This window comes from Pituophis catenifer, unplaced genomic scaffold (genome assembly GCF_029215685.1).
Source record: "Pituophis catenifer annectens isolate HBS135680 unplaced genomic scaffold, rPitCat1.0.hap2 SCAF_1, whole genome shotgun sequence".
Lineage (NCBI taxonomy): Eukaryota > Metazoa > Chordata > Lepidosauria > Squamata > Colubridae > Pituophis > Pituophis catenifer.
The window spans coordinates 80,268,541-80,340,629 of record NW_027256881.1 but is presented as its reverse complement, the minus strand read 5'-3'; the positions used below and the strand labels follow the sequence as shown (position 1 = coordinate 80,340,629).

The 72,089-nt window shown below is 38.4% G+C and overlaps 2 protein-coding genes across 3 annotated transcripts; one reads left to right on the top strand and one right to left on the bottom strand.

Annotated features, from left to right (window-relative positions):
* Positions 1–4,722: 4,722 nt before the first annotated feature.
* OPRM1 (opioid receptor mu 1) lies at positions 4,723–21,070 on the top strand. 2 transcript variants are annotated; one of them, XM_070951714.1, is made up of 3 exons: positions 4,723–4,868; positions 16,748–17,100; positions 20,544–21,070. In XM_070951714.1, the coding sequence occupies exons 1-3, from the start codon at positions 4,777–4,779 to the stop codon at positions 21,068–21,070; spliced, it is 972 nt and encodes a 323-aa protein (XP_070807815.1). In that variant the 5' UTR covers positions 4,723–4,776. The 2 variants fall into 2 exon arrangements, with proteins under 2 accessions (XP_070807815.1, XP_070807822.1); XM_070951721.1 differs by lacking the exon at positions 4,723–4,868 and adding an exon at positions 16,060–16,079.
* Positions 21,071–38,019: 16,949 nt separating this feature from the next.
* Positions 38,020–68,784, bottom strand: IPCEF1 (interaction protein for cytohesin exchange factors 1). The gene is made up of 10 exons (XM_070931565.1): positions 68,749–68,784; positions 66,985–67,024; positions 66,282–66,451; positions 56,902–56,975; positions 56,331–56,402; positions 54,854–54,915; positions 51,496–51,587; positions 43,941–44,325; positions 38,838–39,028; positions 38,020–38,289 (listed from the first exon to the last, which is right to left on the bottom strand). Exons 1-10 carry the CDS (start codon positions 68,782–68,784, stop codon positions 38,095–38,097), a joined length of 1,317 nt encoding a protein of 438 aa, XP_070787666.1. The 3' UTR covers positions 38,020–38,094.
* Between the last annotated feature and the right edge of the window lie 3,305 nt (positions 68,785–72,089).

Below are 72,089 nucleotides of genomic sequence, written 5' to 3'. Positions count from 1 at the left end.
TACTCCCTTTTCCATTGTCAACAGCAGTAACCAATCAGATGTCTCTGAATATACACAAGCAGGACATGAAGTTTATGCAGCATTTAATATTTAATGGCAGTTTCTGTTTAGGGAGATCCCATTTAACAGCTACCAACTGTTGTTTCTTTATTCCACAGCCAAAAGCTGGACTCAAAATATTCACTGTATCTGTAAGTGGGGATCTAAACTCAGGATTTTATTTTCTTTCCAATCTTTTCAATGAATTAATGACACATACAGGAGCTATTAATTACTGTAGAATAGAATTGTCTATTAATAAATTAATGGAGTTTAGGTGGAGTTTAGAATTTGGTCTTCTAAGTGCATTTATATCGTTATCAAATTTTTTCCTAGTAATTCTTGAAATTGCCAACTTAATAGTCACCATCCACAAACATTAGAGGTTTGTCCATTTAACTTAATTTATTTTTAAAAAGTTGAAACTGGGAAACAATTCAAAATCATTCTGAAGACTGTTGGCATCACTGTCTTCAACATATATAGTTTTTGTAAAGAAACATTAAGAGGAAGCCTTTCCTAGTGAAGTATATTCACCATGATAAAAAGGCATATCAGCCAAAGCAATCTTCTGTCAGGAGGTAGGACAGTTCCATATTCTTACATCAAATCACATTTGATTTAAGAAAAAATAGGTTTCCTTGATAAATTTTGACATGGCAAAAGGGAACAATTCTCTCCCATGGTTTTGCATGTCAATATATTTCTTATACAACCCAGTGGTGAAATCCAATTTTTTTTCTACCGGTTCTGTGGGCATGGCTTGGTGGGCATGGCAGGGGAAGGATACTGCAAAATCTCCATTCCCACCCCACTCCAGGGGAAGGATACTGCAAAATCCCCATCCCCACTCCAGGGGGAAGGATACTGCAAAATCTCCATTCCCAACCCACTCCAGGGGAAGGAGACTGAAAAATCTTCATTCTCACCCCAGTCTGGGGCCAGCCAGAGATGGTATTTGCTGGTTCTCTGAACTACTCAAAATTTCCGCTACCGGTTCTCCAGAACCTGTCAGAACCTGCTAGATTTCACCCCTGATACAACCCTTATTTTTTTCCTCAATTTTTTTCTCATTTTATTGTTTTATCCTGCCTTAATACCGCATGAGGTGTAGTAAATAAATATAAAGTAATAAAGGAAGTCAAGGCAATGAATATACATAGTATTCCTTCCTCCTCTTATTTTTCAACAACAACCCTGTTGAGCTGAGCATCAATGCCCGCAAGTAATTGTGCCTAAATTATCCCTGTTTATATTATTTTTGCAAATAGATGCATAGATGCTGTTGCATGAATTAGAGATGCCAGAGATTCAAAATACATTATATAAAAAACAATTACTTAGTTTGGACTAAAAAAAGAAAACCTGTACACATCAAATAGATCTATGATTTCTTATTTTTTTAAAAAAAAAAATCACAGTCCCTGTGATTTATATGTGTCTCATATTAAATAAAGGTCAGCAATTGCTTCTGGAAAAAAGCATAAACAAATTATTTTTTTCGGTTCCAAAGAATGAAAGCAGATTTTACGTTCAAGGCAGAGTTCATCAGCAAACACTTTGTGAAGTGTACCACTGGAGCAAATTCAAAGGATCACACCCAGTATCGATTGCCATCTCAAGAAAACCATAACTGAGATGAAGGAAACTGTGAATCTCCCCATTAGGCAGCCTTTAGGAGGTTCGGTTTTGCCTTGCTTACCGCTTTACACTTTGTAGGTTTTTGTTTTAACACATTGCCAGATCAGTCACAACCAGATGGTTGCAGTGTGCGTGACATAATAAAGCAGTAGCTCTAGGCCTCCCTTGATCACTCTTGCCACTTGGAAAGAGAAAGCACAACTTCTAAAGCATTCTCTCCTACTTATGTAGCTCAGAGTATGCAGCTTATTCGTTCTTCACTGCAGCCATATAGCGTCCCCAAAGAAAATACTTTGCAAATCCATGCTAAAGGAATACACCTGGTTGGAGAAGGGGTGTGTGTTCCTTGTTGGTTTCTTTAGGAACTGTTTTTGTCAATGAAATAAGATGATGTGTCCCCCCACCCAAAAAAAACCCCAGAGGATGGTAGAGGACAGGAAGGCCTGGAGGAACGTTGTCCATGGGGTCGCGATGGGTCAGACACAACTTTGCAACTAACAACAACCCAAAAAACGGGTGCAACTTGCCCTTGCCTTTGTTCTCAATTTAATACACTTTGCTCAGCAGTTCAGCAAAGAGATTCAACTTCTCTCCCTCCCTCAAATAAAATTATTAATAGTACGGAGAGAACAATTAGATCAGTGAAGTAGTACTTAGGCTGATCACTTATTTCCCTGTGTATTTTATTTAACTCTCCTTGAAGCTCCTCTTTGTATAGATAAACAGATAAGATGCAGCTCTTTCTCAAATGCTCTGTCGTGGTTTGAGGTACTGGATGATTGTTTATAATTTAAGGAGCTTATGTTATTGAGATTCCTATGATACATCCCATTTAGCCCTCTTTGTCCCCATAACTCTATTGATACTCTTAAAAGAAATCACTACAGAAGTTTTGTTTGTGAACATCTTTGAAATAAATAGGGATGGGATGGGATGGGATGCTGTTTATATGCATGTATCATTGATTTTCTTAAACTCTGCACAAGACCTTTTCTTAGTAGTTTACACACAGCATAGCCATTACTACCTAGAAAATCACTAACTCAACTTAATGCTATGTTTCTCCTGGAGAAAATTTACTGATGTGGTTAATAAGAGTTGACATTGACTTGATAGCACATAATAGTAATCAATCAATGATAATTAAAACATCAATATCTTTATTGAGACAGAGAGGGGAGAGGGAGGAGAAGATAGATGAAAGAGAGAGAGGGATTAGTGAAGAAAGAGAGAGGGAGAGAGAGAGGGTGGGAGGGAAGGAGGGAGAGAGATGAGCTTACATTTAGAAAACAGATCACTTTCAATGCTACAATACTGAGAGTTGTCAAAATATGGCATTATATCATTTTCATTGCTCCTAAATGCCAAACACAAAAGGCAGGATTCAGACTGTGACTTGTGTACAGCACTGCAATCATTACAACTTTTACCTAAGAATAATATGTATATTTGTGAATCGTTAAAGAAGGAGTGTCACAAATATAATAATTTTATTAGAACAAATTGGAAACTCCAGATATGGTTTTAGCCCAATGAAACATGGATTGTGAATAACTGGAATGTCAATCTTTGATACTGGTTAGTAACACAGCTTCTCTATTGCTACAAATCAGCTGCACTTGAAAGAGAATAACTAGCCTCTCATTATTTTGTTCAGTTTAGTTTCTCCTTTCATGCAGAAGTTGTAACAAAGTTGTATGTGAGTAGAGGGCTATTTTGGCAGGATAAATTTGTATTACTTATGAATATGCATCATATGTCTACAAAAGGAGTTCCAAATGGAATTAATTACTAAGTCTTCAATACATTAGTAATTGTATTGAATATACCTATCCTAGTCATGTTGTGCAGGTATAGTTTATATAAATCATTGAGATTCGCATCCCATTTGCACTTAGAAGCTAAGCAGAGATGTGCCCAGATAGCACTTGGATGGGCAACATCCACTCAATAGCAGAATTGTAATCTATTCTGGAAGAAGGCAATGGCCAACCATTCTCATTCTGCTGTATAGAATGTTGCAGGGATAGATCTGTAAAGTCAGGGAAGGAAAACTCTAGGCACTGTTGGTGTGCCTAATATGCAACAGGCTTCTTTACTAATCTGGAGAAGATCTCCACCATTTGGTTTTATTATTTAAATGAACGCTGGTCATTAGTCAGGGCAACGTTTTGTCATCTCATTATGTCAGGAAAACTACATTAAGAGAAAGACCTAAATTCCTTTGTTCTTTGCAAAATCCAAGACAGCAACATCTTGTGGCTGGCTTGAGAGTAAGTAAACAACTGTATAGAAAAGGCTGAAATCTGAGAAAGAGAAAGCTAATGAGAGAGAGAGGGTTGTTGCTCACCTGCTGGCCAAGATCTGACGCTGGGGCGGAGTAGATCGGGTGAAAAAGAGTTTCGTCCCGCCACCACCACCCTCCGCCAAAAAGGCTCCTCCTTTCCAGACTTATCCCGGCCAACTTGCGCACGTGTGCGCGTGTTTCAGAGTCAGCTGTGCGAGCACACGTGTACGCGCGCGAGCAACATCTGAAGGGAGAAGAGGCTCCAGTGGGTTTATTCCTGCAAAGACTTTCTTTCCAACACTTCTTTCTCTCTCTCTCCGTTCTCCCCTCCCTCGACCTCCTTCTCCCTCGGCGCTCGATGCGGGGAATGCGGTGGAAACCGCAGAAGGAGGCAACGTTTCCCCAAGGCTTCAGCTTCAAGGTGCGACGGGTCCTTCGCTTCTCTCTCAGCCGCGCCAGGCAACTGCAGGGATCCCGTCCTCCTTCGGAAACTGACTAAAGAGAGCGTTGGATGGGACTCCTGCCTTGGGTGGCTTCCTCGCCCAGGAACGCGGCTTCGCACCTAACTAGGTGGTCAGCACCAGGGACAGCTCCCGGCGCCCATTCTTCCCGCGCCTCCATCCTGCGTTCTGACTCCTGGCGCTTGCTAGCCAGACGCAGGCGATTAAGGGGAGTGAAGGTCGGCCACGATTATGGAAGCAGACAACTGGAACCAGAGCGAGCCCAACAGCACCCAGCTTTTTTGCGGGGGACCCAATGGGACTCTTGGGGGACGAGGAGGCAGTTTATGTTCTGGGGTCAGCCCTTCCATGATCACAGCCATAGTGATCATGGCCCTCTATTCCGTCGTATGTGTTGTGGGGCTCTTCGGGAACTTCTTGGTCATGTATGTCATCATCAGGTAAGAAGAGCGGCCGGGGGGAGGAGCTGCCCGAGTGGGGGGGACAGCAAAAGGGCGGCTGAAGCAAAGTACGCACGGAGGGAGGCTTGGGAATTTGATGATGATGATGATAATGATGAACCACCAAAGTCAAGGAAACGGTTCTGTAGTTGGCTCTTTTGGATCTGGACAAGCTAAGTGGCAGAGAAAAAGACGTGTGGTTCTTCTGTTGCTAAAACTCCAAATGTATTTGGTTTTTTGGTTGGGGGGGGTGCTCTTTCTCTCTCCAGAAAGAAATTATCCAGTCGTTCTTCCCACAATTCTCCCCATAAAAGCAAGCTAGACACATTTGGGATCAAATCCTACTAGAGAGCATATCTATGAGTCTCCATGATATTGTTACATGTTTTAGGTAAATGATTACTCCTGATTTCAGTCCCAGAGGATTGATATAGCATCTCCATCCTGGCAAATACAAAAATACAAATTTGATTGTCAACTAAGTGGCTTCTTAAGATCCAAAGACATTCTGAAAGCAGTAGCAGTTCTTCTAGGATGATTCTGAAGAATAATTTCTAATTATGTTGTAGAAAGGATATGGGCGTTAATTAGGAAGTAAGAGACTGAAAATCTCTGCTTAATATAACTATGATTTGCTTAATTTTGTAAGTAGCTACAAAAAAAATGTGTGCTTTGGGGTGAAAAAAGCATGCTGTTTCAAATGATCATTTGTGCAGCATAAGCATTCAAGGCACACAAAAGTTATTTCATGTTAATAAAGTTGTTTATGTGCCTGAGAATAATGTAAAAAAAAAGTTAAAATGAGTAGCTCAGACTATTTCTGCAACCAAAATCCAAATCGGATATAATAAAATAGAGTAGAGGAGATATACAAGGAAGTGAAATACGTTAAAGAGGCATTGGAATCCACAGATACGAATTGCAGTGCAGTTCCAACAATCTAATCAGATGTTTAGTTTCCTGTTTCTTTCCTCAACTGAACTTTGTGCCCAAAATCCCTTTCTTTGTATCATTTAGGAAATTCTACTAAAAGAGCCTAAATTCATTTTCCCAGCAAGTCTTCCTCAGCCAAAGAAATGGCAAACTGGTCTTCTGCCACAAAGATAGTTATATCCATTGGAAGTTTCTGTACTCATATTTAAGTATATTGGCTGTCTGTTCTTAAAGAAAGGAACCATGTCCTTTTCTATGTTTTTAATAGGTGTTTGGTGTTAAATTGGATTTGTTTAATGAAGGCCAAATAGAGAAAATTTTACTTCTAGCATTCCACAAATGTTTCAGAGGAATGAGTTACAGTCAATATCTATGGGAACATAGCACCATCTATTGAAATGATGGATAACAACAGGTGGAAACTGTTGCTTCTGGGATCCAAGTTGGGGAGGGGGGAGAGTTCTTTGCCTTAAGAAAAGAAAGGGAGGGGAGAAAGGGATGTTTACTGTCCAACATTTATCTCCACTTCTTTTTTTCCAAGAAAAAAAAAACTTACTATCTTTCTCATCTGTTTTAAAGTAAGGTGGGCATTCATTCATATTTAAATGAATATGAATACATAACAACAAATTAAATATTGGAGGATGAGAGTTCTTGCCATCCTTTAGAATACTAGAAGCTGGCACTTCCCAATCTGGTGCCAGCTGTTTAATTCCTTATCTTCGCTGCCAGCAGGGCCGTGTTGGCTGGCAAAAAGCTATGCTTAATGCATGTAGATAGCATCACCTGAAGTGAAGATGCCACCAGGCATAAGTAGCATGTCTAGGCCATTCTTTTCTATGTCATCAATTTTCTATTATTATTTTTTTCACTTGACGCTGAACCTTTTGAAGCTACTGAGCAGGCTTTGTTGCCCTTTGACTAAATCTCTCCCCCTGGTTTTGCTCTCCTTGGAACAGGAACAGGAAACAATTGGAGACATTTTCCGATTGCAATTCCTATCATGCCTCACCATTAAGCAGGCTGGTGGGAGTTCAGGTTCAATAACTGAATGAGCCCACGTTGCTCTTCCTTGCCTCAGATAATTTGGGATTTCCTCAATAGGTCCATAATGGCTACAGAACTATTGACACACTTTTCTTTTGCAGAAGATTACTACCCTTCTAATGAGCCTTCAGATGATTATTACAGGATTCTCAATGATGTCTTACAGTAATTAAGCTCGTAGTTGATATTGCAGTAAAAGAAGTGATTGATAGAATTATTGCAGGCCTGTTTTTTCCCCTCCTTGCATAAGATAAATGCCTTTTTTAAAAAGAAATTGTTGTCAGGGTACCTGAAATATCCAGGTTCAGTTCTCCACTAAAAAAAAATGGAGTTCCTATCTAGACTTTGTTTCCTTTCACTCTTTCCCATTGATAGAGGATTTTTGAGGATAGAATAGAGTTCTTTGGAGGCGGAGAAAAGTGAATAAAAAGATAAAATAAATAATTGTGAGCTTCCTTACATAGGATCTTTTTTCAGAGATAAAGGCAAGAAACTGAGAGATCAGATTTAATCTTACGTCCATTCCCTTTTCTGACACTGATGTGAAATGCGTCTGTGAGACTATCATGAGCATGGCATGTTGCATGGTTTGCAAGAAGGGGACACCAATTCTCTAAAATAAATAAGTAGTTAACTTCCAGTAGTTAACATTTCCAGTTTCATAATCTATATACACTTTATAGGAGACCATTTTTATTTCTGATTAAATCAGGAAATCACAACAGGGAGCAATTAGAATGTCAGCTAGATATTTGCTAGCTCTCCCTGGGGATGCAATTACAGCCTATAATGTTCATTGACTGTTTTGAATGTGTGCTTTACAGACCTTTAAACTATCAGTCAGAAGTGATTTCAAATGTAGGTTGATGTGTAAAAGGAATAGGCAATTTTAGAAATATTTGGAAAAGAGTAATACTGCGCACAAATAGTAATTATAAAGCAGGTAGGCCTGGAATGGAATGGGTACAAAAATCACCTAGAAAAAATATTTCAGAAATGAAAGTTGAATATTGATGTGGAGTGCTCAGTTGTACTTTTTAAATAAGTTTTGATATTTAAATGACATGTGACACTGAAAAGGAGATAGCTTTCTTCCATTAAAAAAAAATCAATGAGAAACCACCATTGCACAGAGACATGGGAAAGGACTCTTTAATGTTTCCCTTTCTTTGCCATTGCTACCATTTGCCTGGCCAAGTTCATTTTCCATCAGTGGAAACAAATATTTGGGACTTGCATCTCTTTCTTCTAGAGGAGAAAGCAATTTTGGAGTGGAAAAGCAGCCTAAGGGGAAAGGATCAAATAATCCTTTCTCCTTCCTTCTGCTTTAATCTCCCTTCCGTCCTGTTCATCAAGCTATCCGTGCTCTTTTTCATAATGTTACCAATCAATTCTATAGAGCGGTTGCATTTACAGTAAGCTTTATCTTCCCCACAGATATATTCTAAGACATAATGCTTCACCTATGATACCTCAGCTTTAAGGTTTGCATGATGCTTGAGTGTGGCTTACTTTTACATTAGCAATATAGATATAAGATGTAATAAATGGTGGCAATTACTGTTTTATGAGTGTCAATAACATTGTGCGTACCTGAACATGGGTGCATACATATGCATGCATCTAAAATTATGTATAAATGTTTGATAATGTCCTGTTGATTTTAATAAAAAAACCTGCTAAATCATTTTCTCATAGCCATAGCACTCGGTTCAGTAAGGTCAATGCCCACGATTCTATGATAGAACCATATTTACAGATTTATTTCTGAGAAATATGGAATGCTATGTCAAATAATTTAATGGTGATATTTTCACACAGCTAAAAATTATATTCTGGACACTAATGAAAGGAATTATTTACTTGGTGTTTCAAATACTTGCTGCAAATTCAGCAAGGATTATCCTAACAGCCTAGCAACTGTATAGTGTGCATATTGATTTTGAGGAAATATGTGCTGAAGTCACCAAAATTCATTTGGATTAATGTTTAGGCTGTTTTGGTGCAATGCTAGTAAAAATGACTCTTGTGCAAGGGTGCATAGAAAGTTTGTAACTCAGGATAGGTGAACACTTTTGAATAATAGTATTTCATCATGTCAACTATAATTAAACCATGGAATATGCTAATACATTCTGTATCGATCATTAATTAATTCACGGTATTAATTCTGGACTAATTCTTTGGGGATAAGCATAACCATTAGTCACAATGTTGCCCCTAGAAATCAAATATTATGCCTTGGGACATCAATATTTGAGAATAAGAAGGTAAGGATCAGTTGTATCGATGCCCTATTTAAGAACTTCCCAAAGGGAACTAGATTGCATTGACAAAAACAGGATGCCAGACTAGACTCCATGCACCTTTGATCTAATCTAGGAGAAATAAATGATGGAAAGGGGAAAAAATTTATGTAAACCTTTGCCTAAATTTAACAGATGTCTTGTGACAAATCTAGACATCTCCTTATTCCCTTCAAAGTGAAATAAACGGATTCCTACTCCTTTCCACTTCTTATATCTTGGTAATTTAGATCAAAAAAGTTCAAAAACCAAGATCTGAAGTATCCTAAATGAGAATGGCAGGCTAAGTCACTGAAGTGAAAAGGGGTAGGACTTCCTTCATTTCATCTTTGAATGGAATAATGAGATCTCTAGATTTATCAGAAAACATCTGTTAAACTTGGGCAAAGGTTTACATGATTTTTTCCCCTGATCCATCATTTATTTTTACCACAGTGAGTTAATAGTGGTATTTTTAAAAGTACTCAACCCATGGGCTACATATTGCTTATGTCTGATTTAGATAAAAGTATCTCTGCTAGAAGCATGATCAGATTCTCTGGTGCCTTTTAAATCCTACCCACAGGGAGGATGTTGTGCATTTATTTCTTTTGTGCCACTATATAGTTGAAAACCCACTCTGTATACCACACTGTTACCTAACACAGAAACACCATTTTACATGGCCTCAATCCCTCATTTTACTTCTATTTCCTCAAGAGACACATCTATGGCTGTGGCTAATGTTATTTTTTCTAGAGCTCAAAGTTACCATCTGGCTCAAGGACATAAGAAACATGTAAGACATAAAAGCCCACATCATTTCCTCAGTCAGGAATGCAGTCTTATGGCAGTTGTCGTAATGACATTGCAACACATATTTCAACACTTGCCTTCTTCCTGTGGTGTCTCAAAGGCTCCATGTGAAGGTATCTCTAGAACATACAAATGAATCCTTGGGAGGTCTTGTCATGGGGGGTGGGGGCTTTTGAGACAGGCAGGAAGAGGGGAAGTGGTGAAATGTGTGTTGTTGCAATGTCACAATGAAGACTCTGTCCATGGCATATTGGTGGGTGTTGTTGTAGTGCAAATATGAAAGGATGGACCTTGTATCATGATGTACACTTTTTGTTATTGTAGCCTCATCATTTTGGTTGAGAACAGACCCATATACTTTGAGAGTTAGACTCCAACTCTGCCTACTATATCTTAAAAATATATTTCTTTAGTAATACATAGATTAAAAAGGGCAGGTGTTGGATATTATTTCTGTGAAAGCAGTAACTCACAATTTAGATTGGCATTATATCATATAGGCTATTTTTTTAATGTAATTCATGGCTATTTTTAAAGGCAGTTTTTAGCAGAACTCAGATTTCAAATAATTCCAATGATGTTTGAATGTTACGTTTTAAAGACAGTGTTGCAGCCTACTGAGAATTCTGAACTTGATTTCCCATTATAAATTGCAGAGAATATAGGTTTCAAATACACATGAACACCATGGCTAAAATGTCATTTTTCCCCCCTCTTCTTGTTTTGCATGTACATGCCTTGGCTCAAAACTGAAGCATACTAACTTGGGAAAAGAGTTCAGCTAAGGACAGAGAGTGCAAATTATATGGATTGCACCCAGAGTTCCAATGAATGAAATTCTACTCATGGGACACACCCAATCAAACAGAGAGGAAGGGAATTTCACAGATTTGTGCTCCCTCACAAATTGTTCTTGTTGAATGAAGAAGCTTTTGGAACAATACTGGGTGCAGAACTATAGAGAATGGAAGGATTGGGGAAGTCATCTTTCTTTGTTAAAGCCTCCATTGCAACTCAGTTCTTTATTCATAGAGGTTCTGTGAGTCATGAAAAGATAATCTGAATCTAAGTGAAGTTTAGTTCTTGGCATTCCATTACAGTGTAACATTTTACAAGACAGGAAGATATATTGATGAGTTATATAGGCCATTTCATCCAATATTATGTTTGCAAGGACATGTATTCAAATGTCTCTTGAAATCTCACGTGAAGCATGATGTTTATGACTCACACGGCTGATTTTATTCCCAAATGATAAGAGGGTAATTCTGAGTATAACGTTTCCAGATAGTAATAGCAAGTCATGGACTCATCTTCCATCAATTTATATCATACCTTTTTAAACCCTTCTAAGGCAGCAGCTATAACCATATATTGTAGTAACAATTTTGATGGCTGAATTCATGTATCATGCTAAATTGTTATGATTTTGGCAGAGCAAATGTAGTTTCTAAATGATGATTTACGATTTAAAGTGTTGTAGGATTCCACAACATTGCAATTTATTTCAGAAAACAGAGTTAAACAAAATCTGGTTTAGCACAATCTTGAAACTAAAATTATTACCTACATGTTTCTGTCTCTCTCTGTCTGCCTCCCTCTCTTCCCCCACCCTCTCTTTGTCTGTCTCCCTGTCTGTCTGTCTGTCTCTCTCTCTCTCTCCTGATGAATCTACTGTCCATTTGGGGAAGAAAAGCTCAATCCAGTTAAATTAAGAACAACCTACTAATTGCCTCAGCACACAAAGTCTTCAAAAATAAATACACGTTTGAAAGACTATTTATGGCAAGTTTTATGCAAAGGTTTACATTATGAGATTTTGAAAAAGAGGATCTGAAATACTGACTAATGAAACTGAACGGGCCCTTATATTGTGTGATACACTGTTTAAAATTGTACAGGAAGATTCCCTAAAACAGGTCATTCCTAAAACATGAAGCACTATAAAAATAAGTATTTCCAAGCACTTATTTCAAATATGGTTTGGTATCTTGTCATTTCCTGGGACTAGAAGACCAGCATCAAAGCCTTTTGCCTCAGGGTTGTTGTTTTTTTAGTCATCTTCAGTGGAAGTCACATATAAAGTTCATTATTGGATAAGCATAACAAAGTTCTTATGCCTTACCCAACACAAAAGCTTCTGGAGGCAAGTTGTTCCACTGATTAATTATTAATTAATTAATTGTTCTCACTGTCAGGAAATTTCTCCTTAGTTCTAGGTTGGATCTCTCTTTGAGAAGTTCCCAACTGATACTCTTGTCCTTCTCCCAGGTGCTTCAGAGAATAGAACAACCCTTCTCCTCTGGCAGCCCCTCAAATATTGGAAGACTGCTATCAAGTCATTCCTAGTCCTTTTCTTTGTTAGACTAGATATACAAAGTTCCTGCAACCTTTCATTGTGTGTTTTATCCTCCAGTCATTGTTATTGTTATTCTCTACACTCATTCTAGAGTCTCAACACCTTTTTTTGTATCATGGTCACCAAAACTGGCATTGGCCTCCCTCCATGTAGATGTAGTTCAAATGAGGAATACAGGTTAAGTTTCGTTGGTCAGTCAGTTATGAATCTATCTGGTAATGATACTAACTAGCACAATTTTTTTTAATCTTATCACAAAGTAGGCTAGGGTCCACTAATTCAATCATTTTGTCAAAGACTCCAATAAGTTTGGTCTGACATGATACGTTTTTGATGAATTCATGGTTTCTAGTTTAATGAAAAGAAGGACTAGGGGAGACATGATAGCAGTGTTCCAATATCTCAGGGGCTGCCACAAAGAAGAGGGAATCAAGCTATTCTCCAAATCACCTGAGTGTAGGACAAGAAGCAATGGGTGGAAACTAATCAAGGAGAGAAGCAACTTAGAACTAAAGGGAAATTTCCTGACAGTTAGAACAATTAATTAGTGGAACAACTTGCTTCCAGAAGTTGCGAATGCTCCAACACTGGAAGTTTTTAAGAAGATGTTGGATAACCATTTGTCTGAAGTGGTGTAGGGTTTCCTGCTTAGGCAGGGGGTTGGACTAGAAGACCTCCAAGGTCCCTTCCAACTCTGTTATTCTATTCTATGTAGGTGTTTGCAGATCTATTACTTGATCTTTTCCAGGATCTCGCCAGATTTCCCTCAGTGCATGACTGCACTGGTAGAATTGCAATGAAGAAATACATTGAAGAAATATTGCCTGTCATTTAGCTCCTGTCATAAATACATAACAAGACCCATGAAACAAAATTGTGAGAAAGTAATGAAGAAAGAAATGTATTTCTTTATATAAAAACCTTGCTCATAGAAAATCCATTTTCAAATACAACTCTTGGCTTCCTTATCTTTTCCTATTCCAACCTGGCACCAATAAAATAATATATGCATTGCTTTACAAAGAGAAAGTCATATCTACTTTAACAGACTGTCACAATTCTTTCTAGGAGAAAAAAAAAAGGACAGTGTACTAGTATAAAACAGGACAAATGGAATACGTCCAAACCAATTATATAAAATGAAAAATGGGGAAGAGCATTAAAATGGTATTTATCCATATATTTGTTAGATTTATGTTCTACTTTTTCCTCCAGCAGCTTCATCCTGCATTCCCCCAAAATAAATAATCCAAAATAAAAATCCACCTAATAGTAGGTTGAGCTGAAAAAGTTGATTGGCACCAAGTCACCAAGACAACTTTTATAGGTTAGGATGGATTTCTTTCTAATGCAACACACTAACCCAAAAGTCAAAAGTATTATTAAAATAAATAGAGATAAGTCAGATACATTATATATTCTTAACCCTCAGCATAGACATAATTGGCTATTTTGGCTCTGTGAGTTGTGATAGATGCTTTTCCTTTCATATTAAATGGAATTAATTTTGCAAAATAGAATTGCTTGCTTCTTTGTCTTGGCATGTAATGAATTCAGTTTCATGACTTGAGAAAGGGCTAAGGGGAAATGTATAATCTTGGGTCAACTGATGCACCATAACTTTGCAGAGTTGCAAGTAACCAGGAAATGGATATGGCAAGTAATGGAATAATGGCAAACTTGTTAAATAAGGATTTCCTTATTTGCAGACATAATGTATTGCCCTTCAACCCACTAATTTCAGGCAGGATTCCAAGGAAAGTAGAAAGCCTCCTCCAATCCAGTCTACCTACCTTAGTAATTTATCTACAGGATGAAAAACAAAAAGTTTAAATTACGAGGAAATAGATTTTGGTTGGAGAACAGGAATATTTTTCTAATGGTAAAAGCTATTCAATAGTGGTTATGACTGTGTCTGGAGATGAAGGATTCCCTTCGCTAGAGGTGTTTAAATTGAAATCTCCAAGGTTCCTTCCAACCTTCCATTCTATGATGCTAACACTGTCCAGTAGAGAATTTGTAAATCCCTCTGCCACTTTTTTTCTGTGCATAAAAATGCTTCGGCTTAACTATCTGATGTTTTAAAAAAACATTTCTACAGTAGGGGGAAATTTGCCTGCAAGTATTTTCTAAATCTATGTATCATAAAACAAGAAAGGAGGAAGAGGAGGAGGGGATAGAGATGGAGATGATGGTGATAAGGTGATGATGATGATAAAAGTCTCCTGTGCGAGCCAACCTACTTTTTTCTCTAAAGTGGGGTGATCTACAGCTGAATGTTCTCAATCTGTTGAAAAGCAAACAAAATAAATTAAAACAAGGTGTACTTTTCCTATGCTAGTAAAAAAAATAACCTTAGACTTTAAAGCAGTTAATTTCTTATTGCTCCAAAGTTAAATTGTTTTTTTTCCTTAAAGACTGAAGAACTGAAGATGCAGTCAAATTAATTTGCATTGGGTCAAGATGAGACAACACCTGCACAATTTAATTTGAATAAGACTATTAATGATTCAAGACAAAGCATAGGGCAATGAAACAAGAAGGAGTCAGGGAAGATGACCAACAGCTAAGTTGTTAAGATACATTCTGTATTGCTGACCCTAATTCCTATATTATAATGCAGTGAAAACATATCTGTGGATCTTAGAGCTAGGAAGGATGAAATGTTCCAACCATAAATTTATTCTTAGATTGGAAAACCTCAGGAAACTGACAAAAATGCTGTTAAAGAAGGCTTCATAAATATTCAGATTTTGGAATAAGATCTTACCTATGTAAATCTAACTCGGGAATATATGCATTGATTTTAAAAGTTTCTTGCTAGTAGAATATGGTGTTATCTCCATTTGTCTATTTAAAAATATCTGTCAATCATAAAAACAAACCCTTCTCATCCCTATGGGTGGTAAGAGCCGAAGTGGCACAGTGGTTAGAGTGCAGCACTGCAGGCTACTTTAGCTGACTGCTAACTGCAGTTCAGCAGTTCAAATCTCACTGGCTCAAGGTTGACTCAGCCTTCCATCCTTCCGAGGTGGGTAAAATGAGGACCCAGGTTGTTGGGGGCAATAGGCTGACTCTGTAAACCACTTAGAGAAGGCTATAAAAGCACTATGAAGCGGTATATAAGTCTAAGTGCTATTGCTGTTGATGCCTTCATCAATCTCATGTCCTCTGCCAGAGACCTGGGAGTTTGAGGGTTCTCTGTAGTATCTTAGCTGTTCCTAGCACTGCAATCTTTTGGACAGAGAGCTTTGATGTTGGTCCTTAGATCTATTGGAGCCACTTTCCCAACTTAAGAGTCACAACCTTGAGTACACTGGGATCCCTTTGGCCTTTACTTTCCACAACCTTTCTAGTTCTTCTTTCAGGTCTTGTACTTCTCCAGCTTCTCACACTTCTTCTTCCTGAGAAGAAGCCACTTGACAGCTATCACCACCATTGTCTTCTGTCCTTATCTACTACCTCAATGTCTGTCTTGTGTGGTAACACCCTGCTTCTACCACAATGTACCTGTCTGTATCTGGAAGCCCCACATAGCCTTATTATTCTCCATGAATTTCTGCAGAATCTTCCATCTGGATTTGGGAGGGACTAGTCACTGTGCAGATGTTCCTGTACACAATGCCAGCTATTTGGTTGTACCGATCAGCTTATGGTCTTCCTGCTTGCATCTTACACCCTGGCACTATTTTTTGGACTGTCTCTTTCTGCACAGTCTGCACCAGATCCTGTCTGGTGTGGTAAAGCCCTGCTTCTATATACTATATTAAGGTGCTTAATATTATAAGCACTTTAATATAGTAATAATATTATCCTGTCTAGTGTGGTAAAGCCCTGCTTCTATATGCCTATATTAAGGTGCTTCTATATTAAGGTGCTTAATGCTTAGACTTGTGTTGCTATGAAGCCACTTCAACTGTAAGAAATAGGCAATTCAGTTTCTTATTCTTTGCAGTAATTGTTAAACAAATTATTTTACAGGGGTTTTTTTGTATATAAATGTGCTTAATTCTTTCTGCAAATGCTGTGCTGAGCTTTTGATACTAGTTTTGTGTGCTACACATCCTATTGAAGATCTGGGTTTTATTATGAAGACACAAAAAATGTTTTGTCTTAAGAGATGATTTAATGTTAAAGTACTGTGCATTTAAGATATCTTGTTAGGCAAAGGGAAAAAATTAAAGCATTTTTGTTTTTTTGTTTTTTTCCCTGAGATAGAGAAAGAGCTGGCATATTTACATGGTGGAAAGATCCTTCTTGTCGACTTTCTATGTTAATTAAAAGCCATGTTGTTGATTCTTTATACAAAAATACAGTGAGACGCTTAATTCAAGGGAAGCTCTGCCTTTTGCAGCTGAGTTAATTGCTAGCCAATTGTAGCAAATTCATATGATCTCTGTTCACAGTTTCATGCCTCAACTTTGTTGACTTTTTTTTAGATACACCAAAATGAAGACTGCCACCAACATTTATATTTTCAACCTTGCCTTGGCTGATGCCTTAGCAACAAGTACGCTGCCCTTTCAAAGCGTGAATTATCTTCTGGGAACATGGCCGTTCGGTACCACTATTTGTAAGATTGTAATATCCATAGATTACTATAACATGTTCACAAGTATTTTCACCCTCTGCACCATGAGTGTGGATCGCTACATAGCAGTTTGCCACCCGGTCAAGGCTTTGGATTTCCGCACCCCTCGAAATGCCAAGATTGTCAATGTCTGTAACTGGATTATTTCTTCAGCAATTGGCATTCCAGTGATGGTGATGGCAACCACCAAAGAGAGCAACGGTGAGTTAGAATTTAGATAAATTTCAAATGGACACTGAATGTTTCTTTATCTGAATGTCCATAGCTGGACCTGGGGCAGGTTTACAAAGAAACAAATTTCTGAGGTAGTTCCAAAACAAATTGGAAGAGCCATGGTGGTTCAGTGGTTAGAATGCAGGATTGCAGGATAATTCTGCTGACTGCCTGGGATTCGATCCTCTCTGGCTCGGAGTTGACTCATCCTTCCATCCTTCCGAGGTTGATAAAATGAGGACCCAGATTGTTGGGGGCAATTTGCTGATTTTTGTAAACCTCTCTCTCTCTGTCTCTCTCTCTGTCTCTCTCTCTGTCTCTCTCTCATTCTCTCTGTCTCTCTCTGTCTCTGTCTCTGTCTCTGTCTCTCTCTCTCTCTCCCCCTCTCTCTCCCTCTCCCTCTCCCTCTCTCTCTCTCCCCCTCTCCCTCTCTCTCTCTCTCCCTCCCTCCCTCCCTGTCTCTCTCTGTCTGTCTCTCTGTCTCTTTCTGTGTCTGTCTGTCTGTCTCTCTCTGTCTCTCTCTTTCTGTGTCTCTGTCTCTTTCTGTGTCTGTCTGTCCCTCCCTCCCTCCCTCTCTCTCTCTCTCTCTCTCTCTCTCTCTCTCTCTCTCTCTCTCTGATTGTATACCTTGCCCTACTAGCAGTAAAGATACTTCCAGAAATCCAAGTGGTTCTTAGTTCCAAAATCACCTGCTTTACAAGGCTTGACATTAATCTTGAAAGCCAGATCAACTTACACCTAATTAAGGCAGAGTTACTTTAAGTTGTTTTCTTGTGCTTCCCACCTTTCCTGGAATGATGGGTCTCTTTTTTAATTTTTGTGTTTTCTCCCCCATCTTCTCAGAAAGGCATGCCTAGGCATTCCTTCAAACTCTCTGTCAACGCAGGCTCAAAATTTATTTCAGAATAACCCTTCAATCTGACCAAGAAGTATAGTTTGAAAGACCCAGATACTCAGCAGAAAGAAGGAAGGGAAGCGAATCAAGAGTTTCAAGAATATGCAAAAATTCTAACATTACCTAAAATAGGCATTGATTACTAGAAAAAGTCTCAGATTTGGCATTTTCGCTTAAAGAAATGCATATCTATCTCTGTCTCCTCAATAAGACAATTGAGATTAATGGAAATACTCCCTAGTGCTTAACTACGTATCAAAATGTAACGGTGGAAAGGACTACTCAAGCATTGGATGTAAATTCCATTGTGTTTAATGAGGCTTTACTTTGGACTAAGTGTATATAAGATTACCGTCTAAATGTCAGATATTTAAGAAATACTAATAGATAAACCAAGCTATTTGTGCTTCTCTCAATTATCCATTCATTAATAAAACCATGCTATCTTGCATTAAGGTGCGCAGTTTTAAAATTAATATAACAAGTGTTTTAAGCGTGGGGGGGGGGGGTATCCTTGTAGATAGATATGCATTTATTTATGTGTTTATATAAATGTAGCCATATGTGAATAACTGTTCACATATGGAAATTTTTAAGCCCATTAGGCCATTTTAGAGCAAGAACTACAATGCAAATTTTGGAAAAAGCAACCACATTTCACTCCAGTTATGTGGCAACATTGAGTGTTTTTTAAAAAAAGCTAACCATCATTTGGCCTTGTAGTATTTGAATGGGAGACTGTTAGAAAATAACACAATTATACATTATGCTGGGAAATAAAATCACACAAAACATTGTAAAAGAATGTTTTGTACAAGAAGAGAAAGCATTTCTATATTGATATCCAGGAAGTCTCCAAGAGTCAAAATTAAAGAGGAGATTCTATTTTAACTGTTTTTCTTTTAACAATATCAGTTCAAACCAACTTTGCAAAAATCAGATTTTTTAAGCATCCTTAAAAATGCTTCTATCCAGAAGCCAGGAAGTATTGAATCAGAATAAGAAAGTGGTTAGAAGAAATTACAAGTCAAAGGATTGAATTAAAACCAGAATTATTTCTACTAGGGATAATAAGAGCAAACTACAGTAAGAAAATTCAATATATTATACTGCCTGTAACAACAGTGGCCAGAATTGCCTATGTGCAAAATTCGAAACAGGACAGCATGCCCTCCGAGAGAATGGTGATCAAAAAGATGTTAGATTGTGCCAAGATGGACAGGCTAACATTGGAATTAAAAGAAAGAGGCAAACGGAATATTATTTAGTCTGGGACATGTGGTACAAATGGCTAGAGAACAGAAGTAAAGATTAATATGAAGGTAATTTAAGAGAAATACTAAAATTTAAAGATAATGTATATAGTTAAAGGAAAAACAAGGAATGTTATATGTTATGTATGTATGAGTATTATCAATGCTGGAATGCTGCAAAAATTATAAATGTGATATAAAATGATGAAATATGTTTAATAAAAACAACAATTTTAAAAAATGCTTCTAAGTCTACAGTTCTCCCTCAAATTACCTAATTACATCTCCCTATCTCCCTGATTAGGGATGCGGTGGCTCAGTGGCTAAGGCACTGAGCTTGTCGATCGAAAGGTCGGCAGTTCAGCGGTTCGAATCCCTAGTGCTGTGTAGCGGGGTGAGCTACCGTTACTTGTCCCAGCTTCTGCCAACCTAGCAGTTTGAAAGCACCTAAAAAATGCAAGTAGAAAAATAGGGACCACCTTTGGTGGGAAGGTAACAGCATTCCATGCACCTTTGGCGTTTAGTCGTGCTGGCCACATGACCACGGAGACAACTTTGGACAGCGCTGGCTCTTCGGCTTTGAAATGGAGATGAGCACTGCTCCTAGAGTCGGGAATGACTAGCACATATGTGCGAGGGGAACTTTACCTTTACCTTATCTCCCTGATTGCATCAGCCTGTCTCATTAGATCCAGCAGGGAAAAAGTGTTATGGCCAGGGACTTGCATTTGTCAGTTCCAGAGGTGGGTCTTCTCCACCCTCCTGAAGCTAGGTTTGCTCCTTCCTTATTATTATTTGGGAATTCCCTCAAAATCTGGGTATGTTCTAAAGTCTTTGGGAATTGGAGACAAAACTTGCTCTCTCCCTGGTTTGTAGATTTAATTTTTTTTTAACTAATATTCTTATTTTAACAATTACTTTTTATCTTGATTGATTATTGTTTTTATTTGTCTGCTGTTTTATTCAAATGTTGTATGTCACCCAGAGTCACTTTGTGTGAGATGAGTGGCCATGTAAAATGTGATTAATAAATAAATAATAGACGTGTTTTTAGATTACATAAACTGTTCGTGTTATCTTTTCTCCCAATGGTGAGAGTAAAAGTCTGAACACAACAAGAATAGGTTTTCACAAAACAAAGATTGCAAGTAGGTTTCATTTTAAGTTATATAAAAGCAATTGTTTCCTATCGCTTGTGCTCGTGAGGGGATGGAGGGACAATAACAGTGAAAGAAATTGCCATGATTTGCTTGAATTCATTTGTCTTCTTTTAATTTCCGTAGGATCTGTTGATTGCACGCTTAAGTTCTCACACCCAGCCTGGTATTGGGAGAACCTACTGAAAATCTGTGTTTTCATCTTTGCCTTCATCATGCCCATCTTAATCATAACGGTCTGCTATGGATTGATGATTTTACGCCTGAAGAGTGTCCGAATGCTCTCTGGCTCCAAGGAAAAGGACAGAAATCTTCGAAGGATCACCAGGATGGTCCTTGTGGTTGTGGCTGTTTTCATTGTCTGCTGGACTCCGATCCATATTTATGTCATCATCAAAGCCTTGATCCATATTCCAGAAACTACTTTCCAAACCATCTCCTGGCACTTCTGCATTGCATTAGGATACACAAATAGTTGTCTCAATCCCATCCTTTACGCCTTCCTAGATGAAAACTTCAAAAGGTGTTTCAGAGAATTCTGTATCCCAACAACGTCAACCATTGAACAGCAAAATTCCACCCGCATCCGTCAGCATACCCGTGAGCGTGGCTCCAGTGCCCATACAATGGATAGGACTAACCAGCAGGTATGACTAGAAGTGGAGATGTCAACCTTGGAAACAAGAATTCCTCCTGGAGATGACATGAATTCTGAAGTCACGGTCTTGACTGAATTGTAGCTTCTGGAAGTTTTATAAAATTCTTCCGATTTATTTTCCCTGGCTGAGGTGATACACAAAGATGGAAAGACTTATCCAAATGCACTAGGAAGATTGTGCTGGTCCTACTATGATGATGGGGAACTAGAGAAGTCCTCAAGTTGCTTCTTGCATAGCCAGAGTCAGTCTGGGTATCATTGTGTTATATATTCAATACGCTGAAAACAAAAGAGATGCTTTCATTGTCTTGGCTTAATGAATGCTTGCTACTTCAGCATTCTAGAACTTTGTATATTTAGAAACTTCTTATACCAAATCAGAGCATTGGGCCATGTGACCTGTGTGAACTAGCACCTGCCTCATAACCAGTTCTCCAATATTTAATAGTCCTGCAATTACAGGTAGTCCTCAACTTACAACAGTTCATTTAGTGACTGTTCAAAGTCACCGAAAAAGTAACTTATGACCATTTTTCACAATTACAACTTTTGTAGCATCCCCATGATCACGTAATCAAAATTCAAATGTTTGGCAACTGGTTCATACTTATGACCATTGCTGTCTCCCAAAGTCATGTGATCTCCTTTTGCAACCTTTTGACAAACGAAGTCGATGGGGAAAGTCAAATTCACTTAACGACCTTGTTGCTACCTTAACAACTGCAGTCATTCACTTAACAAGTATGGCAAGAAAGGTCATAAAATGGGACAAAATTTATTTAACAACTGTCCCAGTTAGCAACAGAAATTTTGGGCTCAATTGTGAGGTGGGAGGAGGGAGTTTTAGAACTGCTCCAACGAATCTGTTTCTAAACCCAAAATACAGTAACAGTCTATCTCAGGTCTTCATGGTGACTCTTTTCCTCTTCTCCTTGGAATGATTTCTCATCTTTGTACTCCATCAAAGGAAGCAGGAACTGAGACACATCAAATATTCACTTAGTAGAAATGAGGGAATATAACCAAGGTGGAAATGTTTTGATAACTAGGTAGGTAAGATAATCACAGTGATAGCTCAGCAAGCAATTTGAGTGGGTAGAAAAACTGAATTCGAAATAATGGAGGCATCTCTACACTTCTTTTGATGGCAGACTTGAGTATCCAGTCTTTCTTTCTGAGATTTACTCTGTATTATCATTTGAACACCACAACAACAGTGGTTTTTCTCTAAATTTATTATTTATTTTATTTTATTAGTCATATTTCTATGCCGCCGACTCTCCGAGGACTCTGGGCAACTTACACCAAAGACAGTATACTAAATAGCATATTGCCCCCTAACAATCTGGGTCCTCAGATTGTAGAAAACCTATAATAGAAAGAAAAGAAAAGCTATCAACAATCTTCTCTCAGTCCATCTGTTTTGCAAATGATGTCTGAGGGGAAAAAATTACCCTGGGCATAATAAATAGCAATATCTCCGAAGAAAAAGAACTAATACAGGTAACAAGCTTTAGAAAAAAAAATATTCAGAATATTGTTCTAATTGTCTCTCCTATTCCAAAAATGGAAATTTCTAGGCTAATAAGGATCTGCTAAATTCAGCATATTTATTTCTCAAATCTGAACTTAATAATTGACAGATTTGATAATTAAAATTATGATATCATAAATTATTCTTTAAGATCAGTCAATTCCTTGGATTTACCTCCTGTTCTTTGGACCAGCCAACATCAAAGAAATTGAAGAGCCTTGATAGTACAGGGGTTTAGTGCACCCTGTTATTAACACAGCTGCCTGCAATTTCTGCTGGTTCGAATCTCTCCAAGGCTCAAGGTTGACTCAGCCTTCCATCCTTTCTAAAGTAGGTGAAATGAGGACCCAGTTTGTGGGGGCAATAAGCTGACTTTGTATAAAATATACAAAAGAATGAAGGCTATTGCTTAACGCATTGTAAGCCGCCCTGAGTCTCCGGAGAAGGGCAGCATATAAATCAAATTAAAAAAAAAAAACATAATGGAAGTTTCAATTGTATATAATTTGCTAAGCAGATGGCAGTAGCTTTTAAACCATGCCTACTGTTGTAGTCTCTATAACCATTCTTGTATATTTGTCTTTAAATTAGTCACTGTGTCATCCCACATTATATTTTCATGCAGTTGAAGAAATAAGCATAGTGTGTCAAATTAAAGGCAAATATCAATACATTAGATTGTTATCTTTGATTGCTATTGTGTAGTGTTCAACACACTCACACATGCAATACCTGGACCTGCATTTCAAATCATAATGTCTTTTGAATGCAGTATGCCAATTATTAGTAATAGTATAGTTATTACTACTATGTCTATCATTAATGTTTTTAATAATATTTTCTGACATTAATCATACACAATATAGGGTTCCCCCATAAGAAGAGATGACCAGACATAAATGTGTATACATAATATATAAATTAACATTGTTTTACTGATTACTTTTATATCCTACACTCAAACCAGGATTCAGGGCAGGAAATATATTTTACTATATGAAATGTTACTCTCACAGATAAACTAAAAGGAGTTTAAAGTGACTTGCTAAAATTCAAAGATGGCTTTTCACCCTTTTGTTTTCTTGACATTGTTTATTTCTATCACCTAACATTCTTTAAATCTACTGAAAGACTCAGGCTTAAGTTACTTAACAACACACAAAAACTGTCCCTTGTGAGTGTTTCTGCCATTAAATTTCTAACCAAGACTGTTAAGAAGACGCTTTGTGGGTTTGACTGGTAAATGGTGCTGATCCTTTCTCTGCATCTTCTTAACAGAGAGTGGGAAGAATCAATTAAAGCTGATCTCTTTATTATACAAGAAAGATCCCCACAGAAAACAAACATCACAATATTTTGTGTTTTTACTTGAGAAAACCCTGTTAGGAAAATGGAAAGCAATGAGTGTAAAAAACTATGTGCATCTCTGAAGTAGTTGTTTGTTCATTCATGACAAAATCGAATTTGCAGAAGGGTATCTCCAGCTCTGAGGGCTTTGAAACAGCATACACTAGATCTCTTGTATTCTTTTAATGACCCTGCAATCCTTTGCTTTGGTGTGGGGGTCAGGGCGACTGATTGGAGTTGAGCGTTTACAGACTGGATGCCCTTCCTGATGCCTATGTGGAGTTCACAGCAAACAATTACTCTTCAAAAGAGAGACTTATCTGCCACTACCTAGGATCGAACTCACAGCCTCCTGATTGATTGTGAGGTGAGAATTCCACCTCTAGGCCATCACACCACTCACTAGAACTCTCTACTCTAACCTGTAGGAAAGCCTCCAGCAATAAACATTATCAGAATGTGCAAAAATTTGGATTGGGTACATGCCAGCTGTCCTTAAGAAATGACATCCTTCTATTATAGAAGGATGCTATTATATTCATGCATATCTTCAGGAATAGACTGAACGAAAGCATGGCAAGGGCAGGGCCCAATTCACTTCTGAATTGATAGGGTGGGCTTGTTCTTAGACTCTTCTTTAAATATTGCCATTGTTGGAAGCTAGGGAGCATGCCTTTTCTGTGGCAGCCCCTGCCCTTCCTCCTGAATTTTGACAAGCCTCTATCCTCCTAGCCCTCTCAAAAGCACTGGAGACCTGGCTTCCCCCCACCCCAAGAACTGTAATAGGGTGAGCATTTTCCAAGCTTAGGAGAGCTGATGATTTTTAAATGACATTACTGGAATTACTCAGCATACAAGGATTTAAATGACATTACTGGAACTGCTCAGCATACAAGGATTGAGGCAAGCACAATAGCTTTTCACCCATGGCTCAAAGCAGAAAGAAATATAGGAACATGTTTCATACCAATGTGTTTATAGAATCCATTTGAAACCTGGTGTATATTATCCCTTGTGTCTCTTAATATATGTTTGTCAAAGATTTCTCTCTATTCACTATGGCAGGTTTTGAATGAATAGGATGTAAACTACGGGTAGTAATATAATCTTTGAATAAGTGAAGAACCGCCAGTACACAAGACAAGGATCTACCTGACATCTTATGATGTCTCTGGTTGATAGTGTCATTACTGCTGCTAATATTTATGACAGAGAATCTTGAAATGTTTGGAGGTATAGTATAACCTTGAGGGCAGAACCCTTTAGGTAAACACGAACCAATTTTCAAAGACTTTTCTTGCATCACCAGACATACATGGAACTCAAAAGGAGTTTGGAAGTTCAAAATCTGTGCAGGAGAATTTGTTAGGAGAGAAATAAAAGTTTGAAACATTGCTGGAGGGATCTCAAAGACTCTTGAACATGAGGAGAGCAGATGAGTGAAGAAAATGAGGGTAGTAAGAGTTACAGAGTTCTAGGAATCAGAGCTTATGTGAGGGAGATAACAAAGATCGGTGTTCTACTGCTAATTCTTTGAAAGCTAAGAAGCAAGTGTTTTAATATAACTCTGGAGAAGTATTTTAGTCTTGGAGCTGGCAATCTTCTTTCTGGAACAATCGGTTAGAGATTACTATTTTAAACCAAGTCCAAACTACATGCAATACAAGCTAATTCCCCTTCCATCTCACCCCATAAAATAATGTGTGGCATGGAAAACAAATATATGATAAAGACCTATCAACATATGAAGTGCATTTGTGCATAGAAGTTTGAAACAAATCCCTTTAGGTATAAAACAATTGTAAAGAATTTTTTGTTGATGAAAGTATTCTTAGCATCTAATCCTTTGTGGGGCTGGGGGGGGTAGTACAAGATAGCTGCAATGATAAAATAGGTCAATGCTATCTCTGAGATATTGGGGGCGAAAGATATTCATTCACTAAAAGTACAATCCACATCAACGGAAATCACCCTTTCATAATATTTGAAGCTTCTATCTAGATTGTCTGTATCTCCTTCAACACCAAACAAAACTACTTTGTTACACGTGGGAAAATAATGTAAATCATCTTCCCCAGCCAGGTACAATTCCAATATTACTAGAGGTATCAGATTATGTAAATATTCTTTTTCAGACAGATGACATGTGAACAATAGATAGGAGTAGTAATTCACATTAATCTTGCATTTTGTATCAAAAGAGGCTAGCGATAGCCAGTTCTGTAAATACTATTGTCAATATCTGTACAGTGCTAACATTTGGGCAATGAAATATATGACAGTACTTCATTTTTAAAGAAATATATTCATCCAATTTGATTTTATGCCATGTATTTAAATAATAAATTTTCTGTTTCAAAATCTGCATAAATTGAGTAATAGAATAAGATTATATGTATATGTTATGACTCTTATAAAATAATGTCATTATGTGTGCAAATGTCATTAATGTCATTAAATGTGTGAAAAAATGTGAGTTTAATTGTATATGTGAAGTAGTGAAGCATTTCTACGTATATGTTAACAAAATATATTGACGCAGCATGAAATTAAACAATTTGTTTTAAAAATAAAATATAGCTTTATGTATATAATATATATATAACACATACAACGTGGTATACACAGTTTTCTACATCATTGCAAATGTTCTCATTTGTCTCTGTGTGATTGCCACTAGAGTAATTAACTTACAAAAGTATACTCAAGTCAAAATAACAATAGATTTTGGAACAAGCAAGAGTAATAATCATACAGATCATTTGTAGTTAAATAATATGTTATACTTGTTTAGTGTTTCTGCAATTAAATTGTCAAAATGCACACAGGAAGCAAAAAAAGAGTATCTTTGTTCTGATTATAAAGAAAATTTTACCCATTGCTCCTTTTAAAAATGTCTAGCACTGCATTTTCACTGCTGATTTGCGAAAGAAAAAGTTTGTAGGAAGAAAATTCTCTATTCATCTTGAGTGAAAAATGTAAGTTCAATAAATGAGATCAAATTATAAAAACTCATGTATTTATGCATGGAGACTCTCTTTCTGAAATCATGCTGTTACCAGCTTCAACAATTAGCAAATTACCTTTCTGTTAATTTATCACTGATGTAATTGATGTCAGTCATATTCCCACCTTCACTGGTCATCTGGCCAGCATTTGAAAACCATTGAAAACAGCATCTGAAAACCCAACCAATTGATGTGTTCCAATCCTTCCTTTTCAGAAGTTGCTTAATTAATTGAATGTTTGGATCAAATCTGCCTCCGAAGAAAGAACAAAAAGAAAAGCAAAAAGAAAAGCAAAACAACAAAGGATCAAATAACCATACCAGCTATTAGGAATAGATGAGAACACTAACACAGTTAGATAAGAACAATAGCACACAAGTAACTTTCTCTGAGCCTCACTTAAGTTTTATGAAGAACAATTTGAAGCAATCACACAATTTCAGCAAGTAACTTTGTCTTCAAACATGGACAGACAATTCAAAGATTCTTACTCTACTCTTCGAAGAATTACCAATCTCTCTCTGAGAAAACTGTCCAAAATACCCTTGAAAATTTTGGAAAAAGAAATTAGCAATGCAGTCTTATATTTTTCCCTCATTATTTGACATTTGAGATATTGTAGATAAATTTCTCATAGCAGTCAGAAGAAAGATTTTGATGCTAAACATAGATTATTTCTATAGGTAGGTTCATCTAACTCAGTGGTGGGATTCAAATAATTTAACAACTGGTTCTCTGCCCTAATGATTTCTTCCAACAACCAGTTCACCAAACTGCTCAGAAAGTTAACAACCGGTTCTCCCGAAGTGGTGCGAACTGGCTGAATCCCACCACTGATCCAACTGCCTTTAATTTGTTTTGCAAGATTGCACGCTGTATTAAAGCATAATGTGCATTTCTTCAATGCCAAATCTTCAAAGAATTTACCAAAGACTAAAATTCCCTCATTCCAATAAGATGTAATAGGAATGCTGCCACTAAGTTCTAAACTAATTTAGTTAAAGATACAAACTCAGCCACTAAATAGCAAAAGTAGCTGAGAAAGGTGCTGGCTGAGGAATTCTGGAAATTGACATTCACACATCTTAAAGTGGCCAAGTCTGAAAAACATTAGTCTAGATAATGGTCTGCCTGAGATGTGTGGCTGAAATGAAGCTTGCTAACAGAACACTTCTAAGTGCTAAACTACTAAGCTGTGAAACACTTAGAGTAAGTTTTGCAGGCTCAGTCAATAGGTTATGACATGTTGTCAGCAGCTATCGATCAAGACACATTCCCAGATTCCTGAGTAGTCTCTGCATCAACCAAATACTCATGTTTCATTTTTCAAGAGTCAGATGCAAATAGAATGGGAAAAATAGTCACTGAATTCCAAAATATCTGGAGGCACCAGGTTCAAGATGTTTATATAGTATGGTACTTCTATGAAAAGTCAGGGAAGGCTACATTTCTTTGGATTTCCCTGCAGGGTGAGCTCCTGAATTGAAGGAAGGTGTATTCTCTCAAAATGAATTCATTCACAATTTGCCTTGACCCTAACCACTTAGAATGGATTTTCCCAGATAGAAACATGTCAAAGCGAGGATTCTGGGGCACAACTACCACTTGGTATCCTTTGATATCCTTTGGTGTATCACATTGGATTTGTCCTTCTATAGTTTTGAAAGGTATGGCCACATTTTTGCTCTTTGGGGGAGGATTAGAATTTTAAAAGATAAAAAAGTAGAGAATTAAAACGTTCCCTCCAATGGGCGGCTGCTGGGATTGATGGGGAGTTAATATCTGCAAGGCTTAAGGCACTCATTTTGCCTCTTAAATTCCAATTTTCAGAAAACCAAAACATGCATCCCTATCCATTACGGGGCTGCAGTGAAGTTTGGGACTGCTGGTGGCTCCTATGGTCCCTGGGTCTCCCCTCTGCTCTACAAACAAGCCATTTTAGTGAAGTGTCTTTCTGATGAGGGGCATCAGAAAATGCATAGCTAGACAGAGCATCAGCCCACCTATCTGCTAGTTCCTTTGCTAATTTATGGTACCAGAAAAGAAAACAATGGAAATGTTAATGACATTGCCTAAGCATGAAAAATTGTGATCTAACTGTTGCATCTACTGAACTTATGGCTTTAAATAAAGGGTGGAATGATTTTGTACTGAAGCAAAATCCAATGTTTTTATTTTTTTTCCTCTTCCCAATTGTTTCCAGCCAATTTTCTTTTGTTTCTTGAATTCTTTGTTTTCTTTTTTCTTTTCTTTATAGTGGATACTACTTTCTTTAAGCTGAGTGCCTTACAGCTAAATTTTTTTTTTCTGCTAAGTACCAGGGATGAGTTCTACTTACCTTTACTATTGGTTCGCAGCAGGGCTGCGCACCTGCGCTTGCTTCGCTCGTGCGGGTGCACGCTCTTCTGCACATGCGCAGAAGCGTTTTGATGATGTCAGGGTCAGTGGGCGGAGCTTCCTGCCAGTTTTACTACCAGTTCTATAGAACTGGTGCGAACCAGGGGGAACCCACCACTGCTAAATACATATATCTTTTTCTTTTGGTATGCAGTGATAGAGATGAGAGATAGATGATATATGATAGATAGATGATAGATAGATAGATAGATAGATAGATAGATAGATAGATAGATGATAGATAGATAGATAGATAGATAGATAGATAGATAGATAGATAGACAGACAGACAGACAGACAGACAGATAGATAGATAGATAGATGATAGATAGATGATAGATGATAGATAGATAGATAGATAGATAGATAGATAGATAGATGATAGATAGATAGATAGATAGATAGATAGATAGATGATAGATAGATAGATAGATAGATAGGTGATAGGTGATAGGTGATAGGTGATAGGTGATAGATGATAGATAGATAGATAGATAGATAGATAGATAGATAGATAGATAAGAGAGAGACCTCAAAATGTTTGCAGATCTAACTAAATTGTGGTGTTAGCATCTTCAAGTGACTAAGTAGTATTCAAATTTCAAAAAAATGACTACAGTAGGAAAATTAGTTTTTGTAACACCCTGAAAAGCCACAAGGTTGCACTCATGTACCATATCAATTTAATAGCACTTACAAGCAGCAGAAGCTTATATGTGGCTTAGTTCAAAATAAATTAGATTATTTCCTTGAATAACCTGGAAAGGAGATGGAGGAAATGGTGATGTTGGGAAATACATTTTTTTTCTTCTGAAAAGGAATTTGCCTGAGTATTTTTTAAAGGTGGGGATTTATTTTTTTTCTACCATAGATATTATTAGATCGTTCATCCAAAATGGTGACGAATTCAGGCTACACTGAAGTTATGATAAGAAAGAAAGAATTCCATATCAATTAATCATGTACTTTGGGGACTGTAATCCTACAATCTTACATAGGATCAGTTGTGGGTTGCTCCCGGTAGTAAAACTGGTGGGAGGCTCCGCCCACTGACCCTGACATCATGAGAAGCGATCTGCGCATGCGCAGAAACTTCTGTGTGTGCGCAGAAGCAAGGCGCGTTCGCGAGTGAAGCAAGTTGCAAACCAGTAGTAGAGGTAAGTAGAACCCAACCCTGCATAGCATCGACACATGATCAATCTTTTAGGAAACCCTAGTTTCAAAGAAAGTATTTTTAAGTGACTTTGCTTTAGGTAGATACTGTATTGGCTGCATTTGCACTTAAGGAGAAGTTAAACTTACTGAGTTCATCCTTTTTAGACTTGTATGCTGTGGGTTGCAATCATCACTCAAGATCAGGCCACATGTAACTCGTGCTCAGTTTAAAATATTTTAACATTGCATTTCACCTTTAATGTGCAGAACAGCAGAAATGGAAGTCATTAGTAACTTTTCTTCTAGAATATTGTTGAGAGAATATTGGGCCCCAGGAAACAGGCCACTATTGGATACTGTTATATGCAAGGTGATGGATAAAATCCAGGGGTGAAATCTAAAATTTGTTACTACTGGTTCTGTGGGCGTGGCTTGGTGGGGGGGTTTAATGTGACTGGGTGGACATGGCAACTTTTTTTTTCTTTTAAAAGTATTTTTTTCTACAACCTTAAGAGGTTGCAGAAAAAAATGCTTTTAGAAACCTCTGATGATCAGGTAAGTCAGCTGGGATCACCAGAGGCTTTTAAAGGCATTTTTTTTCCTACAACCTCTTCGGCCGAAGGGGTTGCAGAAAAAAATGCTTTGAAAAGCCTCTGATGATCCCAGCTGAGCCACGCAATCATCAGAGGCTTTTTTTTTTCCTTTTAAAAGCATTTTTTCGGCCGAAGAGGTTGTAGAAAAAACAGCCTCTGATGATCGCGCGGCTCAGCTGGGCATGGGGGTGGGCAGGGATTTTTGCTACCGGTTCTCCAAACCACCCACCACCATCGCTACCGGATCAGGCGATCTGGTCCGAACCGGGAGCATTTCACCCCTGATAAATAAATAAATAAATAAATAAATAAATAAATAAATAAATAAATAAATAAATAAATAAATAAATAATTTTATTTCTATACCGCCCTTCTCCCGAAGGACTCAGGGCGGTGTACAGCCTATTTAAAAACACAAGAAACACGACAACAATTTAAAATTTAAAATCATTAAATAATTAGGCTCCAATTAAAATCCCAGAAATTTAAAATACCCCAATTTAAAACGTTATGTTAATAGCCCTGCCTGGCGGAACAACAGGGTCTTCAGAGCGCAGCGAAACACCTGGAGGTCGGAAATCTTTCGTATTTCGGGGGGCAGTTCATTCCACAGGGCTGGGGCTCCCACAGAGAAGGCCCTCCCCCTGGGTGTCGCCAGCCGACATAACTTGGCTGATGGCACCCGGAGGAGACCCTCTCTGTGGGAGCGGACTGGTCGGTGGGAGGCTATTGGTGGCAGAAGTCGGTCTCGAAGGTACCCGGGTCCTATGCCATGGAGCGCTTTAAAGGTGGTAACCAACACCTTGAATCGCACCCGGAAGACCACTGGGAGCCAGTGCAGCTCGCGCAGGAGGGGTGTCACGTGGGCGCAACGGGTTGCACCCATAACCACCCGCGCGGCTGCATTCTGGACCAGTTGGAGCCTCCGAGTGCTCTTCAAGGGGAGCCCCATGTAGAGAGCATTACAATAGTCCAACCGGGAGGTGACAAGGGCGTGAGTGACTGTGCGCAAGGCGTCCCGATCCAGAAAGGGCTGCAACTGGCGAATCAGGCGAACCTGATAAAAGGCCCCCCTGGCCACGGCCGTCATGTGCTCTTCTAAAGACAGCCGTGCGTCCAGGAGGACACCCAGATTGCGAGCCCTCTCTGTGGGGGGCAAGGATTCACCCCCAATAGTCAGCGATGGCACCTGCTGACTATATCGGGGCGCCGGAAGCCATAGCCACTCGGTCTTGGAGGGGTTGAGTCTGAGCCTGTTCCTCCCCATCCAGGCCCGCACGGCCTCCAGGCAGCGGGACATCACATCAAGGGCATCGTTGGGGTGGTCTGGGGTGGAGATGTACAGCTGAGTATTGTCAGCGTACAGATGACACTTCACCCCGAAACCACGGATGATCTCACCCAGCGGCTTCACATAAATGTTGAACAGGAGAGGCGAGAGGACCGACCCTTGCGGCACTCCCCATGCGAGATGCCTCGAGGTCGACCTCTGTCCCCCTGCCAACACAAACTGCGAGCGGTCGGAGAGGAAGGAGGAGAACCACCGCAATACGGTGCCCCCTATTCCTAACCCCCTCAACCGCTGCAGCATGATACCATGGTCGATGGTATCAAAAGCCGCCGAGAGGTCTAATAGGACTAGGACAGAGGAGCAGCCCCTGTCCCGAGCCCTCCAGAGATCATCCACCAACGCGACCAATGCCGTTTCAGTGCTGTACCCCTGCCTGAAGCCCGACTGGTACGGGTCTAGATAGATAGCTTCATCCAGGTGCTGGGGAAGTTGTCGTGCCACCACGCTCTCAACAACCTTCGCCACAAAACGAAGGTTGGAGACTGGACGATAGTTGGCTAATTCAGCCGGGTCCAGGGAAGGCTTCTTGAGGAGGGGCCTCACTACCGCCTCTTTCAAGGCGGCAGGAAAGGCACCCTCACTCAGAGAAGCACTTATAATCCCCTGGAGCCAGCCTCGTGTAACCTCCCAGGAGGCCAGCACCAACCAGGAGGGACACGGGTCCAATAAACACGTGGCGGCACTAATCTTACCCAGAACGCTGTCCACATCCTCAGGAGTCACAGGATCAAACTCCTCCCAGGTAACATTCTCAAGACCTGCCCTCGTCTCCTCCCGTGGACTCATCCAGTAAAATCCAACCCTACATGCTTAAAGATTCAAAATCAAAAATTAAAAAACCAGTTCATTCTGCACTTGCATTCCCTTAATTTTCAGTTTGGCCACAAGGGCTAACTTGGCAATTGTATGCAAGTAACACACTTTCTGGGTAGCAGCAGGTGCTGCAACTAACACAGTCCTAACAATTCAACTCAACTCTTAGCATTCTGAATAGGGTCTTTAGGTTGGCCAATACAGAACCATTTTTTCCAGCTACCATGTGGGCAGTGGCAAAATTCTGTGTCACTGCAATGTCCACATGAAAAAAACTGGCTACAGAATTATAGAAGTCAACTGGTGCCAATTTTTTGGAGATATCTATAACAATTATTGGAAAAATACATTTACTCACATACTTATCGGCTCTCCACTCATGTAAATTAGGGAGTGACCCTAACGGTTTGAGATTATGTGACCATAACGGTTTGAGTTTCATAACAGGGATGTTATTATTCATGATTAATGTCAGTATTATTTTTAATTTATTGTATGTCTATTGATGGTCGATGACTGTAATAAAGTTTTTATTCATATTCAGAACCATTTTTTTAATTATTTTTTTTTTACTGGTTTCCTTTCTTTCTTAGGGCCGACTCATGCCACAATAATAGAAACCACAGAACCTTCTTCCTGTTGTTAGAAATTTCACCTGCCCTATAAAGGAAAAAGCATAACATAACATAACATAATTATAAAGGTTTTTAATAACTGTTCAAAACAGTAGACTTTTCATTTTTTATGGCCACCCGCTCACACATGACTTTAAGAGACTTACCAGGAATTTTGGCAGACAAAACGTTGGGGAAGGCAATCCTCTACTTTCCTACTTTGGGTAAAATAGATTACCTGTCCAATTCTCTGCTGCATAAATTTATAAGTAATAAGTAAATCTTTCTTTACAAGAGTGCTCCCTTCTATTCTGTAAATCAACCATGCTATTTCCTATCTCAAGATTTGGCTGGGTTGACACATACTATTCATTTACAGATTTCTGTATCAGGGTATTATTCTGCTTGTGGCAAAATTGCAGTTTAGATGATATCATCTCTCTAATTCAGGAAGGAGGAAGGAACGTTCAACCATGAAACAGTTACTATGAGTTGAAGCATTTGAACAAATTGATTTGGGGGTTTGATGGGGTTGTAGTGGTGGTGGTAGGATTTTCACTGGAATTACTTCACTTCAAACCAAACATTGAAACAAATAACTATATAGCTGCAAGCTCTAATTTTCCAAAAGCAATAGGACATTTTCACCATATGAAAATGTTACTTTCCCTTGATCATGCCAGTTCATGATTTAACCATTTGTGCATGTCAAAATTAAGACTAATTTCAAACAGGGGACTGGGACCAGAAAACGAACTGCAAAATGCAATAATAGTGGTGCGAGCTGAGTGACCAATTGTGTGCATTTTAATAGGAACTCACTCCCTGAAAGAAAAAAAGGCAATATTGAAGTGCTAGGCTTTGTTTAGATGGACTGTCAACTTGCTTCTATTTCATCCAGCTAATAAATGTATTAACAATATACAGGTGAAACTCAAAAAATTAGAATATCGTGCAAAAGTTCATTTATTTCAGTAATGCAACATAAAAAGTGAAATTAATATATGAGATAGACTCATTGCATGCAAAGCTAGATAGTTCAAGCCTTGATTTGTCATAATTTTGATGATTATGGCTTACAGCTCATGAAAACCCCAAATTCACAATCTCAGAAAATTAGAATATTGTGAAAAGGTTCAATATTCTAGGCTCAAATATTCTAATCAGCTAATTAAGCCATAACACCTGCAAAGGGTTTCTGAGCCTTTAAATGGTCTCTCAGTCTGGTTCAGTAGGAATCACAATCATGGGAAAGACTGCTGACCTGACAGTTGTGCAGAAAACCGTCATTGACACCCTCCATAAGGAGAGAAAGCCTCAAAAGGTAATTGCAAAAGAAGTTGGATGTTCCCAAAGTGCTGTATCAAAGCACATTAATAGAAAGTTATGTGGAAGGGAAAAGTGTGGAAGAAAAAGGTGCACAAGCAGCAGGGATGACCGCAGCCTGGAGAGGATTGTCAGGAAAAGGCCATTCAAAAGTGTTGGGGACTTTCACAAGGAGTGGACTGAGGCTGGAGTCAGTGCATCAAGACCCACCACACACAGACGGATCCTGGACATGGGCTTCAAATGTCGTATTCTGTCAAGGCGCTCCTGAACAACAAACAATGTCAGAAGCATCTTACCTGGGCTAAAGACAAAAAGAACTGATATGTTGCTCAGTGATCCAAAGTCCTCTTTTCTGATGAGAGCAACTTTTGCATCTCATTTGGAAACCAAGGAGGAAGAATGGAGAGGCACACACTGCAAGGTGCTTGAAGTCCAGTGTGAAGTTTCCACAGTCTGTGTTGATTTGGGGAGCCATGTCATCTGCTGGTGTTGGTCCACTGTGCTTCATTAAGTCCAGGGTCAATGCAGCCGTCTACCAGGAGATTTTGGAGCACTTCATGCTTCCTTCCGCAGATGAGCTTTATGGGGATGCTGACTTCATTTTCCAGCAGGACTTGGCATCTGCCCACACTGCCAAAAGTACCAAAACCTGGTTCAATGACCATGGGATTACTGTGCTTGATTGGCCAGCAAACTCACCTGACCTGAACCCCATAGAGAATCTATGGGGCATTGCCAAGAGAAAGATGAGAGACATGAGACTGAACAATGCAGAAGAGCTGAAGGCTGCTATTGAAGCATCCTGGTCTTCCATAACACCTCAGCAGTGCCACAGGCTGATAGCATCCATGCCACACCGCATTGAGGCAGTAATTGATGCAAAAGGGGCCCAAACCAATTACTGAGTATATATGCATGCTTATACTTTTCAGAGGTCCGATATTGTTCTATGTATAATCCTTGTTTTATTGATTTCATGTAATATTCTAATTTTCTGAGATTGTGAATATGGGGTTTTCATGAGCTGTAAGCCATAATCATCAAAATTATGACAAATCAAGGCTTGAACTATCTCGCTTTGCATGTAATGAGTCTATCTCATATATTAGTTTTACCTTTTAATTTCATTTCAGTAATGAAATTAGTTTCATTACTGAAATAAATGAACTTTTGCACAATATTCTAATTTTTCGAGTTTCACCTGTATGTATGCATGCAAATTGGAAAGGAGTCAAATTTGAGAAGAACTGTCAAGACATGCCTGTCATATGTATTAGGATTTAAGAGTCATGGTGGCATAGTTGTTAGAATGCAGTATTGCAGCTAATTCTGCCCACTGCCAGGAGTTCAAGTCTCACCAGGCTCAAGGTTGACTCAGCTTTCCATCCTTCCAAGGTCAGTAAAATGAAGACCCAGATTGTTGGAGGCAATATGCTGACTCTGTAAACCACTTAGAGAGTGCTGTAATGCACTGTGAAGCAGTATATAAGTCTAAGTGCTATTGCTATATCTAAATAGTTTTCATGGTAACAAATACAAACCTTGGGACATATTTGTTGTCTCACACAGTATCATCCCAAAGTCATTTTACCAATAAGTAGCAGCTATAAAAAAATTTACAAAACCTGCAGAAAACCTGCCATTGCCTATCTATGGGCTTTTTTTTTAAAAAAAAAAAAAAACTTCTAAATCTAATTTATACCGCTTGACTTTCCTCATGATCTTCTATCCAAGAACAATTCAGGTTTGGCTTAGCTTTTTGAGATCAGTCACATATGGCTAAGCGAGACTGAAAAAATATCTACATTTTCACAAAAAGCCGAGGCAAAACTTATATGTCTGTGTTTTATATTTGTTTTCATTTACTGTTAGGTTTACACTCCATAAAACATTAAGGAAAGACGGACACATACATTTTGCCCAATGAATTTATTTGCTCATAAAAACCAGTTCAAACACAACTTTCTGATGTCTGATAAATGGATTTTTTTTTTCTTCATAAACCTGAAGCTATTATGGCTGCAACTGTGTCCTTTGAACAGATCATGAGAAGGCTATATAGAATACAAACACCAACCTTCTTTTATTTATTTCTTCTGTGACTAAAAACCGTCCATCAGCAGAAACAATTAAAACATTGATGAGCTGTGGCAAAATAGTGCATTTTGTATAATTCTTACCCTGGTAGTTTGTTTTTTCCCCAAGCTGAAGTGTTCTGCTTCTCTCTCAACCAAATTTAAAATGGACCAAGTCTTCTTGTGTATGTACCCTACATTCAGAAAACTGAGAAACGTATTTCCTAAAACATTGTTTTTATTGTAAAGTTGGCTGCTTTTACAGAAGATAATCCCAATTCTCATCCACCAGATAAAAGTCCTTCTTAGAACTATAGCAAGAGTTGTATCATGATGTGACCATTAGAGGAGATTTTTCCTATCTTCGTGGACTATGGAAAGGGGAAATCATGCTCTAGACAGCAATCTCTGAGTTCCAGGGCCAGATTAAGGTCAATTGATGCTCTAAACCTGATAATAATAATACTCTAATAATACTGCTCCTCAACTTTTCCATTGCTTAATTGACAAGACATTAAGACTTAATAAGTGCTGAAAACTAAAGCTGAGTGTGGCAGTGAAAGAATTAAAGACATGATCGCTAGGGGAAAAAACTCTATGGTGCCCCCCTTCCTTGGTACCCTAAGCATGTGCTTATTTTGCTTGTTGGTTAACAAGCAACAGAGGGCTGCTCTGTTTCAGTATAGATAGTATCAGTACCTATAGAAGCAAAACCTGAATATATGGCAGTTCAAATTGAATGACTGAAGAGATCAGCGATGGAAAGTTAACTGTCCCCAGATAGTATTTCCAGTGAATACTATTCATCCAACAAAAGATGACTGAGGGGTCATTTCTGATTCTGTGTTGTCTCCTTCAGTTGTAGACATAGTGTCTGGTGGCTGATAGATATCTTGAATCAAAATGGAGTTTGTATTCTTCCACTCTCTATACTTTGTTGCTGTTAGTTTATGATCCTCCAGCAGCTGGTTTATCATGGCCAAGTCATGTTCTTTGCACTAGTCAACACAAGAAGAAAAAGCAAGTTACTAGAAGTAGACATTGGGACAGATAAATGATCCAAATCTTCTTGTATACATACAAGAATTTTTTTCAGAAAACTGAAAAAAAACTGTCTCTCAAATGTCAAGTCTTCTGGTCTTCCCACTACTTTTTTTTCAACCAAAAAAAAAAAAAACCCATTTCTCATAATTACTAAAACAAGTTTCCTTGTTTTTAAAAAGTAATCATTTCACAATAGAGAAAAAAAAATTAACAGTTGCTATATATCCTACTGGTTGTAATAGTTATATTTGCATTATATAAATAATAGACTGCATTACAAAGTAACTAAATAACTAAATTTATACAAAAAGCTAAGTTATCATCCTAAATGCACACACATATTCACTAACCAGAACTAAAATTAACTACTTGCAGTCCACCAGTGTGAATGCAACCATCGCTGTTTTCACTAGTCTGAGCAAGTTGTTCATGTGAATACACCCAAAAGTCTCTCCCCCTGAATCCAAAACCGCTAGAACATCTCTCCTCCATCAACCTTTACCTTTAAGGTACTATTCAGAGCTCGGATTTTATGAAGTTTCTCATTTACAGAAGGGTTCTTGCTCCTTTTGATAAAGGACTTTCTCAACTCTTTCTTAGTAGAAGGTCGCCGATCCCCAATGGGAGATAAACTTGCTTGCTCTAAAGACTTGTACAGTTTCTCCATTTCATCCACAGAACATTTGGTACGATCTGTATGGGAGATAAAAGAGAGGATTCTGTGATAGAGTGCAGGTGAGATAGATTTTTTTTAAGTAACACATGTGCGGCGAATGGGAGAAGGCTACTTCTGGTGGCCTAGAGAAAATTAGGAGGGAAAGTAATATATGAACTATTTTGACATTCTCATCCATGAGTTGGTCTGTGGACATACTGTATGAAGAATATTCTTTTAATACTCTTTTAATAGAGTAATTTAGTTCTTAATCTGATTTTAAATTAGGGGTGTTTTAATTGTCACGGGCCAATACTATTTAATTTGTTTTAAACTATTTTTAAATTTTGTATTCTATGTATTTTTATCTTCGGCTGTTCACCGCCCTGAGTCCTTCGGGAGAAGGGCGGTATATAAATTTGAACAATAAATAAATAAATAAATAAATAAATAAATAAATAAATAAATAAATAAATAAATATTAAAATCAGGACTCAAGATTTCAGGTGCAATATCCAAAATGTACACATATCAAAAATGATGTGTTAATGATTGATGTCTCTATTCCACCAACTTATGATTGAAATGGCTGGACCTTTAAAGGGAACATTTTTTCCACCTAGCAGTATAACTGGGCATATGATTGTACTGGGTCTACTATACTGCTCAAAAAAATAAAGGGAACACAAGCAGAAGACATCCGAGATATGAATGAATGAAATAGCCTTATTAAATATTTTGTTCTTTACATACAGTAATTTATACATTGCTCAAACAACTAAAGGGAACACAAAACTACTGTATGTAACAAACAAAGTATTTAATAAGGCTATTTCATTCATTCAGATCTCGGATGTCTTCTGCTTGTGTTCCCTTTATTTTTTTGAGCAGTGTATTTTATTTTTAACAGTAATGTTATAATACAGTGGTGCATCTCAAACATTTGTAATTAAATACTCCCTAATATGTTTATTTCATATATTTTATAGAATTGTGCAAGTATAAACATGCCATAATTGCCTTTGGATAAAGGCTAAATTTAGGTTCGTACTTTAGCCCAATGCTGAAGAAAATGCCTGCATTCTAGCAGAATAGCCTGTTACAATAGCCAATATGACCTGGATGACTGAGAATCTCTATAGACTAATAGCCAATATGCTATTTTACTGTTTTGTTCTGACTGATCACCTCATTAAATGTGACTCACTTTGTTGTAGGAAAAATCCAATGTAAGCTATAGTTAATTAAGCAAGAGCCAGTCAGGCAAATTTTATCTCCACAGCTTGAATGAGACTCGATAGGGAAAAAACGTAGAATTTCTCTACATGTTGTTAATTTCAACTTTTACTGAACATCTGTCTAAAATTCACAGTTTAAAGAACTGAGGAGGCAGTTATCTTTGGAACCTATATGGCCCACTGTCTTTATTTGAAGTATACTAAGTTTTTTTTTAGGTCTCATACTCTGATATAATCAATCATCTTAATTTCTTTCAAAGATCTCTAGAATCCTCCAAAAGGGAGTAGATGACATTGATATATTAAAGCCTTATTTTTCAGCTGGAATTCTTATAAAGATCTCACCAAAATCTAGTGAAATCAAGATAACTCTGATCTCTGTAATTTGGAATGCCTTTCTTCTAGACATTCAAGCAGCCAATTCCCCACTGACAATGTTCAAAAGTATTAGAACAACATTACTCCAACAAGCTTTTAAGCAGGATTGAGCATTTCTAATGACCCTCTAAGGATTTCTAGACATTGGATGACTTTGGATCAATTTAATTTATTCCCACTTTTTCTTTAGACCTTCAGTAAGTGCCCTTATCACTAGAAGAATGTTTTGGCCACAATTATGTTTTTTTTTTTCCCCAAGTGAAAGACCAGGATGATATCCCACTTGGATAGAAAAGCAATCCTTAAATTCTAGATATATTGAAACACTACTCCCATCCTTCTGCATTTCAAGGGTACCTAGAAGCTTCTGTCTATCTTGTTTGCATCCATTAATTTCTGAAAATTAAATGTTAGAATTAAAACCATTCCCTACCAAGTATAGATATCTTCTAATAAGGCAATAAAATACAGAGAAAAATGTTTGGACATAAAATGCATTAGACCTGACTTGCCTATAACAATTGTTTGCAAAGGGTCTATCTGAAATATCTCAGAAAAGAGGGTGTTATTGCTTTCATAGATGAACAATACAACATAAGTAAGGCCCATTCTGTTATAGCTGTTTCATTTTTTGTAATTTCTTCTTTGTTATTATTAGTTTTTATAGTCTCCTGGTAAAACCAAGCATATGAGACTCCCATCAAATGTAAGAAAAATGATAGTAACTAGTTGTTGTTTCTGTCTACCTGTTTTTTTAGATTAGAAGCAAACCTCTGGATTGAAGATATATGTGCCAATCCTATTTTTTACCTTGTGCTAACTGCTTTGTTATTGTTTTCTTCTTTGAATAAAGATAGCTAATCAATCATGGCAGGCTGATTTACCCTCTTTTTCTCTAGTCATTTATCCAGTATTTTTTTCCACAGAATGAAATAATAGAGGCCACATAAATGTTTGCAAAAATTAAAAAGCATGTATTTCCTTCCATAGAAGGAAATAATAGAGGCCGCATACATGTTTGCAAGTATTGATTAAACATGTGTATTTTAATTAAATACATATATTTAATTATAAAATAAAAAGTGTGTAGTTTAATACATGCAAACATTTGAATTTTAAGTTTAAAAATGGGCATTCAATAGTGTGTGTGAAAATGGGCATTCAATAGTGTGTGAAACTCTTGTGATACTATTATTTGGTTTCCTGCTTCTTGAAAGGCTTCTAAATTAATTTCACACTTTTTACTTTCATGCAAATATTTCTTTCATGCAAATGATTCTATTCTGTAAAAAACTACTTAAAGCTTGCCAACAGAATAAAGATCTATCAGGATTCTGTTATCTTGTGTTCAAAAATGCAGCAAACCCTCAGTTTAAACAAGCAATTCAGAAGGCAGAAAGTGTATATTCATCATGAATGACCATTAAATAAATCCCTGATTGATGTAAACTGTCTATGCTGCAATTATTCATTATTCTGACTTGACGTCTAGAGGGAAAGTTTGTCTGTTATATTTGAAGTCTGCTAAACCAAGTTATTTTTAAATCAAGAATGTAGTATGTATAGAAAATATATTGCTATAGGAATTTCAATGAATTTGGCATGTTGTTAAGAATTGTTAAACTAATAGTAGAAATGCAGCTGTGGGGCAGAAGCAGCATCTGGATTGACTCAATCCAGTTTATTTATATAGACTGGCGTTATGAATACACGTATGTGATTATTCTAAATAGAAAAAGAAACACACACACTGAAAATTCCGATTTATACCATTACTAGAGAGTTATATTAATATAGAAAATCTAGGATTACACACAGACAATAGTTTTCTTCCCATTTCCCCTCCAAGTAAGACAGCCATACTGGGCAACCAAAGCAGTTTTAGTGCTTTATCTTGGTCTGAAATGAAAGTGAAATGGCCCTTGATCATTGGCTTCTTTTAAGTATATCTGTACATCCAAGTACAGATGTCTTGGAAAAAGTGAGTAATCAAGATCTGTTCCAATTTAGCTTCAGGCCTGAATAAAAGCCAGGTCCTCAAAATTCAAGGAGAGCACTTTCTTTCCAGATAATAGGTATAACTCTTTTCTTAATTCAGAAGCCAAAGGATTTGGATCTCGGCTGAATTGCAATATATGTGAAGGCTATTTTTCAAAATGATTGGAAAAACAATACAGCTACCTGGATTTTGAAAGTACAAGAGTATTGGACTCCATTTCATTAAAGTTCAGACAATTTTATAGGGTGCCTGCCTGCTTCCAACCAGAGAAAAAAAATTCAGCTGCGATGACTCAGATATTAAATCACCTCCTAGGAAGCTTTGAACAACACTTTCGGTCAAGCAAAATAATGTGCATTCTTGGAATTGTTTATTTTTATTTCAGTACCTATCTTGTCTTCCTACCTGCGTAAGTATTTCTGATTCTTACCAATGCTTTCTTTTTTATTTGCTAGCTCTTTTGCTGGTAGTCCTCAACTTACAGCTGCAATTGAGCCTCAAATTATATAGGTTGTGGGAGTTGTTAAGCAAGTCACTATGTGACCGTACTCAATTTTAGGATCTTTTTACTGGTGGTCATTAAGTGGATGCGTGATTGTTAAACAAACCCATTTTTTTCAATGGGCGGTTCTTTGGTCAGAAACCAGAAAATCGGAAACCAGCAAAAACTGCTGAATATCATGATCATGTAATAGTGATAACACTTAGACTTATATACCACCCCGTGATGCTTTACAGCAAACTCTGGACAGTTTAAAATATTGCCCCCAACTATCTAGGTCCGTGATGATAAACTTATGGCACACTATAGACTCCTACAGAGGCTCTGGAGGCTGAGGACAGCAAAAAACGTCACTTCCTGTCTAACCGGGAGTTGGGAAATGGGCTGTTTTGGGCCTCCGGAGGGCCTCCAAGGTTTAACAGTAACAGAGTTGGAAGGGACCTTGGAGGTCATCTAGTCCAACCCCCTGCTCACGCAGGAGACCTGTGCTAGGGATTCGAACCACCGAACTGCCAATCTTTCTGATTGACAAGCTTAGTGTCTTAGTGTCTTAGCTTAGTGTCTTAGCCACTGAGCCACCTAGTCAGGGGATGGGGAAGGCTGTTTTCGCCCTCCCCAGATGCATAGAGAGGATCTGGAGACAGGTGAGAAAGAAAAACGGGCCTACTTTCAAATGTCACTGAGTGACCGGTTTTTAAGCAAGGATTAACTGTATTGTGTTTTCACACTATCTTTTAATTTCGTAAGAGAACTTTGATTTAAAAAATGGATTAAAAGCAAAAGTGGAGGAGATACTAGAATAATGTATAGGGTTGCTTTTTTGTGTTACTCACCTTTACTTAGAGTTGCTGATGCTATTTTTCCAGGTACAGCTAAGTTATCGTTGGCCTTGCCTAATGAAGATTTGTCTTCATTCCCTGTAATCGGACTGTTTTCCTTGGATCTGCTGGTACCGCTTTCCACTCTTTCATTACAGTCTGTCAACCGGCAATCAGTGTCTGCAGAGTCACCAGAGGCAGCTGGAGGTTGATTGTCCACTTCTTCTTGAGCAGAAGAGCTGTTAATTAAGTCCAGCCACGACTGTCTCTCTGAATGCAATAGATTGCACAATGAGGAAGAAGAGGAGCCTGGGGATTTCATCGTACTGCTTTCTGGGGAAGATAAGGACTGTGGTAGGTCATTTAAAAGATGTGATGTTGAGGAAAGCTCTTGTTGGGCCTGTTTTCCAAAACAAATAAAAATAAATATTTGTATTATTGTTATTGCCAAGAATCAATAAATTTGCTTTCATATAGCTCCTTGAGTAGCTAGATGTCTGGAACTTAGGACTACTCTCATTTCATACTTCTAATATCTCTGGAGACAACTGTATTCTGTGGTCTCAACTGGGCTAATCACCCCTTGCAGCAATTCTGAGGCAGAAGACAGATGAAAACTACAATATTAATCCTGACCTTAACACATTTTTAAAGCAAAGAAAAATAATACCCCATCCCTTAAAAAATGGACAAAAATATCCAGCCTCTTGTACATGTATGGCGTGACTCTAAGCACTTTGACCCAGAAAGACATTAATTTCCTACAATATGTCCCTTGTTAAATTTGGGGCCTACTCAAGAATTGGTTGGCCACCATTCTTTACTCTGTTGTTATTGACCCGTCATTTTTAGAGAGCATTTTCAGGTTTAGGCCCAGGAAGTGCTCTTCTCAAGGGCAAGATGATGTTATTTATTGGTACAGGTAGTCCTCGATTTACAACAGTTCATTTAGTGACTGTTTGAAGTTAGAACAGAATTGAAAAAAAGTGTCTTATGACCGTTTTCCGCACTTATGACCATTGCAGCATCCCTGCGGTCATGTGACCAAAATTCAGATGCTTGGCAACTGGTTCATATTTTTGACAGTTGCGGTGTCCTGGGGGTCTCAATTGTGGTTGTAAGTTGAGGACCACCTGTACATTTTTGCCATCTGTTCTGAAGTTTGGAGGACCTCTCAGAATAGTATAGGAAAGCAGCAGGATAAAAGACAAAAACAGGCAACAATAGCCTCTTCCTCTCCTAAGAAGGTTTTCAGAATTACAGACCTTTTTCACCATAAAATAGAAATATGTGTGTTTAATTGAATTTATTTTTTTCTACCACGGACTTGCATAGGCAATGTGCATGTTTGTATGTGTGCACATTTGTGTATGGGTGCATGTGTGTGCATGTGGGCACGCATATGCACCTGTTCTTTGCCACAGAATTGAACTGATGAGTTGGAGGCAGCTAGAAAGGATTATCCTATCTTATTAAAACAGCAGAACACTATTAGGAGAAAATATTGTGACTTGCATGGCCCTCTGTTCTAATATCGTAATTCCTTATTTGATATTTGCGAACTTGACAAGGCTAAAACCTGTATGAGCCAGGCATCTCTCCATTCCCCCAGCAAAAGGCCATTAATTATATGTAAAATACCTCACTGGTGAATATTTCGAAGTCATGATTTGGGGATAACAGCTAGAATCTGGGCTGTCTGAATCAGGGCCGGATTTAGATGAAAAGAGGCCCTAGGCTATTCCACTTACGAGGCCCTTTCACCTATAGTGAAAGTGTAATTGTAATTTTAATTTTGCTAACAATTTGAATGTAGGCCCCTCTTGATCTTGAGGCCCTAGGCTGAAGCCTAGTTAGCCTATAGGAAAATCCGGCCCTGGTCTGAATTATGTGGAACCATTATTCAGGATAAACACTGAGGCAGCTCAAATTATTTTAATCCTCAAAGCTTTCGTAGAGTCTGTCTCAGATACATTACGTTTGTTTTTTAAAAAGGAACCATAGAGGTTTCAAACAACATTTCTCTCTCACTGGAACTAGAATAAGGTGACCAGACGTCCCGCTTTTGGCGGGACAGTCCCGCTTTTGAGCAATTTGTCCCGCGTCCCACGGCGTTTTAAAAAAGTCCCGATTTTTCATTCTGCCTCCTGAGTCCCGGCTGCCTCCTGAATCCCCGCTGATGGCTAGAGGGAAAAAAAACTCTTTAAACTCTTGCTGCGGGGCTTCAAAGGGCCGACCTACAGCTGATCAGTGTTAAAAAAAAATGAGTAGACCCATGCCTGCAAAAATAGAAAAAACAGCCCCTGTTAACAGCTTCCGCTAGGTTAATTAGCTGCAAAAAGCTGCAAAAAGCTGCAAAAAGCTGCAAAAAGTTCCTGGAGCAGATTTTTTTCCCCCTAGCTATGCTGAAAACAAAGGCGAAAGCGAAAGTAAAGCTGCAACTTGACAAAATGAGGCAGAGAGAGATTTCTTTCTTTTTCTTTTTCTTTTTCCTCACCAAAAAAGGTAGGTACAAAACTGCAAACAATGGGAAATTTTGGGCAAAAGAGGAGAGTTCAAGATTTTAAAACACAAAAGAAAAAAAGCTCTATTTAACTAGGGAATTGTAATAATTGAGATACTATTAATAATTGTATATTGTGTTGAAAGCAGAAATGGTTAAGTTGTGGTTTGGAGGAATATATGGGGGAAATTATTTGGTTTATTATTATTGGTAAATATAATTAATTGATTTGTAAGAAATTGGATTGCATGGAAATAATTGGAATATTCATGTTCATATTGATTAATATACAAAAAAGATAGTTATATAACTAATTGATTTATATTAAAATGTTGAATTTGTATTAAACAACTGTATTACATAATTACATAATTAACCAATGTGAGGATGGATATAAAAATAGATGACAATGGGAAGGGGTATAATATAGAATAGAAGGGAAAAATTGAATTTGATTAAGATTAGAGATGAGGATGAAGGGTAATATTGTTTTTTTAAAAAAATAGATGAGGAATAAATATGGCAAAAAGGAAATATAGAAATTGTAAATTTAATTGAAATGACTAAACGCTGTTTAAATTTGTGAACCAGCCAAATATTCTGTTCAAAGAAAATACATTGTATGTTTGTATGTGTGTTTCTAATTACTGCTATTTTTTTTTAATCAAATTTCTATACCGCCCTATTCCCGAAGGACTCATATTCATATTTGTTCTCTTTTATTCTTTAAAGTTTAACAATTCATTCTTAATCTTAATATCTTTATATTTGCTTGGGGTTGGCTTTCTTCCCTTTCATCTTTTTTATTGTACAGCAATCTTTCTCCTCAAACCTACCACCACTCTCTTTTCTTTCCTTCTTACTTTCTCTTCCCCCACCCTCTTTTTCTCCTCCCTACTTCCTCTTCCTTTCTCCTTCTCCTTCTCTCTTCCTCCCTCTCTTACCCTCACTCCTACTCTAATTTTCATTCCTTCATCCCTCTCTATTGCTGTATCCTTTAATGCATATGGACTACTCAGAGGGCTGAAAAAGTTATTTTTGACTGGTCCTCACACTTTTGACCAGTCCTCGAACTTATGACTGTCCTCACATTTTACATTTTTGCCCTATCTTGTCTTGGTGAAGAGAAGCAGTTGTGAAATGAGTGACATGGTTGTTAAGAATGCTGCACGGGCATAAATGTGAGGATGGTCATAAGTGTGAGGACCAGTCAAAAGTGTGAGGACCTGTCAGAAATGACTTTTCAGCCCTCTGAGTAGTCCCTATACACATAGCCATGGCCACCCGGTCACATGACCAGCTAGCCACGCCCACCCAGTCACATGGCCTCCAAGCCACGCCCACACAATAAGTCACGCCCACAATGGTGTCCTTCTTACCAATGTTAAAATCTGTTCACCTTACCCTATACACATAGCCATGGCCACCCGGTCACATGACCAGCTAGCCATGCCCACCCAGTCACATGACCAGCTAGCCATGCCCACCCAGTCACATGACCAGCTAGCCACGCCCACAAAATAAGCCACGCCCACAATGTCCCTCTTTACCAATGTTAAAATCTGGTCACCTTAAACTAGAATAATCAGGTGCATAGTCCAGAAGATTCTATTTTGAAAGGTTTGTTCCAGTAGTGGGTTTCAAATTTTTTTACTACCTGTTCTGTGGATGTGGCTTGGTGGGTGTGGCATGGCTTGGTGGGTGTGGCAGGGGAAGGATACTGTAAAATCTCCATTCCTACCCCACTCCAGGGGAAGGTTACTGCAAAATCCCCATTTCCTCCCAATCAGCTGGGAATTGTGAGGCAGAGAATAGATGGGGCGGGGCCAGTCAGAATTTTTACTACCAGTTCTGTGAACTACTCAAAATTTCCACTACCAGTTCTCCAGAACTGGTCAGAACCTGCTGGAACACACCTCTGGTTTGTTCTCTAAATCAAACATGAGAAGTTTGTCTGACTGTGGTTATTTTGGTAAGTTCTTACTATTACTGGCTAAAATATTCTTTCCACGGAGCCTCTTCGTTCTATCACATATCCCACATAATCACTCAGATCGCTCAGATCCGGACTGGTTTAGACTCTGACTGGGCATGGTCCGACAGGGAGATGGGAGCAAGTCTTGGTGGTAACATCTGGGTTGACTTTGACCCTGTATCCTCGGATGAAGCGGACAGGATTGTGGGAAGATTGGGGGCCTCAACGTGTTTGTTGGACCCATATCCCTCCTGGCTTGTTGCAGCAACCAGGGAGGTGACCAGAGACTGGATCTGGGCAATTGTCAATGCTTCGTTGAGGGATAGGGTCTTCCCCGCCACCCTTAACCTCAACCCGCAACCCCTCCTCAAGAAGCCTGCCCTGGATCTGGCCTCCTTAAACAACTTTCGTCCCGTCTCCAACCTTCGTTTTATAGCGAAGGTTGTTGAGAACGTTGTGGCATACCAACTTCCACAATTCCTGGAGGAAACAGACTATCTAGACCCGTACCAATCAGGCTTCAGGCGCGGACACAGCACGGAAACAGCATTGGTCACCCTGGTGAATGATCTCTGGCAGGCCCGGGACAGGGGTTATTCCTCTGCTCTGGTCCTACTTGACCTCTCAGCGGCTTTTGATACATCAACCATGGTATCCTACTGCGGTGACTCACGGGGTTGGGTGTGGGGGCACTGTCCTATGGTGGTTCTCCTCCTATCTCTCGGGTCGTACGCAGTTTGTTTGGGCAGGAGGACTGAGATCCTCCTCTAGGCCCCTCATTTGTGGGGTGCCTCAGGGTTCGGTTCTCTCCCCCCTGCTCTTTAACATCTACATGAAGCCACTGGGTGAGATCATTCATAGTTTCGGGGTGAGTTACCACTAGTATGCTGATGATACTCAGCTTTACATCTCTACCCCGGACCAATCCAGGGATGTTCTTTCCATGATGTCTCAGTGCCTGGAGGCGGTGCGGGTTTGGATGGGTAGGAACAGGCTCAGACTCAACTCCTCCAAGACGGAGTGGCTGTGGATGCCGGCATCCCAGGATCTAATGGCTGCATCACTTTTGATGGGGGGGGAGTTGCTTGCTCCCTCTGAAAAGGCTCGCAATCTTGGCATCCTCCTGGATTCGCGGCTATCCCTAGTTGACCATCTGACGGCCGTGACCAGGGGGGCCTTTGCACAGGTTCGCCTGGTGCGCCCGTTGCGACTTTCCTAGATAGGGATGCCCTCCGTACAGTCACTCAGGCTCTCGTTATCTCCCGTCTGGACTACTGCAATGCCCTCTACATGGGGTTGCCCTTGGGGTGCACCCGGAGGCTCCAACTGGTCCAGAATGCGGCTGCGTGGGTTGTTACGGGAGCTTCCCATTACTCCCGTGCTACACCTCTCCTGCGCGAGCTGCACTGGTTGCCGGTGGGTCCTCCGGATCTGCTTCAAGGTGCTGGTATTGACCTATAAAGCCCTTCATAGCATGGGCCCAAGGTACTTGCAGGATCACCTCCTATCGGCCTCCCACCGCCCGGTGCGCTCACATAGGATTGCCCTCCTCCAGGTGCCATCGACCAGAAAATGCCGGCTGGTGGCACCCAGGATGACGGCATTCCCTGTGGCCGCACCGACTCTTTGGAACGAGCTATCCATTGGGCTCCAGACGGCCCCTGACCTCCGTTCCTTCCGCAAGGACCTGAAGACATGGCTTTTTAATCAAATCGCCTGATCTGTTTAGGAGTTTTATTTTAATTGTGGGGGTTTTTTACTGATTTTTATTGGATATTTATTGTTGTTTTTATCCTGTGAGCCGCCTCGAGTCCTTTGGGAGAAGGGTGGCATATAAATATTATAATAAAATAAATAATAATAAATCCCAGTATTTCTCAACTTCAGCAATTTTAACATACATGGACCTCAACTCCCAGAATTTCCCAGTCAACATACTTGCTGGGGAATTCTGGGGCTTGAGGTCCAAACAACTTAAAATTGTTGAGGTTGAGAAACTCATTATAGATGCTGATTGGCTTCAAGAAAAAGCACAACCCAAATATCTTACTGTGTTCCCTTGAGACCTGGAGAATACTAAGAAACTACTGTTTCCTCTAGCCTCCTTCCTAGCTCCCATCATCTCTAATCTCCCCTTCAATTGAAGATGCCATTTTTATGTTCCTTTCCTGATGCTCTGAGGGACGGGCTGCATCATATTCCAATCCGTAATGGGTCTACTTGTTTTTTTTACTTTTTCTTCCCCAAGGAAAGAAAACATGGTAAAAGGAGAGCAGAAAAAGAGAGCTACCCTTGCTAATGGTGCTCTTAAATACTCCTCCATGGATCAGCTCAAGAGAAGATCAGCAGGAGCAGGGACACTCAAGCACAACAGAAAAACAACCACAATAGTCCTTATTATTGGGAAAAGGGGGGAAAAGCAAAGCAAAATCAGCAGCTTTGTGAAAGGTAATTCAGTGGTGGGGTGGGGGTATTCTGGACTGGATAAGAGAGAAGGTTGACCATTAAAACCCGGGACATTGCAGTCCATAAAATCCATGGTGTGCATCTGGCCTTATTTTTGCGTATGTCTGTTAATTCTTTGATAAATAAATCAAACTCTTGTAAGGCAAGAGGACCATGGTGTGCTTGTATGATGATCCTTTAAACTTTTACACTAAATTCCTTGCATCCCACTGTGCAAGGTTTTTATTTTTTAAAAGCCAACAGGGCAGCCCTTGATGTTTGATCAAAAGTCCACCTTTGTATGTATAGTGCTTTGATTAAACCATCCTGGCCATCATCTTGAATTTTCTATGCATTTTGAAATTATAAACTGCCTGGAGAGGATTACCGTACGACTGATAGTATAAAATGTTTAAAATTTAAAACAAATCAAATAAAACTAAAATAAATGATTCTTTAAAAGAAACAAAAACCCTAGTGATTTGCTTAACATTTCTTTCGTCACATGACTGATTTTAAACAGAATAAACAATTCACAACTCTTTCTATGGATTGCCTATCTTGGAAGCTATCTTTTAAACTGTAGAGGGTGACATTTGGACACGCCATTTAGCAAATGGAAGCAAGTTAATTACTATAATTCATACCAAATCAGACAGCAGCAACTGATCTGAATATGGAGGGGGTGGTGTCTCTGCATTTATTTCTGGATCTTCATGCTCACTTTCACTATAGCATTCTGAAACAAGATTGCAACCATTAAAAATGTGGAAGACATTCTATTTAATGCCCTGTAAAATAAAACATTTTCATGATTACTTTAATTGAAAGCAGAACATATTGATTTCTGACCCTATCATTCAGAAATGGAATTTTGAATGCAAATTACTTTCCAAGTAATTTTCTTTGACAAGAAACTTCTTGTTTTTTCCTACCCACCTTCAGAATAGAATAGAATAGAACAGAACAGAACAGAACAGAACAGAATATAGAGTAGAGTAGAGTAGAGTAGAGTAGAGTAGAGTAGAGTAGAATAGAATAGAATAGAATAGAATAGAATAGAATAGAATGTAGAGTAGAGTAGAGTAGAGTAGAGTAGAGAACAGAACAGAACAGAACAGAACAGAACAGAACAGAATAGAATAGAATAGACGTATGAAGCCTCTTGTAGCAAGAAACAACAAAAGAGGTAGCTAATTGTTCATGAAGGCAATGCAAAAGTCACTGTACAGGAGCAAATGAAATCCTTGTGTAAACTACGTTTCTAATCACCGTAAACATTGTGATTACATCTCTTAGAATGGAATGAGATACGTTCAGTCTATATTGGAATTGACTTTGGAATTAGCTATGGCTCATGGAAACTGGAATCACCGTAATTGGGACTTGAGTCACTTGTGCATGATTCCCTTCCTCGGGTTGAGGTATTAGGTCTTTATAACTTTGCCTAACAACTCACAGTAATCCAGAGATTGATTAATTTCTTCTCTGGCCAAAATTGTTCTCCTTTTGAAAATTACTGTTTGGATTTTATAGTAGCAAAAGCCATCATGTAAGGACAGGCTAAATTTGTTAGGCCATCAGTGATATTTACATTTATCAAGAACATGCCTGAAATATGTCATTCATTTTATCATTTGTTTCAGATGAGACCCAACAAGGAAGTGAAATTTTGCTAGGCTTTGCTAGTATTAGGATAAGACAAGCCTGTTAAAGTGACTGAACTTGCTAATTTTTTTTTTTTACTAACTTGTATTAATTCTATTACAACCCCAAAAAAGACAGAAAAATAACCAAACAAAAGGCCCCTTTTCCTGTTCTCTTTTGGCCATGAAGGAGAGGTTTCTTACTGTGAATACAATGACGAAAATAAGGTTATTAGAAATGAAGTAACTGAATGGATATATTCTCACAACATATTTAACTTAGGTCACTTACAAATCTCTGAATGATTTGCACAATGCACAAAACTTAGTCAATTTTAAAGTTGCTCTGATTGGTTAGTTGATGGTGTAATGTATTGTGTGAACCCAGAATATTAATTCAGCAGTGAAATTAAATATGTTAAAAGTAAGCCATTGGTAAGTACACAAGGCTGTGTTTGCATTGTTGCAGCCTATCCTTAAATCACATTGTCAGTCTGTTTCATATCGGTACTACTTGAGCAGAGAAAAAGGTTACATAAAGGTTTATGTAAAAGCTACATCTTGATCAGTGGTGGGTTTCAAATATTTTTACTACCGGTTCTGTGGGTGTGGCATGGCTTGGTGGGTGTGGCTTGGTGGGCATGGCAGGGGAAGGATACTGTAAAATCTTCATTCCCAACCCACTCCAGGGGAAGGTTACTGCAAAATCCCCATTTCCTCCCAATCAGCTGGGACTTGGGAGGCAGAGAATAGATGGGGGCGGGGCCAGTCAGAATTTTTACTACCGGTTCTCCGAACTACTCAAAATTTCCACTACCGGTTCTCCAGAACTGGTCAGAACCTGCTGAAACCCACCTCTGATCTTGATGCAGGTGCAAAAGTTGGCTTGAAACTCAATATTAAGAAAACTAAGATCATGGCGTCCGTCCCTCTCAATTCTTGGCAAATAGATGGGGAAGAAATTGAGGTAGTGACAAATTTTATTTTCCTGGGCTCCAAGATCACTGCAGATGGAGACTGCAGCCAAGAAATTAAAAGACACTTGCTCCTGGGGAGGAAAGTTATGGCAAATCTGGACAGCATTCTAAAAAGCAGAGACATCACCCTGCCAACAAAACTGCATATAGTCAAGGCTATGGTTTTCCCAGTTGCAATGTATGGCTGTGAAAATTGGACCATAAGAAAGGCTAAGTGCCAAAAAATTGCGGCCTATAGTGCTGGAGAAGTCTCCTGCGAGTCCCTTGGACTGCAAGGTGATCAAACCGGTCAGTCCTAGAGGAGATCAAACCTGACTGCTCTTTAGAAGGCCAGATCCTGAAGATGAAATTCAAATACTTTGGCCACCTAATGAGAAGGAAGGATTCACTGAAGAAGAGCCTAATGCTGGGAAAGATTGAGGGCAAAAGAAGAAGGGGACGACAGAGAACGAGGTGGCTGGATGGAATCACTGAAGTAGTAGGCATGAGCTTAAATGGACTCCGGGGGATGGTAGAGGACAGGAACGCCTGGAAGAATGTTGTCCATGGGGTTGCGATGGGTCGGACACGACTTTGCAACTAACAACAACAACAAAAGCTATATATAAAGCCTTTATATAGATTTCATATCTTAGGGATTTTATCTCCAATTCAAACATCTCTCTTCATTAGGTTTATTGGCTGGGGCTATTAAGAGGTTTAATACAACAACAGTTTGTAGCCACAAGACACCCAGTGTTTTGGGCATCTTCTACACAGATTAATTGAATTGGCACAATGGCAAAAGCCTTGACTAGGAATGAAGAAACTGATATATTTTGAAACAGCCTAATATTTTAAGCCTTTTCATTGCTGAATCTGCTCTGTGAACTTGCAAAGACCTCACCCTGTGATTTAAAAAAGAATATTACACAACCATACGTATAATTTTAGTGCATTTGCCCATAAAATATGCAGTCTGATACATTTCCCCTTGAGCATTTTGTACTCGCTTGATCCTATTAATGAATGTTTGCACACATTTTAATCTAAAATGTGCATGCTCGTGTGTGTTTTTGTACGTTTTTTAGCTGATATCAGAGCATGAAAACTGAAGGTAACTGCTATATTCTTTGTGTTGGTACAAACAGAAATCGTGTCACATGGTTTAAGAATGCACACTGAACCAAGTCGTCCCATATTCCAGAACTAATCCTGTCCCTATCCTGCAAAATGTAAGGAGTTGTTCAATACTAAGGATTCATTTTGGTCTAATCAAATATTTAAACTCCCTATTGATTTTTTTTTCCAAATAGTATACATATAAAAAAGCACATATACAATAGTCTTTATATACAAAAGTACAGCGAGATTCCTTGTAAAAAGTTGACATCTGAACTTACCTTCTTCATTCTTTTTATTAGCCTGTTGGTCTAGGACTGCCACACCTAATTTATTTAGCCATCTGAAATTTAAAATTGAGATACATTTGAATAGAATGCCATATCAAGTCTGTCGTAGAGTATAGTAGAGTATGCATTCACGTAAACTGATAATTTACCAGAGTGTGTATTAAAGTAATCAATCAAACCTACCAAGCAGACATAATCCCTATTAAAGATCTTCACTCAAATGGAAATAATTGAAGATATTTATTTGCACTTCCACTGCTGTATATCTCAAAACAAGCCTTCAAGTATAGGTTATATTCAATTTCTCATTTGCACAGATAGTTGTTTTCGGAACACAGTATTCTTTAAGCAGGAATCCCTCTGCCTGGTGTATTCCATACACTAGGATAAAGGCAAAAATGGCCTTCAACCAACTCCTGGTGGCTTCAGAGATATAATTGTTCCATTTTCTTGACAACAGATTTCCCAGAATCTTCTTTGGGGATTCCTAGCATAGGCTGCAGCCTGGGTTCCATGGAAGTCTAGAATCCAGATACTACCCAAAGCCCATCCAGCTTTGCACCCAAACTGTGCTTCCTGACAATACTGTCCAAGGGCTATCACCTCTGGAGACATGTGATATAAGTTCAGTGGTGGCTGAAACTGTATAAACAAAATAATGTAGCAATAATCTAGTTTGCATCCTTGATGCATTCTACATGGTCCTAACTCTTCCATGAAGCCTTATCCCTTGGGGCAGGAAGGAAAAAGACAAGAAGGCCTCATTGGCACATTAATGAGTGGGTGATGGCTCTCCATCATTAGCCCCGTATACAATTAGGTTGGCAAAGTGGCTCCTTCTTCCCAATTCAAATTTATTTATTATTTCTATAAAACATTTATACAGTTTCCTGACATGTTTCTTGAACTGAATGGAGAACTGAGAAGTTTAACTTTTCCTGTTTGCAATCTCCCTGTGTGCATTTTACTCAGAAACTATTGAGACATAACAAAGATGGAGTTGACTTTGTTTGCACAGACCAGAGGATGAAAAACAAAAAAGTAGTAAAGTCCTAGTTGATTTTACATTCAGCCATGAAGATATGTGATCAGTTATGGAGTCCAAATACAGAAAAAATACAGACCAACATGTTTTTTATTATTTTATTTTTTATACTTTTTTTTTATCCTGCCTATAAATAACTCCACACAGTGAACATACATAATATTCCACCCTCATCCTATTTTGGTCACAACAGTCCTGTGAGGTAAATTGGACTGAGAGAGAAAGTGACTGACCCAAAGTCACCCAGTTAGTTTTTAAGCCTAAAGTGGGGCTAGAACTCACAGTCTCCTGGTTTCTAGGCCACCACCTTAACTAGTGCCATTGAACTGACACTTTAGACAACAGTCTACATAGAAATAATAATCAAAACAATACAATCAATCCACTGAAAGAAGCTGAAGTTGGGTATTTATTTTTACTTACATATTCATTTCCTGGGCATTTTCTGCTGCAAAATAGAATGTCTTGATTTGTGGATGTGTGATCTTCATCGCGCTTCCAAAACAAATTAAAATATAGGGGAAAGTATTAGACTTTCTAAAAGTTAGGCTGAATAAAAGAATCAGAAATATTTCAATACAGTGAAATATCCCTTAAACCTAGTTCCGTGAGGTATTTCAAAGACTGTCACAATCGTGGGGGTCCAGGTAATACAAGGGAGTTAAGAAGATTCTGCTCTCAAGATGACATGGGCAATCTCAATCTCACATTTCATCTTAAATCCATACTGCGTCAAGAGTTGAAAACAACCATTAACCTAGGATAATCTTATGTATAAATTCTAATAATAGTAATGAAATACAAACTTTTTGAAAATCTATCAGGCCTCAATATTGTTCTCTCCTTTTTCCAGAATAAAGCAATATCATGGGTTTGCATGGATTACTATTTAAGCAATGTTCAATCCCAATTTCTGCTTTATTCTTCTTAATTCACTGTAATTTCAAAATAATTTGTAACTTTCCCAAAGACCCAAACAGAATGATAGACTTACTGTTTTTTCTTGCATTCTGTCGCTTGATCCACTGTGAAGTTGGGAAGGTTGAGGAAGCCTTCTGCTTTCTCTGCCTGAGGAGGGAAAAGCCCACAAAATATTAATATATGCCATGTTATTAATCAAAATTAGATATTGGAAATTGATTGAACTTCATATCACGGTTCATATTATGGAAAAGATATTTTATTTGCTTGAGCTAAATTGTAAACTATAGTATATTCTGAAGAATTATTTCCAGTAGTATATAACAAATAGGGATGAAATATACTGTATAGGACCTTTGCTCCCTGCATTCTTATGCTCAAATGTTATTTAATTTGCAGTTATTTAATTGAACAAGGGATTTATTTACTAGCTCATAGGATTCTGGACAGCTGTAAAATCTGAACTAACTGTATACTCTGTATAGAGCTGCAGAAATTCAGATAAATTCTGGTGTAAACAAAACAAACATATATAAGCAAATGTAGATAGTTCTCAACTTACAACAGTAATTGTTCAAAGTTACAATGGCACTGAAAAAAGTGACTTTTGACCTTTTTTCACAGTTACAACCTTTGCAGCCTCCCCAAGATCGCGTGATCAAAATTCAGATGCTTGGTTCATATTTTATATCTCAAAGTTGTGTGATCACTTTTTGTGACCTTCTCATAAGCAAGGTCAATGGGGAAGCCAAAATCACTTAACAACCAGGTTACTAACTTATCAATTGCAGTGATTCACTTAACAACTTTGGCAAGAAAGGTCATAAAATGCGGCAAAATTCACTTAACAAACATTTCACTTAACAACAGAAATTTTGGGCTGAAATGTGATCGTAAGTCGAGGACTACCTGTATGAAGTTACCATGGGTGTATATGAGCACATCATTCAAGGTAAGACAGTAGATACCATTCCTATTATCAGAGAGTGGCTAAGTCATTTGCTTCTAAGATATTTCAAAAGGGGAAGTAAAGAAGAAGATTGATGACTGATATACCATTGACTATGTATCTTTCTAGTGGAAGGTGCAGAAATAATTCTCATTCCCATGTTTTATATTAGAGTATGCTCTAGTATAGAGTATATTGTAGAGTATGCTATAAAATCCATTCTCTCCAGGAGTAAAACTAGTGGATTTTTGTACTTATGAAAGCTGCATTTCTCACATAAATGGCACCAACTAAGAAGCCTGCAAGGTTTTAGAAAGATCAGTTCATTAATTTTTATTACCTTCAAATGTAAATGGAATGTGAATCAGCTGCCCATTCCTTGGTCAAAAACATTAGCAAACAAAAGTTAAGAAAAACTGGTTCGGGTGCTAGTGAACTAAACACTATTTAATATCTTCCGTGCAGTCTGTTAAACTGTTCCTATTGTCAATTAGGGAAGAGAGGCTAGATGCAGGGGTGAAATGCTCCCGGTTTGTACTGGATTGCCCAATCCAGTAGTGATGGCGGCGGGTGGTGCAGAGAACCAGTAGCAATGCCTGCGCCCCCCCCCCCTCCACCATGCCCAGCTGAGCCGCATGATCATCAGAGGCTTTTTTTTTTTCTTCCAACAAAAGAAATGCTTTTAAAAGTAAAAAAAAAAGCCTCTGATGATCGTGCAGCTCAGCCTCTCAGCTGCAACCTCTTGGCTGAAGAGGTGGTAAAAAAAATGCTTTGAAAAGTCTCTGACAATCCCAGCTGAATTGCCTGATCAGCAGAGAAGCATTTTTTAAAAAGCCTCTCTGACCATCCCAGCTGAGTTGCCTGATCGGCAGAGGCTTTTCAAAGCATTAGAAAAAATGCTTTGAAAAGTTTCTTTTTAAAAAAAAGATGGCCACGCCCACCCAGTCACATTACCCACCACCACCAAGCCACGCCCACAGAACCGGTAGTAACAAATTTTACATTTCACCCCTGGCTAGATGGATATGGAACAAACCCTGTTAGAAACAGAAGAACATGAACAAATACTTGTCATAATACACAATTTCATAAAACCCCTTTTTTTAATATCCCCCCTTTCATAAGAATTATTAGCTGGAAGCTCATATAACATGCAACCCCTAAAGCAGAACTGTTGAACAGTTTTTGGTAAACCATTTACTGTGGTTAGAAAATAGACCCATCAGTAACAAAACTCTCTCTCCTTGTCTAATTGTCTTTTTTTCCAATATAAAGAGTTTTGGAGGCCATGCATCCCTTGCACTAGCTTTGGTTACACAAACTGGTTCACCAGGTCAGCTAAACACCTATCAGGTGCATAAAATAAATAGATAATAAAAACAATCCCTTTCTCTATTATTTTACCTATTCTGAATCATTAACAATACTTTAGGGGAATTCAGATTCACATTTGTGGGTTTTTGAAAAGAATTCCTAGTTCTCTGGGAAAGAATTTAACACGGGTAAAGGCAGAAGGCAAGGGAAGAAGAGGATGAACAGTCACAAGGTGGATGGACTCAGTTACAGCAATGATGGATGAACAGGATAAATCATCCTGGAGAAAGTCTATTCTATGTGGTTGCTAGGATTCAAAAACAACTCGATAGCAATAATCAATCAATCAGTCAATCTGTCTGACTTTGCACGGTTCGTTTCAGGATTTACTAAAATCTAAAGTAGATCCCTATTTGCTAACAGCCTGTGTGATTCAATGAGAATTGACCCTCATGTAATTGGCAAATATGTGTGGAAAGGGCAAAATGTAGGCTGAATTAATTTAAAAGCCTAACGAATACTTATATTCTCTGGAAGCTTACTGATAGACTAGTAGATATACTGTACCAATCTGCTGTTGCTAAGTTACATTTCCCAGAATCTCTGGGCAACAAAAGATATTGTTCAAAGACAATAGTCCTCTTCCTTTATAAAAAATATTATTTCCCATCCTGAAGAAGCATAAAGCAAGCATGGCTGGCCGGGCAATCGAAGGATGAACCATGTTTCTGTGACTAAGGTATCTGCCTCCACAAACAGATCAGTGCCTAAAATTTCTATTTACAACATTTGAATGTGAAGTGAAGATAGGATTGCAGAGAATAGCGAAGGTTACAAATCACCATATTCCTAAAACCCCAGAAAATAATGGGTGCTAGGTTGCAATTACAATTTCTGCTTGCAGAAAAAACTTTTGATCTTGAAAACTCTATTTCTATAGGGAGACATAAAACAGCCTTGCACTGTCTATCTCCAATGCACTTTTGCTAACAGAAGTCATCTTTTTACAGGGAAGCCCCAAGAAAAATAAATGCTAATAAATGCTGGTCAGATGCTTACCGCTATCTGGCCAAGTTATATCTGGCCAACGTGGTTAGGATACAGTGCATAGTCTTCCTCAACCAAGAGGCTTTGGGTTCTAGCTGTCTCCATCTCTGATAACCAAAAACAATGGAATTTAAGACCTCAATGTGGCACTGGGATCAAGAAAGCATTCCCATTATTGGAATATCTTCCTTAGTCAAAGACATTATGAATGCATTAGAGCATTTCATCTCATAGTGGTACAAAGAAAGTGAATGCTTGCACAGCAATTGTCTTTGCTTGGCAGTTAACTGACTTGTTTCCATGTGGAAGTGAAACCTGAATCATAAGTTCTGTTTATAGTACTACAAATAATTTCTTTGCTCCTGAGGTCTGGGGTCTTCCACTGACAGGCATTCACGGAAAAACTTTTTCCTTCTCACAGATAATCAATCTCTCTCCCTTGGGCATAAAAGATCATTCTATAATTGTGAGGTTATTTAATTTCAAGTCCTTATTTTATGCTGGGTTTAGAGAGCCTGAGGTTAGCCACATGACCAAAGAAATCCATTGTTTTCCACTATGTGACTATTAGGTGGGAGAGACACATGTCTGCACATGTGATTGGTGCCTTAAATACTTGGAGCACCACATGCTTCAACTTATAAGAGCATTTCTTAGGTAAGATGGCTGAACTTTTAGTTGCTCTTTATTCATGAAAAATCATTTGTGGAGTAGTAACCTAAAAAGGGATGCAGTGGCTCAGTGGCTAAGACACTGAGCTTGTCAATCGAAAGGTCGGCAGTTCAGTGGTTTGAATCCCTAGTGCCGCGTAACGGGGTGAGCTCCCGTTACTTGTCCCAGCTTCTGCCAACCTAGCAGTTCGGAAGCATGTAAAAAATGCAAAAGGAATAGAGAAATAGGGACCACCTTTGGTGGGAAGGTAACAGCGTTCCTTTGGCATTTAGACATGCCGGCCACATGACCACGGAAACATCTTTGGACAGCGCTGGCTCTTCAGCTTTGAAACAGAGTTGAACACCGCCCCCTAGAGTTGGGAACAACTAGCACACATGTGTGAGGGGAACCTTTAGCTTTAACCTAAAAAGAGCAAGACTTCTATGGAACAACTAAGAGATTTCTATTTGCACAGCCATCATGATCAGACAAAATTTAATTATCAAAATCTCTCTTTCCTTCACTATTCAGTAAAGATAGCTGCTGGTTGCAGTTTTAGTCTGGTCATCCATGGTACCTCCTGCAAGAAGCATTAAATAATCAATTCTTCAGTTCCAAACTTTTAGAGGCTGGATAGAAGACAGAATGGTGCTTAAAGATTGCTGAGGTGTTCAGAATGTGTACACTATCAAAAGAATAAGCCCCAAACCTCTCTATAGGGACAATATAGGTCTTATTGTGGTGGTAATGCTCTGAGGACTTAGCAGCTCACAGCCAAAATCTTATTCCCAGCCTTGTCCTACATACATATATAGTCATCACATTCCCTTTTAAGCTAAGTAATATAATGCAGAGTGCAGGAATGAGATACATGTCTATGGAGATTCTCAGCCATCCAAGTCATGGTTGTCCCAAAGGTGATTTTTTTTCAAGAGGCACTGGACTCTTGAAAAAAAGAAGCTGAAGAAGCTTCTTGGATGAGAAGCGAAACATTTTCAAAGAAAAACCTGAAAGTCCAGTTGCCTCTTGGGGGAAAAAGCACCTTGGGGCAGGAAAGAGATAAGAAATAATAAAAAAGAGGGAGGGAAGAAATAATTTGTCAATTAACAATATTCATTATAATTCTCCACTTCTTTTCATCTCTTCAGACAGTCCCTGCTCCTATCACATCTACGTATTGTTTCAGGCACTGCCATTTTGACCTTTAAATTCCTCACTTCTGTACTGTTAGGATTTCATCAACTCCATCCAATTTCATTTTCCTCTCTTCTCAGTTCATTCCATTTTCTTCATGTATTTGCTTTTCAATCCAGTCCTTGTTCATTCCGTCTATAGACCAACCCACTGCAATGTATCTTTTTTATATCTGTTAGTCATTTTATATTCAGTCTATATAATTTAGCACTTGTCTATCTTTAGTTTTCTTCATGGTTTACCACAGATACTTCCCTCTCCATTCAGTTTACTTTTTATATTTCTTTTGACATATCTAGCTCTCATGTTTTGTAACAAGATGGCAAAATCATGTTTTTATACACAGACGTTTTCCTTTGACGATAATAATTTCTCAGAACAGACTACTTATTATCTATTATCCATTCTACTAACATTTGCCCATCCTAACCTTTTTCCATTAATTTTACCCTCTTTAATAATCAATCTGCCACAGTACACAAGTATATGTTTATATTCTATTCATGCAATAATTCACCCCATTTTTCCTGTCGGCTACAAATATGTTTGCCTTTGATATTTTAGTTTTCAGATCCATATTTCTTTTTGCATCATACAATTTAATATTCATTGCAAATATTTCAGGTTTTCAACCAACAACATGGTGTTACCTTCATACAAAAATCTACGTTCATGTACCTCACCAAAAAGTCTGTAATATCACCAAAACAGCCTTGATATGTTTATACATCAATTCTTTAAACAACAAAATGGTCATAACCTGTTCAGTGTTGAACCTACACATTCTGTTTATCCCTGCTTGTGGTTCAGTTCCAGCATATACCTCTCTTATCACATTCAGGAACCCATCTGCTATGCTATATTAGCACAAAATATTTTATACTTTCAGTCTATTAATTGAATTATATATTTAATAAATCGCCTTGAGTTGTGAGGAGTAGGGCAGTTTAGAAATACAGGTAATGAATAAATCATACATTTTCTGTAGTCTAATCAACAGATGTATAATTTTTTTTTCAAATTCATACATTTCTTGCTCACTGTCTTTCTCAGTGGCAATCATTAAACGATTCTGTTGCTGTGCAAAATATTCTGGAGCCCTATCTGACTACCTGTGACTTTGGGCCAGTCACTCTCTTTCAGCCCAAATCATCTTGCAGGATTGTTGTGGAGAAAATAGGATTAAGAAGGAGTATCGTGTTATTTATTTAAAAATAATAATAAAGCGGGATATTAAATAAATAAACTGAGAAAAAACATATAGCAGATGGAGTTCTTCTTATCATTCTTGCTACAGGGCAATGAAAATATAAGAAAAGCCATGCTAGACTAAGCCAAAAGCCTACCAGGTCCTGCATTCTTTTCCCACAATAGCCTGGAGATACCATTTGGAGTCATCAGGTGGAAATCAATATCATCCCATCAGTCAAATAGGATGTGAAGAATCTGTAGCTCTCTAGATATTGATGGGCAGGACTCTTTCAGGAATTAGAACTCTCGGGAATTAGAAATGAAAACAGAGTCTGCAAGGAATGGTAGTTGAGTAAGATGTGTATGGGGAGGACTATATGCTAGTGGGTGTACCTTTTCTTCACCCCTTTAAATACCTTTTGTGGCCACAGACCATGGCCATGGACCACCAAGATTTAAATCATAACATTTTTTCAAGCCTCTGTGAACCTAGGATCCACAGACCACAGGTTAAGAACCATTATGTTCACATATAGTCATTGGAATAAAAGCCGTAGTTTGATTGTTGATGACATATGCCATGACAATGATAATAAATTGGAAAGAGCCAAGGTGGCACAGTGGTTAGAGTGCAGTACTGCAGCTACTTCAGCTGACTGCTAGTTCAGCAGATCAGCAGATCAAATCTCACCGGCTCAAGGTTGACTCAGCCTTCCATCCTTCCAAGGTGGGTAAAATGAGGACCCAGATCATTGGGGGCAATATGCCAATGCTAATGCAATATGCTAATATGCAATATGCTATATGCTAACTTTGTAAACTGCTTAGAGAGGGCTGTAAAGCACTATGAAGTGGCATAGAAGTCTAAATAAAAAAATCAATCAATCAATCAAATCCCAAAGGATTATAAGGAACAAAACTGTGGACAGAAAAGAGCAAGATACTTTCAGAAGTGTTAAGTTATCATTCATAAGACTTGCTATAATCTGAATTCTAATGGCAAACCCTAAATAGATTATAATGCACTAATTCACTCTAGCTTTTCAGTAGAAATAGCTGCTAAATGCTCAGCCATATTATATATATATATATATATATATATATATATATATATATATATATATATATATATATATATATACAATAACATAGTAATCAACTAACTTGAACGATCATTAATGAAGACCATAATTCCATTTTTAACAAGCAAATCATGCTAATCAATGTTGAGTGGATTTCCCCATGAGTATCTCCAACCGTTTTAGAATCAGGCTTAAAATAATTGTTGTTAATTCTATCTATTTAATGCTTTTCCATTCTTCTTTTCAATAAAACCTCAGAGGCAGTAGTAAGCCAAAATTGAAACAGTTAAAACAAAGGCAAAAGGAAGCCAGTAATAAACCCTACTTCAGCTTTTCATATATTCAAACCTAATCAGGACATAATCCTCTCCAAAATTTTGATGCACACTATCCATGCTATCATATAGTAGGATACCACTAAAAATACTGTGATATCCATAAATTAAGAGTAGGATTCTCTTAGAACAAACTTCTTAATAAAGGAAAACTTCTGTCACTGACTCCTCTAGGACTAAAGATGTTATCTAGTCTGATAACAAAATGTATCTAAGGAAATATCCAAGAGAGCACCAAGGACTCCACAGTTACCAAACCTTACAGTGGATCAAAGAAATACTGATGTCATTTATTTTTTAAAAATATCAAAACAACATTAGCACCTTGACTCCCAGAAGGCAACAAGAGCTGTTTCCGTATTCTAATTGGATTAGAATCTCAACATTTAAATTGACCCATATTTCTAGTATCACCTTGGAGTCTCAAATAAATTATATCTTTGGGAAATGGTGTTTTGTCCTGCTTACCATGGGCCCAGACATCTAAACTATAAGTAACCTCCTAACTAGTTTTTTTTAAAAAAATATTATGCTAGATTACCTTTATGAATGCAGTATTGGTAAGAAAATTTTAGCCATATTCAAACACAAGTCCTATAACCTCCAAACAAGGCAGGAACTACAAATTATAGGTGCTATAATTTGTGTTATGGAGGCCACAAGAGTGGAAAAGACAGATAAAGGTCAATTGGCATAATAACAATAATAGAAACAGAAACTATTTATGTTATGCTTTGCTGACACTAATTTATCAGTGTAACTTCCTAAAAAATGAAGGACACATTTAAATTATTTAGAAAATGCCATCTTGGAACAATACTGCTCTAATGGAAAGGACATCTGTGAATTGTACATGGGATAAGGAAAGTGGGACATAAAACGCTTATATCCAATAAAGAGATTGCTTGGATTGTCAATCTATAAATTCATTTGCATCAAGCTAGTGAGCACAGTTAGACAAAAAGAGCACACAGAGCTTTCATTTGTTGACCGATTCAGTCACATTGATGTAGCCGCCCGTCCCACATAGTGACTTTGCACGGCATTCAAAATGATAATAATAAAAATATATTAAAAAGCATTAACACAACCAATTTGAATTTTAAAAAAACAAGGTAAAACAAATAAAAAATAAAATAGCAGCGAATCATCCCAAGATGCTTTCCATTAATTGTCATACATAGCATCTAGCAGGTTCCATTATCATGTTATACCCAAGCCAGTTCATAAAACCATGTTTCAAGGGCCTTCCAGAAGGCCAGCGGGGTTGGTACCAGCTTTATAGAGGGATAGAGGGAAAGAAGTAGGATCTGTAGCCATTCTGACATATTCCAGTCATAACATTTTCCCTTTCCTACCTTACATCTGAAAACAGAATGTGGATAGGCTGATTGCACAAAAGTGGGGAATAAATAGATTCTTCTCTTGTTACAAGCCCCAAACTTCTCTCTGGCTGTTGGCTGACATGAGATATAGTTTACTTACATATTTTTCATCAAAAACAGACAACCTCACTATCCCCGTCAGAAAACAGCATCTTTCCCACCATTGTTGAATTACCTCATACATGACACCGAAATGTACCAGATATATATATATATTGTTGAGTTTTAGGCAGGATTTCATTGTAGGGAAGCAAGATTCTATTTTGATTTATTTATAGAAATGAAGAGATTGACATTCTTACCAGTTGATAGCTGTACCAGTATAAAGACGAAGCCTTCAGGACACACCAAAACTTTTTCCATTTGTTGCCAATAAAGCCTCCTTTTTCCTTTTTTTTATACAGCCAGCCCTGACAATCAGCCAGTCCGAGATCCTTACATGAGATCCTTCGGCGACTCATGGTGCAAAAACCTGTGCGATTAGAAGCAAGTGTCACTTTTTTAAAAAAGCAGAATACTATTTTTACTTTTAAATGCACCCTAGGATTTTCAGGGTATGAACGGTTCACAAAGTTAAATTATTGAAAGTGAAGCTTTCAGGAAAAATCCCTCAGAGTGAGAAATATATTTCCAATGAAAATCAACTGCTAGTTTTTACTCTTAGAGATCTCTCCAGCAAGTATTAATATGTGGCTAAAATATCCTTCGAAGCTGATTTGCTTCAAAATTATTGGTCACAGCTGATAAGACATTTGTCTTGTTTCACACAGACACACACACACACACACACACCAATATACACACAGACACCATTATTTGACATACCAAAGCAGTTTAGTCCAAATGAAGAGCATGTCATTGTTTTCCGCTGTCAAACCAAAAATTGAACAGAGTACGAGATAGCAGCCGCCACCAGCACTACCACAAGCTGATTCGAAAAGCCCTCAGTTTCACATGAGCAAGATGTCAATGTAAACAAAAAGAGGAACAAAGCAGACTCAGTACCTTGATTTTTCTTCCTTGTCTTCTGACGCAAAGGGATCTGCTAGGCATGCAGAAAAGAAAGAAAAGAGGAAATATCAATTGGTGTTGTAACATTTGCAAAAGACAGAGGAGGAGGAGGAGGAGGAGGAAGAGATGGAGGTAGAGCTTGCCATAGAATGCAATCTTTCAAACAGGCTCGCTACACAGCAAATGGGAAAGCCAGGAGCTGAAGCATAACATGCTCTAATTAAAATTGATTCATGTGGAGCTCCTAGAGAAAAAGTACTGCTCGCTTCTCTCTCTCTTTCTCTCTTTCTCTCTCTCTTTCAGTACAGCTTCCTGTTTCACACCTGCAGCAAGCTAATCTGTGTAAGGTTAGCTAGAACACAAACCAAAAGCAGCCATCTGAAAACGAAGCTTTGCAGCTTTGTATCGGTCCCTAATATTCAAAGGGTAAAAGAAAACGTAGTGAGAGTGTCCAGGATTCGATGGTATGTAAAGTATGAAAACCTGCACACCCCACATGGCATAAGACCACCAATCTTTGTATCACTTGGCAGCCATTCCCATGGCAGAGCTTGGCAAACAGCAAAGAATCAGGGAAAGGAGAGACTCGACCTATATTTTTGTCATGTTCGTACCACAACATAACCAAGGTAATCCTACTGAAATCAATGAGACATAAATATGAAGGTTCAACTGGCAAACATCACACAGCAAATCCTTCCCTGAGGACTAGCAGTTAAACATATGAATCATCTCTAGTGGAAGTAGTGTGGTTACCGTGATCGTATAATTGTAGATTTTGAACTGGAATGAACTTTTACTCATTAGTGTGTCACACAGCTGGCCATTCACATATTTAATGAATGTAAGTTGTAAGTCCTTTGTTCAACAACCCTGGCAATAAAGGGTGCTATGCTTCACTTTCGTAACTCAATTCATTACCCTTTGTCTTATTGTTGAATTTTTAAAATTTTAAATAGATGTTAATGAAAGTGATTTCCCCATAATATAACCCTTTAGTTGTGGTAGTTCTCTTTATTATATGCACTGTGGGTTATAACTTGGGAAAGAGCAGATATTGGCACAACTTGTCTCTGGGTTTAGGTCCTGCAATTTCAACAACATTGATTAAAAAAAAATCAAGGAAAAAGGCAAAATTGTCTTCACAAAGATAAAGGCTTCAAAAAGCATCACACAGCTATACCTGGGTTTGATATCCAGTGGTCTTCCACTAGGGCAGGAGATTCCTGGATTGCCTTGCAAGAATAATTTGCCTTCTTCCAAACCCATTGTCCATTTTGAGTTTCCTCTCACAACACCCATTCATACCCAAACTATTATTTCCTATTATGCATGTCAGTGATGGGTTTCAAATTTTTTTACTACCGGTTCTGTGGGTGTGGCTTGGTGGGCGTGGCTTGGTGGGCGTGGCTTGGTGGGCATGGCAGGGGAAGGATACTGAAAAATCTCCATTCCCACCCCACTCCAGGGGAAGGATACTGCAAAATCCCCATTTCCTCCTGATCAGCTGGGACTTGGAATAGATGAGGGTGGGGCCAGTCAGAATTTTTACTACCGGTTCTCCGAGTTACTCAAAATTTCCACTACTGGTTCTCCAGAACTGGTCAGAACCTGCTGAAACCCACCTCTGATGCATGTGCTATGCCAGCTCTCACTTTACTTTTGTGCCTGTAAATTTTTTTAAGTCCTCAGAGCTATTTGCCAACTGCATCTCTTTAGTCTACAACTGATATTTAATATTATAACATACATTCTTACCTGAAGCCTCATCCACACAACCAAGCATCTTCCCATGTTGAATATGCCCTATAAGCAACCTGTCACATTTCCATACTGCAGCTTGCTAGAAATGTGGGCGTACTTGAAAGCTGGGGGGTAGATGTAACCAAGATGCCTTTGATCACCTCAGCATGAACAGCCACTGCGTCTGTTCTTGATATGGTTATTTCTGGCTATGGTGATATATGCCTTAGTTGCATCTAGATTCAATTGTTGGAATGTGCTCTACCTTGGGCTTCCTTTGCATCTTTGGGAGCTGGAATTGGTTCAGAATGTAACAGAAAAAGTGGAAGTCAGGATCATATCATCTGATCCAGCAAGGCTCTATTAGATACTCTGTTTGTTTCTGGACACTATTATTGAAAATGAGATTTAAAGTCCAAAAAAGATGAGGGCTGAAATAATCCTCCCTCCTTAAATATTAGCCTGACCACAGCGTGGCCTCATACATCTGATGGTGAGCCATGCTTGGTGGCATAATTAGTATGGAAAAGAGAAGGACCTGGTCACACCTCAATTATGGAGTTCTCATCTCAGACAGAATTGGCACTTATTCTGCTTATCTGATTTTTCTGGCCTCAAGTACTACAAATTTTCCGTGAGTCTTAAAATAAAAAGGTCAACATTAACACCTTTCAGACTACAATTAACACATTTCATAAGTTAAAAGTTCAGCTGCTGTAAAACGGAAAGATTAGCGGCTTTGAGACAGGTCTGCCTGAACTGAAGCTTAAGAGAAAGACTTCAGTATGCATGTAGATAAATATGTTAAACTTGGATGTTTTGTTCTCACTAGCTGGACCCTAAGGTCTATTTCTGAGATATTTCTTCATGGATCCCTACCTAGTGAGGCAAGAAAGGTGGTCACAAGGTAAGAACTTGTTCAGTAGTGATTCCTCCTCCCCCCACTCTGCCATCTGTGAATTGAACCTTGTTGGACAGTTTTCTGATATCCGCTGAAGACCTTTTTAATCTACAAGGCAGTTGAAGAAAATGTATTAAGCATATCAACTATTATTTTTCTGGATATATTTATTATTATTTTAACTACTGTTGTTATTACTGTTGTTTTTGTTTTATATTGATTTGTTTCACTTTCTTTTCTTTTCAATACTTGTACACTTTCAGGGAACTGTAATCAGCCAACCAACTAAGAAATAAAAGCTGAGCAGACATGAAGAAACTCTCTGGAAGTGTAATCTTTTCTTGGAATCAAAGTGATAGAATGGAGGCAGAAAAATTCTTTCTCCCAAGACGAAGGTATTGAGCTAGTCCCTGGCATTTCAAATGACTTTAGTCAAAAGATTTGAGTAATATTTTTGGTCTGGGGTGCGTATAGGTGAGCAATCTCATGGACAGGGCCAACATATTCCAATCCTTTTGGGATTTTGTGGGCATTTTATGGGGAAAAATAGGTTAAAAAAATTAATGTGTTCATTTTGCTCCTTAAAAGCAGGAGGAGTTTTCAAGGATGACTTATATATCTTAGGTATCCATTTTGTATCTTAACCTCTTCAAAACATGGGAAGTTGGAAACACAGTGCTGGAGGTTACCAATACATAAGATCTATAAAGACAAAAGTTATTTTGATTTTACTGAATGGGAGATTAGAAACTAATCTCAATCAAGGTAAATTAAAATGTTTCAGATGTGAATTGAACTGTCCCCTCTCTTAGGGAACTATCACATCATCTCTGTCTCAAAGACTGTGTCGAAAGCACAATGCTGTCTCATCGTCACCCTGCTGATGAGTAAACAACACACCACATTGTCACAGGAGCAACAGGGATGTCAACAGGGAAGAAAATTTACAACATCATAACCAGAAATTGTTCTTTCACCTAGTTTTAGTTGCCCCATGAAAATGTATTTGAATTTAGTCCAAATCTATGTGACTTATTTTTCAAAAATTATTTATAGAATGTTGAGGTCACAGTTTTCAGGGATTTCTTAAAATCTACAATTTGAAATAAACAATTGAATGTACTTAACCTGAGGGAGATCGTTCTTTCAGAAATTTTTAATGTATTACCAAATAAAAGTGAATTGGCACTAAAAAAGAGCATCTAATGCCAAACACATACACATACACATACACACACACACACACACTTTTGTTGATGCCAAATGTACTCCCAAATGTCCAAAATTTGCTGTAATCGCTGAGATCCTTTTGCCGTTCTCACAGACAGAATAAAAAGATGAACTTTCCCTGATAACCTCAATGCACAGAGTTTATATGGAAGGAAGGACTTTTTTAGACATTGGCCTCATCTATTGGCTTTAAAAACATACAAATAGACAACAAATATAGCTCTTTCGGAAATAATGTTACATGGATTCATCTAGATAAACCTGCTAAGATATCAATATCAGTTCTACGCTAGTTGAAACTTCTAGGTCACTTCCAACAAGTACAATGGTTTTCAATCCAATCTATAAGACTAATAATTATTAGTATAACCAGACTCTATGTAATCTATAAATGACCCAGCAGATGGATTGATCCAAAGTTCAAACCAAATAGACTGTTATGTAAGTCAGAAATAGAATGTCAGAATACAGTGGAACTTTAAGACTTCTATGCTAGGGGTTTAAGCAGAATTCCCACAGCACCAGAGGTGGGTTTCAGCAGGTTCTGACCGGTTCTGGAGAACCGGTAGTGGAAATTTTGAGTAGTTCGGAGAACCGGTAGTAAAAATTCTGACTGGCCCCGCCCCCATCTATTCTCTGCCTCCCGAGTCCCAGCTGATCAGGAGGAAATGAGGATTTTGCAGTAACCTTCCCCTGGAATGGGGTGGGAATGGAGATTTTACAGTATCCTTCCTCTACCACACCCACCAAGCCATGCCCACCAAACCATGCCATGCCCACCAAGCCACGCCCACCAAGCCATGCCATGCCCACCAAGCCACACCCACAGAACCGGTAGTAAAAAAATTTGAAACCCACCACTGCATGGCACTACCTTTTAAATTTGACCTTGCAGGTAATAGTGAAACTGTTAGGACACTGAGCCCAGATTCGTAGAAGACAGCTTAGAGTACACAATAGTTATATACTGCATGCCCCTCTCTCTCTCTTTGGAGAGACAATGATAAAAGTAATAAAAGCAACTTTAATGCTGATTGCTTCCCTAAACTGAGGGGGGAAAGCTTAGATTATGTTCTTCATCCAGTTGGATATCTGCTTCTCAGGTATATCTGGCCCCAAAAGAGAATGTTCATGAATGTACAACACTTACTACATTATTACAAGTGTCAAGAGGGCATCTTCATCCAAAGCATCCGTTCCTGTATTTCCCAATCAACATATTTCA

Bases quoted from the DNA above. Each gene is read 5' to 3' on its own strand.
- IPCEF1 (XM_070931565.1), bottom strand. From the start codon at position 68,784: ATGGGAAGATGCTTGGTTGTGTGGATGAGGCTTCAG. The intron at 67,025-68,748 runs GTAAGAATGTAT...CTGCATGCCTAG, and splicing joins TTGTGTGGATGAGGCTTCAG to CAGATCCCTTTGCGTCAGAA. The intron at 51,588-54,853 runs GTAAGTTCAGAT...ATCTTGTTTCAG, and splicing joins TAATAAAAAGAATGAAGAAG to AATGCTATAGTGAAAGTGAG.
- OPRM1 (XM_070951714.1), top strand. From the start codon at position 4,777: ATGATCACAGCCATAGTGATCATGGCCCTCTATTCCGTCGTATGTGTT. The intron at 4,869-16,747 runs GTAAGAAGAGCG...ACTTTTTTTTAG, and splicing joins GTCATGTATGTCATCATCAG to ATACACCAAAATGAAGACTG. The intron at 17,101-20,543 runs GTGAGTTAGAAT...TAATTTCCGTAG, and splicing joins AACCACCAAAGAGAGCAACG to GATCTGTTGATTGCACGCTT.